The following is a 72089-nucleotide window of genomic DNA, read 5'->3' as shown; positions in this document are numbered from 1 at the left end:
AGTCACATTTTCAATAACTGCGGCAGTATTTTGCGATAGATCATGAATGAATTTTTCACTTTTGATAATCATCGTGTATATGACATTTATAAATGACTAATCGCAGAAATTCGCAACATGTATTGAAACTGAAACTGCATAGATCTTCATTCTTTGTGATTGTCTTTTGTCTCATACTCCACTTAAATGGGATAATAACTATTTTATGTTTGATATTCACATATTTTGAACAATTGTTTTTGGTTTTATAGCTAGAAATAGCTATATATAGCTAGATTTAGCTATATAGCTAATTTGTAACTTTTCTGGGACCTGTTAAACAGGCTGGTAACATTGCCCGATTGGGCTTTCGACATAAAAACGAATATTTCTTGAAGTATAATGAAGATAATTCTTTCAAACTTGGTCCATTTATTAAGCATAACATATGATGCATGTTAAGATAGAAATAACTTTGTTGCCTTCAGTTTTGTTAGAATTACTTACATTTTTCAGATTTCTATGATGCATAATTTTTGAACCCCCAAACAAATATTTTTTAATGCAATGTTTAAACAAAAAAAGGGTTCAAGGGTTTCGTTGCCCCCCCCCCCAAAACTTTGCACCAATACCTTTTTTCTATATTTTAGGGTGAAAAATTTTGTTTTAGTGCAGATGAAAGAAAAATTTTTTACAGCTAACATTTTTTTTAGTTTTGTAAGTGAAACACAGTAAAATGTATACATTCATGTATAGCCAATAATTTAGAGCATAAAAAACCCTTGAACCCTTTTCTCACGTTTTTTGAAAAAAAAAGATGAGTTATTGTCATCACTTGAGCGGTTGTGACGTCGGCTTTATATTTAGGTCAGTTTTTCCCTAAACTATAAAAGCTATTGCTTTGAACTTGGAATATTGTTCCCCTCAAAAGTTCCCTGTATAGAAAGAAACAAAATCCATTTTTGGGCTTTTTGCAAGTTGAGGCCCCCTTTTGTATTAGAAAATATCAGATTTCTTGGTTAATTTTTATGTTTAGGTAATTTTTCCCCTAAATATCAAAGTTTTTGCTTTAAAATTTGGAATATTGTTCACCTCATAACAACCCTGTACATCAGAAACATAATCCATCTTCTTTTTGCAAGAATTATTCCCCTTTTTTGGCTTAGAAAATAGTTTTCTTGGTTAAGTTTTTGTTTAGGTCGTTTTATCTAAACTACAAAGCTTTTCCTTTTAAAACTTGAACACTTGTTCCCTCAAAAGCTGACCCTGTACAGCAAAAAACAAACTCCACCTGCTTTTTGCGATTTAGGTTTTGGATTTAGAAAATACGATTTTTTGGTTTAAAGTTTTTTGTTTAGGTCAACTTTTTCTTTTAAATTAAAAAAGCTTGCTTTAAAACTTGCAACTTTTGTTCACCATCATAAGCTGCCCCTGTACAGAAAGCAAATAACCATCCTGCTTTTTGCAATAATTATTCCCCCTTTTGGGACTTAAAAAAATCATTTTTTGGTTGAATTTATTTTTTAAGTCAATTTTTTATAAACTGTCAAACTTTTGTTTTTAAAATTGCAACAGTTTTTCCCCATCACTGTACATCAAAAAAACAACCTACCCTGTTTTTTGCAAGGTGATGGCCCGTTTTAGCTTAGAAAATCAGGGTGGAAAAATATTAAATATACAAAAAAATAGAGAGGTCAGCCCCCGCCGGTGCTTTTGTTTGTTTTAAACTTAGCATTAAAAACATATTTTTTGGGACTTCAAAAATTAGCGTCGTAAAAATCTGAAAAGGGGGAAAAAATTTTCCCAAAAACGAAGGAACCAAGTTATTTTTATTTTAATTTGTTCATAGTAATCTTAATAAAGGGACCAAGTTTGAAAAAAATACTCATTATTTTTCAAGATTATAAGTTTTATTGTTGAAAGCCCGATCGGGCAATGTTACAGTGTTAAAGGTTAATTATAAAATAAATTTACAGATTTTTTTTTTGGGAAAAGACGAATAATATTTTTTCAAAATACATTAAGCAGATTTTACCTTTTTTGTTGCTTTGAAATTGGCAAAGTAAAACAAAAAAAAATTTTTAAATTTTTCACTGATTGTGGGTAAAGAGGGGAATGCCAGCACGGGGTAAATTTTTAGGGGGTTAAAAGGTTTTTGCCGATTTATGCAAACCCAGTTCCCCGAGTGCCAGAATTCCCCATATTTTTCCAGTGCCATGTTGGTTCTTTTTCTTGCTTCTTAAATTTTGTAAAAGAAAAAAAAAAAGGGTTTTTTCTTTAAGCTGCCATTTTGTTATTAAATAGCGTATGGATTTAGCTTATTCTAAAAACATTTATTATAGCATTTTTGGTTTTTAAAACTCCGGGGTGAAAGATGAGTTTTTTTGAACTGGAAAAGCTTGGGAAAAATCCTGCCCAAAAAAAGCAAGAAATGATAAAATTTACAACTGCCCTTTTTTTATGAAAATTTCAAGCTGCGTTTTGAGTCTAAATATGTTTTTTTGAGTTTTCCAACATTTTTGAATGTAAATTTAAAAATTTGAAAATTAAAAAAAGCTGTTAAATGTACTCTCCCAAAAAATAATGTAGGTAGCTGATAACAAAAACCCAATTTTAAATTTGTTCAAAATACATGAAATGTGTCATGAAACATAAATAGTTATTTCCGTTAAAATGGTTTATGGACAAAAGACAATCGCAAAGAATGGATTAATATTTCCCATTTTCAGTGCGTTGGAGTTCTGCAATAGTTTTAAATTTCCTTTTGTATGAAAGGTGTTCTCAAGTAAAAATTTCCCATTGATTACCAAAATATACTCCAACTATTTGAAACGATCCGGGAAAATATTGAGTATTATTCTTATACCTTCACAGCGTCAAACATTAAAAGAAAAAAATGTGGGGAAAATTTTCGATGAATTGGCCTTTTTTGGGGTTTTAAAAAAGTGATTTGTTGCTATTGTTTTCTTAGTTATTTTGACAAAATATTGTCCGCAACAAAAATATGTGAAAGGACTTCCCCCATAATATTTTTAGGTCAAGGCACAAAGGTGTTATTTTGGGTTATTTTTAATTTTAAAATTTTTTGGGCAAGTTGTTTTTTTTTTGTCATAGTCTTGTTATATTGCTTTTATCTTATTAAAATGTCCAGCATACAAAAAAAGTGCGGTTGTGGGCTCTATAGCCAAGGCAATTACAGTTTACGTTGGATATTATTTTAGTAAAATAAAGAAAATGACTTGAACTTAAATGTATCTTTATCATCCATGCAAATAATTATAAAAATAGAATTTAAATAATGATAAATTTAAAAAAAAGTAAAAACTACCTCCCCCTGATATTTTAGCTTTTAAAAAAAAAGTGTTTTGGGCCCTAAATACGTAAAGCAATGTGACATGTTATTTTTTTTCCCCCCAGTTTTTAAAAAAGTTGTTTTCTGTAAAATTAAAAACGAGCCCATTTAAATCAATGTCTACAGTCTCCAGTCCTTATTGTAGATGATGTCAAAGTCAAAGTGTGTATCGTTTTTTTAGGTAATTTCTTTATTAAATGCAATGTCAACTTTTTCTCATTTAAAGTGCATGACCCAAATTTTGAAATATTTCGGTCCCAATTTCTGCAGAAGTTTGCCGGGTTTTTAGTTATTAGGGCCACGCGATTATTGTCAAGTGAAAATGAGGTATTCATTAAATAATTCATAACCTGTCATGAAAATTTGGAAACATGTTTCTGTTAATTACTGCATTTAGTTTTTTTAAAACTTAAGAAAATATTTCGCCCCAAATAAAGGTGAGTCATTGCTAGAGAGTTTTTTACCCACTGACAAAGGCAGGGGGTTAAAATTTCTGCTTTTTCCCGTCGATATCGAGTCTTTTTCCCCCTGTCCAGAACCGGGTGTAAGACACATTTTGAAGGGTTTTAAAAAGATTAGTCCCAAAAGTAGAAAGAGTCTGGGGGAAGCCCCCATCTTTAAATTTGCATTTAGTGAAGAAGCTTTTTGAGCTTCCATATGGTTTTTTGTTTATGTTAAAAATCGTTAAAAGCAGTTGTAAAAATAGCGAATCAAAAAATTTAAAATATCTACAAAGGGTATTCAAATCTGAAACAGGTAGTTGTTTTAAAAAAGTTTTAAAATTTTTCTTGTTGTCGGCATGTTTTCTCCCACCCACTTGTATTATGTTAGTAAAAAGTGGGTTAGAAAAACACTCATTTCAAAATATAACACATGCGCTTTTGAAGTCTGAGCAATAAAGTGAGGAATCAAGATGAGTCAGTTATAATGTGTTAGTATTTTAAACTGATGAAAAATTTTTTAGAAAACATTATTAAAAAAAAATTTAAAACAAGAAAATAATTAATTTTAGCAGAAAAAAAGGTTATTTTTAAAACGCAATTTTTACATGTCAGAATGTTGTACATGGCAAATGGGTTTTTCAGTTTAGTGTTCATTTCAAACTTTTTTGAGGTAACAAAATCTTTTTTCAGAATGAAGAATGTGGCCAGGAAGTCGTGAGTATTCGTGACTTTGTTGGAGTCGAGTTGACGTTTCAAGTGTTAGAGGATGCTGTGGACAGCGTAGATTTGCAGGACTTTAGTTGCGTCTGGGGGGAAAGGGTTTGATTTTTTGTACAGGTTGGTATATATTGTTAATCCTATAAATCCCATATTGTTAAGGGAAAAATGGTTTTTATGGTTAACAGTTTGTACCAGCAGTTTTGTCAGGTAAGTAAATTGCAATCAGCTCTTGAATTCCTTGCAGCTTAGTCCTTGGTGGATATGGTGGATAGTAAATGGAAAGGGTAGCTATTATATATAAAAATTGTTCTGTTTAGAAAAAATGTTTTTGCAAAGGCGGGCATCCCCTGTTTTTTAAACCAATGCGGCAAAAAAAAATGACACCCTCGAGTCAGATGATTTTGGGTGTGTTAATGAAAATTAATATTCAGCTTTATATTACAGGTTTTTAAAAATTTTATATTTTAAAAAAACTCATTTTTTTCCCATTTCCCAAATCATTTGTTGTTTCTTTGTGTGCCTTGTAAAAAATGAAGGTGGTGAATATTAGTCCATACAAAGCTAAGTATGAAATCAAGTGAGTAGTGTCAGTCGAATTTCATTTAAATGCCCATTTGTTTTACAAAAATACTTTGAATGTCATATCTTTGAAAAAATTTGGCTCAATTTGGGATTCTGATGAACTTATTTAAACCTTAAAAAAACTTTTTTGCTTCAATTGAAAAACCTGGTAGTTGAAAAGGAGTTCTCCCTAGCTGAAATCAGCTAATTTAAAAAGCTAAAGATGGTGATTTTTATATAGGTAGGTCTTTTGAATTAATTTTATAAGTCGAACGAGTTGCCTTTTTAGGAATACACAAACCTAAAAACTTTTTGCATATAATTTATTGTTAAAATTTTTTAAAAGGGGACACCTTGGTCAGTCCCCTCGTGCAGTGAGGAAATATAAATACAAGGCCCTTACCCATTTCGGGAGCAATTGGGGGTAACATTATTTATTTAAATAACGTTTAGTCATGCTATCATCCATTATAGTTTTGTTTAGGTTAATTTTTGTTTGTTTTATTAGCTAAAAGAATGGAGAGCAATTTTGCATGTTGCGCCCAAATTCAGTTAACTTTTTTTTACTATTAAAAAGTGGTTTCTTAATTTTCATAATGGGACTGCATTAAAACTAGCATTGCCCACTGGATAACTGACATGCAAAGTATTTTTCCGTTGACAAATGTTGTAATTTTAAAAAATTAAACCCTTTAATCCCCTTTTTGTTTTCGTTTTTGAAAGGGCTTTGAAAAATTGAGCATTGCTTTCATTTGAAGTTCTCGTTTTTTTTGACAAGTGTCTTATCTTAACAACATACATTAATTTGTCACGAGGACATTTAACTATTATATGAATAATTTGATGATAGAAAAAAAAATGAAATGATTTTTGAGAAAGCGAAAAAAATTTTTTAAAAGTATATAAAAGAGTTTGTTGAAAGGGGAAATTCTTTTTTTTTTTTTTTTCGATAATCGGCCCCTCACCTTTTTGTCGTCGCAGGGGACAGTGAGTTTTTAGATCAAGAAAGGGGGTAGGCGACGGGCAGTCAAAGGCAATGCATTTCAAGGTTTTTTTATGATAATAAATGATAATTTTATATGTAGCAAAGTGCCTTGCTGGCAAAAATGTTTTGGATAAAACAAAGTTTTTTAGCAGTAGGGGCAAAGCTGTTTAAATTGATATTTTTTAATTGTTCACCTGTTGGCTGGGGTCAAAGCCTTTGTCATAATTGTCAAAGATTATGAATAGCAAAAAAAATTATCAGAACATGATTTTGTGAGTACTTATATTACATTTTATAAAAAAAAACAGTTTTACGGATTAAGTAAATAAACTCATTTGGTGGGAAAAAAAAAAAAAAACAACAATTTTACACTATACTTATAAATGTTTCCTGATGTATGCCTTGAGAGATTGTATCATTAATTTTTGGGTACTGCTTCCTCGTGGGGGGGCCCATTAAAAAGGGGCCCATTTGGTTAGCTGTTTGTAAGAAGTGTTACCATGGTAAATCCTCATCCAACAAAAAGAACTTTTTTTGAAATCACGGGTTTCTTTTTCGTGGTTTTTTTTGGGTTGAAAAGCAAAGGGTCTGATGTATGCCCTTTGAAGAGATGGACCAGGGGGATATCAGTTAAATGATGTTAATGACGCTTAAAAGGAAAAAAAGGGTTGATTTTTATGTAACATTCTTCAAAAGTTATGCACAAATATGATAAATGAACTAATAGCATTAGTTTTCATTTAAAACTTGGGGTCAAAAAAAAGTTTTTTAACCAATGGAACTAATAAAAACATCAGCGAACAAAGTTTTTTTTAAAAATGTAATTTTAATGGGTACATATTTTTTTGTTTAATATAGAAAATAGAATTAAGCCTAGAGAATCTCTTGAATGTTGACTTTCATTTTGAAAGTTTAGCAAAAATAAGGTCTTTAAATGTGACTAAAAAAAAATGCGTTTATAAGCAATTGGACAGTAGAACAATGTGAAGATGAAGGTGGAAATGTACCAAAATTTGACAAATTAAGAACAAAAAGAATGTTTTTACTGAGGCTTAACTATGCTTTTACTCACAGAATTGCCTCTTAAAGGGTAACCAAAATTTTAAAATACATTATATTTGCTTTTTTTTAAAAGTGATTTTGAAAGGGAAATCTTAACTTAAAGTCGGCCAGTACGGGTGGAGAATTTAAAAAACAGAAAACGCCCCTTGGGGGCCATGGTTTCGAAACTGCAAGCCGAAGTAGTCCCTTTAAAAACGAGTGGTTACCCTTTTTCTTTTGTTTTATTTCATATTGTATTTTTTTCCCCAAAAGGGAGAGCCAATTGTGGATTGGAGTAGAGTCAATGATGGGCAATCTCAGTGACATTTTTGATTTCGTCTTTATTAAAAATTAATATCGATACTGTTGTTTGTCACATCCCTTGGGGTTTTGCTTTGAAAGGTAACACCAACACATCACACCCTACACCATTATGCACCCTAACTAAATTTTAAAAAGGAAAAGTGGAGAGTCAAAAAAGAAATAAATTGTAATAATATTGAGAAAAACGGTAAACATTCACCAATTCACATTCCCATTGTAAAGTTAAGCTCATCGAATAGATAAAAATTTTTAAGTTTGGGTTGTTCGGATAAAAGTAAAGTTTTTTTAGGGTGACTGACATAAATTAATTTTTTTTGCTTTTCCCAGACTGAAGCTAGAAGGCGCAGAACGCAAAACCCAGTCACACTATTACACAGCACCCATTTCCCAAAACCCCAGACATTGTCCAAGTGTACAGACCCGTCCCCGTTTTGGTTTGTACTTTATTTTTTGGTTGTGTTAAAAATTATTAGATGAAAAAAGGATGGAATTGCCAGTTGCTCAAAACCCCAGCATATTATAAAAATCTTGGCATATAGCTTTTCACAGGGGAAATTCACGAGTGGACCTCTGTCAACTTCTTTAAAGTTTAATAAATTCGTGAGGAAGTTAAAATGTAATTTTTTTTTAAATTTTTAACTTTTTGGGAGAAACTTCAAAAATTTTACTTTCTTTTATGATAAACAAGTCTTTTTTCCCAATGTCTCCTTAAGCATAAAACGACATTGACGTCAAGTTTTATTGAAAGGGTGTATTTTTTTTTTTTATGCAATGACTTTATTACCCCCCATGACGTAAAACATTGTTTATAAGTTTTATTTATTGTAAAAGGAAAAATCTTCAGCATGTAAAATAAAATTTTTCTGATATTGTAATTGAAAATTGTTTTTGCCAAATTTTTCCGAAATTTTACACCTTTCAACTTTTTTCTTTGAAGGGGGAAGCTTAAACTTTAGCAGCAATTTTTTAAGCTTGCTGTAATGTTCTTTCACAAAGATGATCCAAGAAATTTTACTTTTTGCTTGATGTTCCCTTGAACAGACAGGATTCAAAGATATTGAATGTACAAGTATGGATGATTATTTCAATGAATATTTTACCTTTGTCACTAAATTTTAAAAAAAATTATAGTTATTAAAATATTTTTTCAATTTTGCACGCTTCAGGGTTAAAAAATTTAATTTACTTTATTTTACAGTCTGCCAGTCAGGTCTATACATTCGATGAGTTGGATGCAGAAGAAGAGGTATGTATAAAGAATATTTAATTTTAGTGAAAAAGAAATTGTAGTCTTATACTGTTGGCATGAATGTCAGCGAGAGACAGAGTTTGTTTGAATATTAATGATTAAATGATGACCCCCATTTTGCAGATGCTATATGTGTAAGAAAAATATATGTTTAATGAGAGAAAAGATATGGTCTGTTGTAAAGGTTCATTCTATCATGCTTCATTTAAACAAAAAGAAAAACATAATTGTGCTGTGAAGAAACGTTGGAAATTTTATTCTTTTATTCTTTTTCTGTTTAAATTTTAGTGTTTCATTTTTTTTTTTCTCTGTATTGCCTTGGAACAGTAATGAAGGGGCCCTGTATACTATGTTAAAAGGTATTTTATAAAATCTGTAAATCCCCCGAAACAAGAGTGAAACCCCAGCAAAATATCAAGTTGAATCTTTTTGAGTGTTCTTGAGAGGTAAGGGAAAGGCCCCCAAAAAAGAAAAAAGCCCTGCTTAAGTGAACTCGTATCAAATGTATGAATGCAACCCCATACCCCAAAGGATCTGAAAATTAAATGCCCAGCAAAGCTTATGGCAACCCTTGAACTTGTTTTTTTTCTTCGTGGAATATTTTGACTATTGGCAAGCCATTCAGTATTGTTTTTTCAGTTTTAAAGTCCTGTAAAATGTTCAGTGTTGAAATTTAGACAAGACACGTGTATGGGGCAAAGTTTATTTAAAAAGTCACCCGATAATACACACAAAATTAAAAGGTTTTGAATTGTGCTGAGAGATGTTTTAAAAAAAATTAAAAAGAACCCCGTCAAATTTAATTAAAAAAAAAGATTTTTACAAATAACATATTAAAAAACTTAACCAAAGTTTTATTCTTAAGTAAGCATCTGTAAAAATAATCGATGCCTTGTTGGCTAAAATATTTATCTTTTATTATTCAAAATAGCTGAAAAACCTCACAAAATACATTTAACTTTTTTAAGCTTAATTTCTGGCGTTACAGTTATTTTAAAAGACTTTTTAGGTTACTGTGGTGTGATATGTACAGTTGAACTATTCTAAAACCAATGTTATAAAATTTAAGTTGTAAATCAAGTTACATCAACGTTATAACATGAATCCCGTTCAAATAAATTTTTGGGGGTTTTGTACCTTTTAAAAGCTTATTTACTATATTTTTACAGCCCAGTATGACGTGACCTTGTTTAGATGACAGTAGAGAAATCCAGACTGGAAAGAGGAGGGAATAAATTCCTACTGTATTATTACATATATGAAATGGCCCAAATTTTTTTATTTCAAAAAAGATTTTAAAAGGGTATAAGCGTGTCGCTTGGCATTTTTGACATTACATCAGAGGATAAATAACTAAAAAAAGTAAATTTGGGGTTATTCAAATTTTTCTAAAAGAATTTGTTTTAAGTATTAATTTCAATAGTTTCCAATAAAATTTATTTTTAAATTTGGGGAATTTTAAGTGTTCCTGGGAGATGTGCCCATTATTTTTGACAAGTAATTATATACAAAAGACATTTTTAAATTTTCTTGTTAATCAGTTTTTGTTCAAAAATTTTAAAACCCAGGTTTGACTTTTTTGAATTTTGTTCATGAAAAACTTGGTTCTTCAGAAAGAGGAGGTAACAGATGATGAAGATGAAGCCGATGGTGATGACAACGAATTAAACCAGGCGTTCATTTCTGTGAAGGATTGGAACCCGATGGATGTTCAACTTAAGATTGAAATTCCAGAAAAGGTACTTAATGACAAAATATATGATTAAAAATTATTTAAAAAGTAATGCGTTCAATAAAGCCTGTATTCTTCACTTTTTTGTGCATAACTAAAAGTTTTTAATTTAAAGTCCAACCCAAATCAATTCATTAGTTCTAAATTTAATGTCCAACCCAAAACCCAAAACTATTTTAAGGGCACATGCTAAAAAAAAGAAGAAAAAAGAAGTATTTCACTTAAAAGGTTAAAGTTAGTTTTATTTTTTCCCCCTATCTTTGATATAAGTGAACAATTAATATTCAGTCCAATAATTATAACATGCTGCAGTGATAGTCTAGCCTTTCCCTTGACCTATTAAAACCCATCGGGGGAAAACTAAAGGTTTCTATCTCCTTTTAAAGTTCTTGTGATATTAGTTGAATCAATAAACTTGATCAAGGGGAAAAGGATATTTAAAATTAAAAGAAGTGCAACACACAGGGTTTTGTTTTTCTTAATTCTCATGCACTTTATTTTAATAAATAGTATCTTTGTTTTGCCAGGGGAATGCCGCCCCCCGCAGGGTTTCAGGAAATTTAAAAATAAAGAGAGAATTTAGAGTGTAAAGAGATCAATCCCAGTCAATAAGTATGTTTGCACTTTAAATACAAATTAAAGGAGACATTTTTAAAGCCACCAAGAGTTTTCAGTAACCCCAAAAAAAATTTTTTTTTAAAGAAATCCATTGGAAAAACAGAATGTTTTTAGTTAAGGGGGTTGTTTAATTACAGTTTCGTGCATTTTGAACAGTAATTTGTAGAAAAGAACTCTGTTAGTCAAAGAATGACATAAAAATTTAAAGGCCCTGCTTAGTGTAAAAAATATATAAAAAAAAAATAATTGCTTTCGATGGTAAAGTAAATTTCCCAAATTTTTTTTCTTATTATAAGTAGACGAGAAGAATGCTTACCCAAACAGATTCTGCCAGAAGTGAAAGGTTGGAAAGTTTTGGAAGGAGGAAGAAAACAAATTTAGGAATGGTGCGGTGTAAAGGGTTTTGGTGTATTGATGAATGGTTTTTTTTTAGTGTAAAAATTTATCATTTTTTTTAGAAAAAAAAGAATAATCTTACGGATGGGCTCATATGCTTGTTTTAAACAGCTAAATTATGAAAGTAGAATTTCACTTGTCAAGCAGCTATTAAAGCTGATGTCCTTTACACTTGTTTAGTTAATATTCATTACTGGGGACAGTCATATGATTATTAAATTAAAAACTGCTTAGTGTGCCGTAATAATTAACTTTTGGGTTGCTGTTCATTTTTCCGTTTTTTATCTATCTAATGGCTATCGAAATTTGAATCGATTTTTTTTCAGGAGAGCATACATGTTGTCTTTACGACGGGCGAACGATTCCGAAAAAAAAACAGTAAGAAGAAAGGGCTATTTGTAACTTTTCTCGTGTTGAAGTACATGTTCAATGACAATTTTAAAGTACCAAATACTTTCAGTGACTGGTTAGTAACGTGTATTTAATGCAATCTATAGTTTTAAATCCTGGGAACTCATTTGTATGACTTGTGTAAATTCATAAACTAGAAAAAGTTTTAGATCCCCTAAATATTCAAATGCATATTGTCTGAAACATGTTTTTTTATTTAAGATAGTTCTGCACTGATCTTCACCAAACTTGAACAAAATGTGTTTGCTCCAAGTTAAATAACTTATCGGCCGAAGCACTTGAGAATTATGGTCCTTGAAACTCGTTTATTGATAGTCAAAGCACCCAAAGTCTGATAAGGCAGTTTAGGTCTTGGGTTTATGGTTTATTTTATATTATTCAGATGATTGGCAGTTTTTGGGAACATGCACTTTTCTAAAAAACAGCTCTAGTTTTAAAAAATTTTCATTTTGTAGCTGAACCCGGCTTTTTTTCTATGTTATCGCATTAATGTGTTACTTCGGTTAATCCCTATGCAGAACTACCTTAAGCTTTAACTTTTCAGAGAATTTAAGATGAATTTCTACAACTTTTAAGATTTGAAACCATTAATACAAGATTTTACATGAACAGTCTGTATATATAAAATTTTTTCTTACATGAAAATTTCAGTTTTTCCCAGCAAATATAAATAGGATTTCTTTGAAACTGAAAACTCCTCTTTTGGATTTCAGCACCTCAGGCATATTGAAATATGAATGAAATCCCACCCGTTAAAATTTAAATTCTTGATTTGTATATTTTAGAGTTTTTTATTGAATTATAGCAATTGTGTTATTCAGTTATTAAAATTTTAGCTTAATTTTTTGATTCACTTTTGTAGGTTTTTTTTAAAAAAAATTGTACTTTTTGTTTACTGTCCCGCATTTTGTCAAAAACTTTATTTCAATTTTTTTTTTGGTAACAAATTATTGGTTTTCCTTTTAATTGCCCATATCAGGTAAAAATATATTTTAAAAAAAAAAACATCTTGCTTTTGATTAAAAAATTGTTGTGCTTTTAAAAAATCTAAAATTTTTTAACTCATTTCTGGCAGGATGTTAATGAAAATTTTTTCATTGTTTTGGGGTGTTATTTCTTTTATTTACACAGTAAAAAATCCCCGTGTCCAGTGGCACTTAAAAATTAAAAGTAGAAGATTTTCCCATTTAAAAAAAATTTTGCTTATTCTTTTTTTTAAAATTTTAAAGCTTTGACAGAGTTACACTTTTCTTCAAATTTTGTTATTTTGTAAACTTTTCAATTTTTTTACAATTTGGAAATGATAAAGGGAAACAAAAAGTAACACTGCAGTAAAGTTATAAAATTTTTAAACTTCTTTCAAAAAATCATTTTAAGATTTGCATCAATTGCTTGCATTATTTTGACAGAATTGTTTTTTTATTATGTTATATAATAGTGTTTTAATGTTGATTTTTTTGTGCTGTGCAAGTGATAATAAAAAATTTTTGAATAAAAACTTTTACTTTTAATTTGCCCAAAGCATGAATTACCCCTTTTATACTATTAGCTTTGTACTTAATTGTCCAAAACTGCTCTAGCTAGGGCTGCTAATAAAAAATTGGGAGATTCCCCGTTAGACATGTTACAAATGCTAAAGGTGAAATATTGTGATTGCGCTGTGTTGTTGTGTGTTAATCAATATCAGCATCAAAAGTTTGAAACAATATCTTAAAAAACATTGAAGAATTTGATGAAACTATGTTTTCCTTTTGGCTGTCCTTTTTCTGAAATTGTTATAGGTTAAGACTGAAAAAAAAAAATTTTTTGAAAAGATTAACCCCCCCCCCCCCCCAAACACACATAGTTTTGTTTGAAACTGCTAGCCAAATTTTAAGCTCACCCGTGACGAAGGCAAGGGGAGATGTGACTGTAATGTCCCCTCTTGTTTTGGTCAACGTTTTTAAAAAAAATTTCTGAAAAAACCCTGGGGGAATTCATCAAACTTCACAGGAATGATCCCTTTGGGGACCCCCCTTTCCCAAAAGTTTAAAAAATTTAATTCCATGCGAACTCTGGTTGCCATGGCAAAATGAAAGGAAAAAACTTTAAAAAACTTCCCCGAATAGAGCTTAGAATTTGGTGTGAACATTGCCTGTGGACCCTACCAAATTTGTTAAAAACAAAACCCCAGGGTCAAAAATTTCCCCCCCCCCAGGGGTCACTTGATTTTACAGGGGAAAACTTTTAAAAAAAAAGTCTTCTCAAAAACCCGAACCCCAGGCTTTGATATTTGGTGTGAAGCATTGCCTAGTGGACCTACCAAATTTGTTTAAAATATGATCCCGGGTCAAAATGACCCCCCAAAGGGGCACTTAATTTTACATAGGAAATCTTCAAAAATTTCTTAAAATAAACCCGAAAGGCCCGGGGGCACTTATTTTACATAGGAAAAAATTTAAAAATCTTCCTTAAAACCGCCCCCCAGAGCTTAGATATTTGACATGTAGCATGCCTAGTGGGCCTCTATAAAGCTGTTCAAATCATGACCGGGGGCAATTTGACCCCGCCCCCGGGTCACTTTATTTTTCATAGGAAATTTCAAAAAATAAAACCCGAAAGTCTAGTCTTAGATATTTGACATGTGCTTGCCTAGTGGACTTCTAAAAATTTGTTCAAATATGACCCCGGGGGCAAATTTACCCCCTCCCTGGGGTTACTTGATTGTACATAGAAAATCTTCAGAATTTAAAAATAAACCGAAAGGCCTAGAGCTTAATATTTGCATGTAGCATTTTAGTGGGCCCTACAAAATTTGTTCAAACTTGACCCCCCCGGGTCAAATTTACCGCCCAGGGGGTTTCTTGAAAGTACAAAGAGAAATCTTCATAAATTTTTCAAAAAAAAAAATCAGAAGGCCTGATCTTAGATATTTTAATGTAATATTGCCTAGAACTTCTACAAACTTTTTTCAAAAAACAGACCCGGGGTAAAATTTGGCCCCGCCCCAGGTGTTATTGATTGTACATTGGGAAAAACTTCCAAAAAATTTCTAAAAAAACATCAGTTTTACATTTGAAACATGTAGCTCATATTATCAGGTAAAAAGCTCCCCGGGGGTCCGCCCCTTGTTTTTTTACTAAAATTCCACATATGCTGGCCTCTTCAAAAATGTTCCATTAATTTTTTTTCATTAACATGAGGTCAATGGTTTAGAAAAGGTTTTTAATAATTTATCTGATGCAATAAAAGCCCATTGACATGTGGCTTGGACTCAGAGTTAAATTTTTATGATGTTTTAGTTTTACCATGGCTCTTACCGTACTGTGCCCCAGGTTCAAAAATTTTCCATCTCATACTATTAGCCGATAAAAGAAAAATTTTTATTTTCTTTTCAATCAAATTTTGTAGAACCCTTTTTTTTGCATGTGTCTATACAAAACTTGCTTTAAAATTTGCTGTAGGTTTTTAAATTGGCCCACATGATATAATACGTTATACAAAAGATACTTAATACTTTTTTCTTTAAAGAGCCTTTCCTTTTTGGGTTGTAATATCAGGGTTTTACTGCCCACCATAATTGTTCAAATTTTTACCCCAGGGTGAAAAATTGGCCAAGCAAGCATATACTAACCCAAAACAAAAAAAACTTCAAATTATTTTCTGAATCCGTAATTTTAGCTAGAGCCCTTGGGATTTTTGGATTGATAAGGGTTTTATACCATATTGCTCCCAAAATTTTTGTCCTTTTATGCAGAGACTGTCATTTAATATAGTGAAAGAATTGTAAAAGGTTACTTCTTTTGGTATCATTTTTTTTAACAGGCATGCTTGATTGGGCCCGAAGTGAAGGGTTTAAATTCACCTTTTCAAATGGCAAGGGCCAGTAAAATAACACTACTACATTATTTTCCCGCCCCAATTTTTTGTTTAAAAAATATTTAAAAAAAAATTACCTTAAAAATGGTCTTAAAACAGTCTGGTTCCTACTCCCGGTGCAAATTGGCTTCAGGGACAAACCAAAAAAAGGGTTTAGGCTAAATAAAAAACGCCGAAACAACTCTTGGTCAAACAAAGCCAGTCACTTATCTCCTTACCATCTTTTAAAAAGGAATTCAGTGGTGCAAAAATGAAGAAATGCAGCAGGCTACCAATTGGACAAATGGCCACCTAGACAAGGTCAATTTCAAAATGAAAGCCCTTAGTGTTTCGTTCCATACGTCTGCTGAGGTATCTTAGAAGTTATTTTTTTACAGTGGCAATCAGCATTTTTGTTTTATTTTAAAAATAGTACTTTTACAAAAAAGTCTGGCATCAGTCATTTAACGGCCCTAAACAGAAAAATGTTTTACTTTTTAAACTTGACAGGTAAAAAATCAGGAAAAGGGGTATGGGTCCCGTAGAACGAGTTAATGGACTGTGCAATTATTTTTTCGTTTTAAACCTGTGTTAAGTGTATATGAAAAATGCAGAGAAAACTTCATTTTAAGTTTTAAAATTTTCCATTACAGCATAGATATAAAAACCAGAGACAAATTGAAATGAAATTTCACGGTGATTTCTACGAAAGCTCGGGGATTTGAAGTTCAACTTACACATAAGATATACATTATATAGAAAACATTTTTCAGTTCACATTTCATAGTTCCACTTATAGTTTACACTTTACACTCTGTTTTACAGTTACTTTTACAATTCAGACTTCACAATTAAACATCACCTTCAAGGTTCTACTTCCAGTTCGCACTTTATATTTATAGTTTATTTCACACCAACTTCTGTTAAAAGAAACTGAAGTTTTAGCCCTGAAGAATGAAATATGAATTTTGGAAGTATGAACTAAGAAGTAAAAACTGTGAAGTTGAAATTTTAAAGCGAAATCTGAAGTGTGAAGTTTTAACTCTGAAAAATGTGTACGTGAAGTAGAATGGGAATATGGGAGGGGGAACCCATGAAATCAAATGTGAACTATGAAGTGGAGCATGAAGTTGAAAATTTTTAAGTATGAAGGAGAAGTATGGAAACGGGAAGTAACCACCGGGCTTTTGTGATTTCGATAAAAAAATTTTTAGTACTGATATCCGACAACCCAGTTGTAAGTGTTGTGTTAATGTGGTAACCGGATGTAGAACCCTGTCTTTAAACCCTTGGTTACTGGACCCTAGCAAATTTTCTAATATAATGTCAATTCTATGAATTAAAAAAAATGATGGGGCTAAGCGAACGCGTTATAATGAATAAACATTTAAATTCACCTAACAATTTCAAGATGACATGATGCTTCGGACCCATTGACAACCGGACAGACAGGAGAGGTCCCGGGAATTAATATGAATACTGCAAAGTATTTACAAAAAGGATATGATTCAAAAAAATCCGATTTCGCATTATTTTTTGTCGTTTTAAATATGTTTTAAATGACAGGCTACAGAAGTATTATAATTCTGTTTCCCCGGAAAAATACAAATTCGATACAAAATTTTGTAAAGAGCAATTTGTACGCTGTATTTAGATTTTTTTTTTTGGGATAAATAATAAACTTAATGTTTTCTTTAGTATTTTACTATGGATTATATATCTTCTTGAATTCGGTTAATGCTTGAGTAAAAAAAGTCAAGTTAAGTCGTATTTTTTTTTTGTTGGGGAATAACACACATGTAAATAAATTACAGTACTATCGGGTACGCTGTTTAAATTGGCCTTTTTAAAATTTTTATATTTTTTTCATGATTTAATATGCCCCCCCCTGAGTGAAAGCTAATTATGAAAAAAAATATTTACAAGGAAGTGGGTAGGTTTCGGGGTACCTAGACAAAGGTTACTTTTCCGGTTCCGCTACCTAACTAAAGGTTAGGTAAGGCCAATAATTTACTATATACATAAAACCCTAAGTCAAGGTAGCCCCCTTTTATAAACTTTGTTATAAAGGATCATTATATTAGTTAATAAATTTTTTTTGTGACTTAATTTACTACTTGTAAAACCCAAAAAAGTTTCAGAAAATTTAAAATTTAACTATATAATATCCCTTTTAAACCTTTATTTTAATAGTACCGGACGGGCTACCTAGCCCCTGCCCTATTTTTCAAAAAAACGTAATAACAGCAACGTAATGACAAATTATCATAACTTTCTCACAATTAGCCCCATACACTGGGGAAAAACAGTAATACACTAAGTTTTTTAATTACCGGGGCTGTAGTCTCCGGGTCTACACAGTCCCGGGCCGGTTACCGGATCAAAACCCCTTCCATTTCTGTTGCATAAGAAAGACTGGTATATCGAGGGGAAAGACATTTAGCTCGACATATCACAGATTACTGTAGTAAACATAAGCGCTCGCTTACTATGCATCGCTTACTATTATGTTTCAAAGAAAAAAGTTGCCTGTCCGAAAAACGTAATGCTTTGTTGTTGTTGTTGTTTTAAACATTTGCGTTATATCATCGTCGCATCCAAAATAATAAAAAAACGAAAAAAAATATTTTTCCCCCTTTTTAAAAAGGGGGATTCCCCCTTGAAAAAATCGCCCCTTTCAAAAAGCGGGGTTCTTCCTAACGGGGGGTTGTAGTTCTAAGTATAAAAATGTTTTTTTCGGTTCAGATTTAAAATAGCCATTTTCAAAAATAATTATTTTAATTAAACGTATATTTTTCTAGGGTATCATTAAAAAGAACACAAAGTAAAGAAAATAAAAGTCAAGAAAAAACTTCAAAATGATTCTAAATGAGACGGGTTAATGTTTGAGGTGCAGTCCATGAGTTGCCATCTCGTTTACAATGAAATTAAGATTACTTAATCCAAAACTGGTGTTTAAACCCATTTTGTTTCTGGGAGAAAACTCCCGTTTTGAAAATGGACGAAAATATCCCACAGAATAATTCACCTGTGGGAGAATCCGCCGGTATCTAAAGTGGGAGATATTCACCCGTGGGAGAAAATCAAATTTCGTCAAAATCATTTCTAAAGGGACGTAACATGAAGTATGGAACATTATAGAGATAAATCGCTGCAAAAAAAAACGAAAAATAATATTTTTTGAAAAACCCACTGGATGTTACTCCCACAATCGACAAAGCTGGAGAAAAAACCCACTGGACCTCCCGCGGGAGGGCTAAAACCCCACTGGAGGAAAAAAAAACCCCATGGGAGACCCAACTTTGATCATCTCTCATGTGCTCGTTTTTTGAGATTTTTACAGATAAATGACCAATAATTGCTCTAGTCGGTCCGAAGTATTGTATGAATTAATAAATTAATAAAAAACTCGAGGGGAAAAGGTAGCTGAGTTTGCGAAAATTCCGGATTTGCAAACTAAATCCGGAGCCTGTTTAATGCTAGTCCTGGTTTAGTTCAAAATGGTAATAATGTAACAATTAATTCTAATTGTATTTTAATTTTTCTTGTTGATGCAATTAAATTAGATAAAAGAGAAGTTAAATTACAACTAAAAAATAAAGAAAATGTAATTCTTCAAAGTTACGATGCAAAAACAAACAGAAAAAACGGATCTATTTCTATTAATTATGCTAATAAATTTAAAATGAATGATGTAATTTATATTGATTCTTTAAACGTTAAAAATATTCAATTAACAATTTATGGTTCTATAATTTAAGAATTAATTTAAGAATAAGCTAATGTATCAATACCATTATCAAGAATATATCTTTTACCGTCATAACATGATAAAGATGTTTTATTTATAACATAACTGGAAAGATTGTGTTTATCAGAACGAATAACTTTAAAGGTGTGATTACTTCGGGTTGAATTAAACAAAGTATCTTTATAATTTTTATGAACTATTGTTTTCTTTACAACATGCTTTTTAATTCCTTTTACATTTTTTAACATAAACTTAGTTTTCTAATAAATATGAATACATTTTACTTCTTAATCCAACAAATTCAACGATTAGAATACCGGCAGCTTCATCTTTAAATTTTCCAATTACTTTTTTATTATTGTCGAAATAAAAGTTTGAATTTGGATTATATTCACTATTATCAAATAAATCTTTGTCCTTATAAAAATCCTCATATGCATCTTTGGTTTTTATTTCATAACATAATGAATCAGTGTCAGTAAATAAAAGCTTTGCTAAATCCTCGTACTTTTCCTTAATGTAATTATAATGAAAATCATACATTAATATTTTGATAAATCTAGAATGCACATTTCAACAGAACAAGGTCTGTTTAGTAACAAGTTTTCTTTTATTCTATGAATACCAAATAAATTCTTGTTAAATATCGTTGAACTAACAAACGAAGGTTTTGCTATATACTTCAATAAAAAAAATTCATCATGAGTTAATTTAATATTTACCCTCTTGCGTAAATTCTCCATCGTCTTTCCGAATACAGAGTTGTTCATCAACTTCAAAAAATCCTTTTCAAATGAATTTTTTGCTTCAGATCTATTTTGAGTATTAAAATCAATATATTTTTTTAACCAAGGACTTTCGTCAAAAGTTAATATTCTATGTAGTTTTGTTACATTTAACCCTAATTGTGTATATAGTTCAAGATTTTTAAAACTAACAACATAATTTTGTTTTTTCATTAAAGTTGGAACTAATTTTTTTACATTACTTTTTCCTATTTCAAATTCTGTTTTAATATTTTACTATAATTTAAAAGCCATTCGTCTGGTATTTTAATTTTTTTCAGGAGCCAATGGATAATCGTTGTGGGTTTTATGTAATTCTTTTGGATATTCAAGATCACATTCAACTATAAAATTAGTTTTATCTTTTGCAATTAATTTCTTGAATTGTATTTCGGATATAAATTTAAAGTTTCCAGAGGGCAAAGGTCGACACATTGCCCAACCGTAAAGGTTATTGGCTCTATGTAATGTGTTTAGATTCTAATTCAGGATCATAATCTTTCATATATTTATTGTTTGCTTTACTGTACCTGTTTGAAATATAACTTATTCCTCCTCTCAGTCCCTTTTCAATAAAAAGATACATATCAATATCAGTTACTAAATCTAACTGAATTCCAGTCATTTTTAACATTGCATCCCAAGCTAAACCAGGACTACTAAAATAATGACAAGGGTCTAATTAGTAGTACTCTAATCACAACCTTCTAAAACTTTCAAATACATCAGCTAAAAGTAATACGTCAGTTTTTAAATATAGATCGTGATATTCTCCCATTGTTTTAATTTTAAATTTATTCCAAACATTTTTAGCATGCTCATATTCTTCATCAGATATGTGTGTTTCATTTAAAATTGAATAAAACTCTTTTTTAGGAGGTAATTCTGTTTCTTTGAATTTTTTAAATGAATCCATGTAATCATATGAATAAATACCTTTTGCTTTTAATAAATTAATGTTTTCACAATTAAATTCTTGAGATAAATATTTAAATTCTGGAATATTTTTACTGAGTTATCCAATGATTGAGACATAAATTGGAATGAATCAATAAAGACCAAGTCGGAAATCATAAATGCCATACATCTTTCCATATTATTAGGAATAACATTAATTTCTTTTTTGAATTTTCCTATTTGTTGCATAATAAAATGTCCGTCATAACCTCTTAAATTATGAAAAATAACAGGAGTTTTGTGTGTTAGTCTAAAATTAATATTACATTCTGAGTGGGCACTTCCTCTGAATTTTCCTGTTATATGACAGTGATCTCTTACTGGCACTTCACCTTCTATATATTCTTTTCCACAGATATAACAAGATTTCTGCTTTTTAAATTCGGCTGAGTCTTTTTTAGACATTCTTAAATCTTTATTAAAATGTTCTTTAAATATTTCCTTACAATACTCTTCTTCCTCAAGCATTTTTTAATAAACTTATAAACTGCATTAGGGTCTCTATAAATCTGGTTTGATTTAGTATAACTGTTATCATAACAACAAACAACTTTATAGCCGTAACCACAATCAATTTTTTGATATGGTTCTGTTAATGAAAACTCCGGGTTTGGAAGAGTTGTTGAAATTTTTAAATTAATTGCTTCAAAATCAGCATAAATTACAAAAGGCACTTCTAATTGTTTGTGATAATTTTTAAAATAAATCTTACTCCCCTCTTTTGGCATGTTTACGCCTTGGGTACCATTAATAGCTAAACAATTAGGAATGTGTTCATTTAATATTCTTTCTTGTGTAAAATGCTGTAGGCAGCATTTACAAAAATGTTTTTATGTTGATCTTTGGTTTTGTTACACATTAATCAATTAAAGTCTTTTATCCAAACATGATGTGATATTTCGTCATTATTAATCAAAAACATGTCACAGTGTTCTTCGTATTGATATTTTGATATGTACAATGGATAAATTCCCGTAGGTTCTTCATAACCAAATATATTAAATGAAATATCATTTAAAACTTCTATTTTAGGTATTTGATTTAATGTAACAGGAAATTTAATTCCAGTATAATCAAGATCGTTTATATGTTCTTCATATTTTGAAACTCTATGACGGTTTTCTTTAACAGGAAATTTGAAAGCTAGATGACACCATCTAAAACATTCGTTATCATCATTCTTTATATTTATTAATCCTTTCATTGGATGCTGTAACGGTTCTGGTAACTCTAAATAACTTGAAGCAAACAACGGACTATACTTATATCTATTAATATAATGAGCGTCAACTGACTCTATTCTCCAACCACTTCCTTCTGAAATCCAGTTGCCAATTCTGTTTATTATTTCATTAAAGGCTTGACGTAAAGTGTTTTTTATTTCGTTTGTGTTAATAATTTCTAAAGCCTTTGATTAAAAATAAGCTGATTTATATATTGTATCTGTTGCACTCATTTTTACAAAAGTTATTTTTAAAACAACGTTTATTTTTATACCTTTTGAAGCTTTAAGTTCAGCTTTAAGTATTTCATAAGAGTCGTTTATAGTTAAATATAATTGATTTTTTGGATCTTGTCTATATTCAATTTTGATTTCAAATTTCTTATAATACTGCTTTGTAGATCTCTCAATTTCAATCTATATATTATATTTAGAAAAAAAAAATCGTTAAGCAAAAACGGGTTAAAAAAAAATAATAAAAAAAAATAAAGTTTAAGAAGAAATAAAATCTTTAAATGCTGCGTAAGTGCTTTTATATATTATTTCTTCATTTGTGTCACAATCAGTTGCAATAACTCTTTTAGGGTTGTTTCGATGATTATTTGGTCTGGGACAATCACATAACCTTTCGACATTTCCTTCTTCTAACATTAAACAACCACAGTCCCATTCAAATAAATTCCTTTCTAATAGATAAGGATCTATAACATTTTGTAATTTATCAATGACATGATTTTTATATTCATCGCTAACTATTTGATTAAGTTTTGATTTAATAACATTTCTTCTTTTAAGAACTTTTTATATGAATTATTTTCTGGATTCATTATTTCTCCTAAAGTGCTAGATAATTTTGGTATAATCATTCTATCTACCTTTCTATTAATCATCTATATAATATACTTATAGAAAAAAAAATCTCTAAAAACGCACGTAAAGAAATTATATTGATTTGAGAAATTTGTTTATATTATCTATATCTTTTGAATAAGATTTTAAAGTTATTTTTTCCAAATTGTTATCAACTGTTAAAATTTTAATACCTTCTTGAGACATTCTGTTTAACCATTCTTCGTGTAATTTGTGTAGTTTTTTTAATAATCTAAACCAACTCTGTTTTCTTCAGTTCTGTTTCTTTTTTGAAGTCTTTGAAAACATATTTTAGGATCGGTTTTAACATAAATAAAAGCATCAATTGGGGTTTTTCCATGTATTTTAATAACATCATCAATTAAGAAAATATTGTATACTGCCCACTCGGGGTCATTTATAACATCGTTGTCGTGATATTGTTTTGTAAAAACATTGCTGTTAGTTAAATAATATCGTTCAAGAAAAGAAACACCATCAAAGTTTTTAGCAGAATTTAACATTTTTATATGACTGTTTAAAGTTGCTAATTGAAAAGGAAATGAATATTTTAGAGGTTCTTGAGCAGCAAGTTCAAAAAGATTATATGAATTTCCGCTTGGGTCCATAACAATTTGTCATTCATGAATTGGTTCTGGAATTATATTAAAATTAAGATTATATTCTTTAATAATATCTAAAAACGTACTTTTTCCTGATGCAATATTACCTTCAACTGATATAATTTTTCTCATTTATATAAAATACTTATAGAAAAAATCTTTAATATAACTCTTCTTCTTTTTTACTTTTATATCCGTTAAGTTTAAATTCCTTCATATATGTTTCAAAGGGCATTAAATAATATTTTTCTTTCTGCATTTCTAACAGTATTGTAAAAATAACTTGAATAACTTTTTTCTCTTCTTCTTTATTTACTTTTCCAGGATCATTAGGGTTATGAACAGCTAAAGCTGCAATCCGTGCTTTTGTTATTAGTTGTTTTATTTTGTGATGATGTGTTTTTAAAATAAATTTCCTGTCGTCAAGTTTTAGTCTATTAGTAAATATGGTAATTACTAGTGGAACAACACCAACAACTGGTACAAATATAGGAATAGCTGGAACAAGTGCTAATGCAGCTGAACAATTAATACGTTTTTATACGCTTAGAAATTATTAGACATGCGTATTTGCATTATTTCTATACGTAATTTACGCTAAAACGCATCTTATCTGGAGCCCTGTGGAACTTTTTTTTTGTCTTTCGCTGGATGTTACCCAAGCTTTGTAAGCCCGCGCAATTCTTAAAATGCACATTTATGCTTAATGAGTTACATTCGAGAATTGCACAATTACAAGTCATAAATATGACAAATTACATCGTATATTGGTCATAGCAAAGGGAATTGACACAACTTAACTTCATTCATGCGGTGAACTGTTTGAAGTTTGAGAAATCTAATGGAACTACATCCCTTCACTGTGTTATTTGGTCCGTTTAGAGAATCGTTGGATAGCAAGGACTCGTCAAAAGGCTTTCAGCCTTTAGCCGACTCAAAAAATGTAAGAAAAATAATCGACTAGCCTATACAGTATGCATTAAATTCCACCAGGTCTCAAATATTGGTATTGTTTGGCGAGACGCAAAAAAAATGAAAATGCAACAGCTTATGCATAACATTTGCAAGTCCTTGTGGTGATTGCTAACTTGTTTTTCATAGTCTAAGTGCAGTTGAGAAAGTCCCCGATTTGCAAACCAGTTGCAAAGTAAGTTTCTGTTTACGTTCATGTTTCAGTTTAAGTTAGAAACGTCTAATACAGATATTGGAACAGTATTATAATAGCAAACATTTTGTATCACATTATTCATTGTATTTTATTAATACATTTCCATCCGACTAACAATCGTTTTAGTTAATGTTACTAGGACAATATGCTCAGCGTACTCATCATTATCAATTAAAACTAAAACTGGAATACTTTATGCATGAATTAGATGATTATGCAACGTACTGGTTTATATTTGACTCATTGCACATTTATGATTTTGTTTCCATTTATAGTATGAAGCTTCGGATATTTTTGTGTCATAAATGTCATTGACTGAAAGAGCTTCGGAATACTAAAGCAAACAAGTACTAAATTTTATCATACCTGAATTTTGTATCAATTTCGCTATTATTTCTACGTATACAAATTTCTGTATTTGTGTTTTGTATGAAGTATCTTAAAGCGTTTCAAGACTTGTAATTAATCATTGTCAGTGGTCCAAAGTCAAATTTTAGTAATGAATTGGTCGCAAATTGTCGTTTTTACCATGATAATTCTTGCTCTTTCAAATTATATTCTAAATGGATTTTACCTGAAGTTTACCCGGCGAAATACGGATGAAAGTGCCACGAGTGAATCACCCTATATTGTAAACGGAATATTTTGGTCCGATCTTGCCGAGTCGTATGTTCCGAAAGGTAAACACTTATAGTATACATGTATACAGTTTTAGTAATACTCCTAGTAAGGGCCTGTGGTTTCTCTTTTGATTAACAATATATTGCATAAATACCTATCGTGTATTGAAACGACGTTACATCTTTTATAAAGGACAGGCAGACAAATGTTTATTCAAGTATTGCTTAAGTTTATAATGGCATGATACACAATACAAAACAAACATTAGAAGAACACACGGTTCTAATATTCCCATCTAACGGGGCCGTATATTTCACCCTTAATAGTGTTAAAGCAGCTGGAACAAACCCGTCCATTGACTGGTAACGATGCTTTGTGGTATGTTCCTTTATGCAACAATGCTACAATACAACAAAACTCTCCACAGCTATTGTGGTGTTGTCGCGTTTTGATGCAAGTATCGACATATGCTTCGGTCACATATGCATCTTACAGCTTCTGAGTTTATTATTATGTTTATTGTGCACCAAATTCCACTTTAATGATTTTTACCAATTTTGTCTTGCATTTATAAATAATTATTGCCTGCAATGTATCTACTTTACTTCGTCTATCACAATGGTTACAAAATGTTTCAATATCTAAAGGCTTCATACTTATAGTTTCTGAAAACTACGCGAATGAACCCGTGTATGCCAAATGTCTTACGAAAAATACCCATTTGAAAATGTGTGTTTTTACGTAAACAGTTTAATCTAACTCAAAGTTTAATTGTAAATTTTCACTTTTGGTGGTATTAACCAATATCTCAATTTACAACAGCATTTGACGTATAACAAACCAAGGTCAAGTCGGCATGCAATGTGCTGTACAGCAATTTTTGAAAAATGTTCAAAACCAAGGAAGAATATCCAACAGGGAAAGCCACGTTCAAAGAACGTAGCTTCCCCAAAGACACATACGAACAACTCTCGCACCACACACACAAAAAAGGACACAAAAGGACAAAACAAACAAATACAGGAACACAGTGGGGCACCGCCATGGAACGGTCAGTGGCAAAGCCACCACTGGGGAGTTTAAACCGGTTTATGGTGCACCTTAATCTTCCCAAGATTGCCGATCTATAGTAGAAGCTAAAATACACCATAGTGCATAAATCTTGAGAAAACTACATACGGGTTTCACCAGTTGGTATGCATTTACCTACAAGTTGTCCAAGAGTCCGCGTTAGGAACTGTGCTACATATTAGGCGACAATGTTGCAGCCGACGCATCCGTGTTCTACTATTTTATACGTTTACAATTTCAATTGTTCGACACACGAATTGGAAGTTTGCTTGGTATATAGATAATGTCAGTAAATCTATCACTTGAGTTTTTAGTTATATCATTTTATTGATTCTGCATAATTCTGATAATTTATTGCAATATGCAAGTAAGTAAGCATCATTCTTGCTACCGACTAGTATAGGGATAATACACACACTCTTTTGTGAATTTACGTCCACAGAAGCTCTCGGAAATGCATGTGTCCGGGACCGAAGGTCGATGTCACAAACATATCCCTAGGGCTTATGCAGACGTTAATACACAAAGCAAAGCTGTAGTGTTGATAGTCTTGCATAAAAACTTTACACGAATTTTACGTTTACGGAACATTTTTAATTACCACCCTTTTCTTCCTGGAAACATGTTTTAGATATCCATATCCAGGGCCAAGAAATCAACAGCACTACTAAAACACGTACTGAAGGTTTTAAAGCGATTTTGTATTACTTGTTATTTAAAACATGACATAAACACATCACTTAAACATTTGGAAAGCAGGACCATAGTTTCAAATATAATAACTTTACATTCGAACATTTTCGAGTATGAACACATTTGGAGTACGGATGAGTACAAACATAGTAACGAACTTTCAAACTTTCATATAAATTCTTCGAGAAATTAGATAAAAACATACTGACTGATACCCGGCAAAATCATTAATAATATTCCTAAACACAATCAATCGCACAAGTAACACGCAATTCCTAAACATTCACGGTTATCTACAAAAACTGAAGCGACGTTGACTTCTGGAAGAGGAGGTAAAAAGCGGAGATTGTTGAGGACAGTGACGTTGATCACTGATAAAACAGAACATTTTATGGATTAAATCGTTTCTTTTATTCTATTTATGAAATAGACAACACCCAGATACCAGATTTCAATCTGCGTAAAACACATACACGTTCCTGGTGGAGCATTTCATTGCTTTGTTTTCACACGATTTTTTTCCGTTTATACCTCGGTGGGTCCAGTGAAAAAAGGAGTTTTCATGCACATAATGATAAAAATATTCTAAATATCTACTCTCTCGCTTCCACTATCTCAGCATAATTCGTCTTAGTTTTGATTATTTAGTCTGGTAAAACGCCTTTGATAAGGCCTTTTAGCTGACCTGACAGAAGTGTTCCAGGATGTGAAAAATGTTATTTAGCATCAATTTGATGTTCAGCCTTATAGTCAACATTTCTAGAGTATTCAGGCTTATTGGGGGTGTATTCCTCAAAACATTATTTTGTATTCATTCTTTTAAATTATTATTTGTTCAATCCTGTTATAAACAATTTTCATGACTTTAAATCAATGATTATTTCAGATATAATAACATACATTTTTGATATCATACGACTAGTTTAATCATATGAATATAATGTAAAATACTTTTGAATATCTATACATTCGATTATTTTCTTATGTCCTGGGTAACATTTAAGAATACACTTGAGTTCAAATCGTCTATCAGTTCTTTAATTCATTTTATGGTCGCATTTTATGAATCTTAGATAACAAAACCACCGGAAAATGTTCCAATGAATATCTATCTAAGATATTTATTTAATTAATAAGTTTGAAACCTTGAAACGCATAATGAAAGTGGTCTAGATTTCTCCCCAGCAATAACTATTAGCCAAACAATTCACTACCACATCCTCGATATACCATATTTTATTTGTATTAAGAGCTACATTTTAGACTGCTTCAAATCTAACAGTTTTTAGACAGTCCATTTTAGAAATATTAGATCTGTTTGCATATTCATTATTCTAGACAGTCATATTATTCTGTCTCCAATTTCATGATGTCTTCCTGAAATTATTGTCATAAACAGTCTAAAATCATACTGTCTCTTGCAATTTCGTTATAGGAACAATTATCTAGAACGAATAACAAAAAACCATGTCACGAACGATTCAATGTTTCGTAAAAAAAAACTTTGGAAAGGGACATACTTTTTATGATACCATCCAAAATTTTTAATTGAACCATTTTATAAAGTTTAGATCTTCATTGCGTGCGATTAGAAAAGTAGAACAACAGGTGTTACCTATCATAAGTAGTTCTAGGTCTACTAAACTGTTGTCATTAAGAGGCATTATTATAAATTTGAGTCTTTTAAGTTTGGTTCTCAAACTCATTCTTATGCTCCGGTTTAAAAACAGCTTCAAAAGCTCTTTAGTAGAAGAAATAAAATCTGGAAAGTAGATAAAATCTGGAAAGTAGATCCCTCGGAAGCACCGAGAACAAGGCAAACAGTGAAAATTGCAGACTCGGTTTGATTGAGTCTGTTCATGAGCAGTAATGAAAAATGCAACACTGCCCACGCCCCCTAACACCGGCTTAAGCAGCATTCAATCTTCAAATCTAAATGAGTTGAAATCAATGATCCCGAAGGACCAGAAAATATAACAACACTGAGAAGTCTTAAGCGAAGAAATGAAGTATTCCTATACAAGCTAGTCAAACTCGCTGTTGTGTAGATTTATTCGGATACATAGCTACAAGAGGCATATATTACATAACACTAGTAATCAAGAGGTCGAGGCAGAGCTTGATGTAGAGATTTTAAGAGATTATGCAATACAGGTATTGCCTGGACTAATTTTGCTTCTATAAACTAATCAAATATTCCGCATGAAAAGGTAAACTTTTCTTTTATTTTGCAAGTAGGAGAATAGAATTTCACTTCAAAACGTTAAGGCATTGATATATTTCTGAAAGACAAATGAAAGATATTAAAACACACATTGAAACAAATATTCTGCACGCTATTCTGCATGTCACTTAAATACATTTAACAACAAGCTTTAATCTTAGAACCTGCTGATCTGATGAATTTCAAACGCTAGGTAACATCCTTTGTGCCTCATACATAATAACATAGCTGACATTGTTCACCAAAACGTTTGCTTTAAACTTTATTTGAAAACAAACTGCGTTGAATAAACAGAAATATGTATAAAACTAACCATAATTCTTATTGGAATTTTATATTCAAAGACGTTATATAGCCATAACAAATACTGAAACCTCCAAAAACAAACATGTCAGTGCTTAAACGATTATTGACCACCCAGAAATGAAAGGTCGTAAGTGAAAAAAGCCCTTTTAAGAACTCTGAAAAAGTACATATTTTGTTTCACGTATTTCCTATCGAAACTCTCCGTATTCATGTTGTAGACATATAGCGAAACTTTTAAATACTGAAAGTACCTATGTCTTATAATTGACCCGATGATGTTGTAGAAACTGTTTATGCGTCTTTTTACAATCGGTAATAATGAAAGGTCGTATTTGCTGATTATGACGTAATTACAATATTATTAATATATCGAAATCAAATATCATACAATCTAAGAACATTGACAGGTACGACCTTTTCCTTCAGTTTATTTTTCTAGATCCTTCCAAAAACTATAACAGCTATTTCAAACAAAATATTAATTAATTGGGCTACACAGTTATGCTTTTATGTTGAAGTTATAGAACTTTCAATGGAGTTCCGAAACTCTATGTCACAGAATATCGAAATTACCTTTTACAGCCCTCTTCTTCTGGGACGCCAATACAAATATATAATATAAACACATCGAGGACAATACAAACAAGAGAAATAAATGCAGTTGGGCACCGCTTTGGAGCGATCGGCATCAGAAGCATTTAGCGTTCGTTGGAAAATTAATATAAAAATCTCTAAGTCAAAAGTCATGCTAATGAGTAAAAGTAAACTTAACAAACAAAATTTTCTTTTTCACATTGGGAACAGAAAAGATTTAGTAGACAAATACAGATATCTAGGGGTAGTTTGATATTTTAACGGAAGCACGAAACATGCTGCAGATAATGTTTGAACCTTAAAACATTCTTTACCTTGCGAATAAAACATTCGAATGTAGAATATGTTTGCACGGAACTAAGCCTTAAATTACTCGACTCATTCATAAGGCCATTATATACATATGGATCAGAAATAATTAGCGATTTCGACATTGGTAAACAGAATATCGACCAAAATCCTTTTAAAAAATACAGAATAGGTTTGTAAACAAACACTCGAATTGCATAAAAATCTGCTAACTTTCATATAAATGTGAACTGGATAGATTGTCATCCTTAGCATATATTGCCCTAAAAACGTTCAACTCCTATAAGGAAATCTGTGAAAACACGTCAAAGATGTTTTCAAATGCGATGAAATGTAACGGGCTAGAGGATCCAAGTCATGGCTCAATTCCACAGACATCTGGGGTCGTATTCATAAAGCATCTAAAGTATAAGTATAAAAAATTGATTATTTACGTAAGTATTACTTAGGTTAGAAATTTATTTTACTTAAGTATATTTGTTATTCATAAAACAACGTAATAAGTAATTCTTGTTTTTTATTGTGGACGAAAACATTTAAAAACAGCATTAATTTCAGACAGATACAACATGCACATTTATGTTTAAAGTGCTTTTATTTGAAAACAACACTTTAATCGTACTCACCACGCTATTTTATTTTCTGACTTAAGTCGTTTCTTACATATTTTAAGTTTTAGCTGTATTATGACTAGAACTTAAGTTTTTACTTAGACTTAAGTTGAAATCACAACAAACTTAAGTAAAATCTTAAACATAAGTCAAAACTTATACTTAAGATGCTTTATGAATACGGGCCCTGGAGGAAAGGTGTACTATTGAAATTAATAATACGGACAATAAGTCAATCAAAATTGTTGTAAATGAAAACAGTAAGCAAAACATTTTAGAATATCCAACACCTTCAAAACTCCAAGGATGATAAACTTAACTTATTTGCTAAGACATATGGCACGTTTCAGTTACAACCATTTTTGACAACAGGATTACCTAAGTCAGTAACAAAACATTTAACTGCACTAAGGATATCCAGCCATAAATTACAAATAGAATGAGGTAGATATACGAGGCCCAAGACACCAAGGTCCAAAAGCCTTTGTTTATTCGGCAATATGGTTAAAGATGAAATGCATTTTTAACTTGATAACAGGAGAATTATTGATAGAGAAGATTTATTTATTTCGTTAAACTTCACAATCAGTGACATACAATCGAAGGAACATAATATAAATAAGAAATAATAAGTTACTAAACGTGCTTTATTCTGGAATTACCCGTGTTTTGCGTAAGAATATATCGCGAAGACCGTAGGCATGAGTGATATATTGTTTCGCATAAGAAAGAAAAAACCCTGGTACTTCTACGATAAATTACACTTGGGAACATGTTATTTCAATTATAACACGACATACTATTATGAACAGTGTTTGGAAAAAATGGTTACTACTTTTTACGACATGAACTACACTTAGTGCTACGCACCTGGATCATTCTATACATAGATGATGACGTCACTACTATGCACGCGCATGGGTTATCGCAAACTAACCGTTGATTGAGTTTTTCTATGTGCAAATAGGTTATTTGCTGGTCGTAATAGAATTCACAATTTTTACAATCTTAGTGACAAAGTAACATACCAAATTGTTCCTTTATATCCATGAATCAGATATAGATATTTGAGTATTTATGTAATGTGGTATATCACTACTAATATTAACAAATTTCCATGTGTTTTGGTGTGTGCTCGTTAATCATGTTATATTAGTCGTATCCCGATGCTCTTTGCTCAGTATATGCCCTGGACAACACTGATCAATGTATCAGTTTATTTCCAGTAAATAATTTGTATTGTACTGTATTCTGTTATAAACATAAGGATTGGTACCCCAATTTGTAAAACACAGACCTGCTCATGTAAAACAAAAATATATGAGTTATTAAACTTAAAGAAACGTATTCGCAAGTATTCGATGCCTTTGCAGAAAACAAAGCAGGAAGAGACACAATTAAGGGCCCACTTAAACATGGCAGAATGCACTATCAAAACTTGAGATTTACAGTAGCTATATTGTTCACCATAGTCCGCAAAAGAATGCCTCTGTTCTGTTTTTTCATCTGAAATACTACAGTTTAGTTACCGTACACCACAAAACAGAAATATGAGGAATGTGTAGCATATATGTGTTACTGAAGTCAATGTAATTTGTTTTGTTTTTTCGTTACAATTTTGCTTGTAGGTTTATCATTTGATGAATGTGTCAAATACACTGTCCACTTGCAAAGACAGGCTGTAGAAATATCAACAAAGTCAACTATGGGTGTATGCGGTCGGCAGCTTAATGCGCTCATAAAACTTAAGGATGGAACATCAATGTGTGCCAAATACAGAGGGAAATACAAAGCATACGGTAAACCCATGTTTTCGAAACTTTATCGCTAAGATTTTAGTTGTTTTATTATTAAATGTCATATATCAAGTAATATTGGTATAAATTAGTTATCCTATTTGATATGAAGTCTTATGGTCCATGGGCAAGGCCAAAAAAATTTAAAGTCGTAACCCAGAAATTAGGCAAAGGTTGAGCTATTTCATGATGTTATATCGATACTATCATTCAGAAAACTTTTAAGGGTGGATGTCAGTCTGAGCAACATGTCAGTAAAATTTAATGACGATTTTAAAAACGTTGGTGTCTAATGAATACAATTTAGCATTGCAAAGGGATAACACGGATTTGGATGGTGACAAAAAAATTGATGTGACAGTTCTTATAATAAATACTTCCTTTAAATGCCTGAAATAACAAATAATTTACTTTGGTTGTCAAATAATGCTACGTTATATATTATATCCCAAATAAAATGTGCCCGCCCGGTTAGCTCAGTAGGTAGAGCGTTGGTCTACGGATCTCGGGGCCGTGAGTTCGATCCTCGGGCTGGGCTTATGTTCTCCGTGACTATTTGATAAACGACATTGTGTCTGAAATCATTAGTCCTCCACTTCTGATTCATGTGGGGAAGTTGGCAGTTACTTGCGGAGAACAGATTTGTACTGGTACAGAATCCAGGAACACTGGTTAGGTTAACTGTCCGCCGTTACATGACTGAAATACTGTTGAAAAACGGCGTTAAACCGAAAACAAACAAACCAACCAAATAAAATGTAAAATGTAGAGGTTGATGTACCCCGACCACCACATTAGTACATACACATGTATACTAACGTTGGAAAACTTAAGAACTTCTAATCCTTTAAAATGTAACAGAACCCTCATGTTAACAATAATGAAAACAAAACAAATGAATATTTAACTAAAATATTAGATAACTTTGAACTGTAATGCCAGTTAGCCTGGGCTATGGTTCGTTTTTCATTTCTGGGCGATTTGCATACTGACATACCTAATATTTGTTAATGGAGTAGAAATGATAAAGGTATTGTCAATGTTGATACGACCGCAACATTTTCAAGGAAGTTCCCTTTGGGGAACATCAAAAGGGAAGCAGATATAAGTTTTTATTCAAGTTGGAAGGTATTTCAAATTTATCCGAAATGATTATATATATGAGCTAATACCTCCAAAATTCTCATATTTTGATGATTTTAATTCTATTCTATGCTAGCTTGGATCTTTTTAGTAGTCATTATGTACGTAGTAGTTAAATCACCCAAAATTAAAGTTTGTTAAACTACCAACAAAATAGGTTATTTAGGTACACAGACTATTCAAATCAAGATGGCCACCATTTCCTAGATTTCCTAAAAACTGCCTTAAATTCGATCAAACATGTGCATATGAAAGAGGTTTATCTCTTCAAAAGCCAAAGCTATAATAGAAATCACCTGATATCGTTTTAAACATGTTAACAAGGATTTTACCGCTCACAAAATGACCACCTGAAATCTGTTACACGTACAAATATTGATGAGCTAATACTGTTAAAATATTTAGTATAATTAAACAAATCAAATACGTTTTCAACGGATTGAAGATATGTTATTCAGATAAATATAGTAAAGATACTGTCCTGTCATTTTCAAACTGGCTGCTAGAAACAAGTTTGCAAACATACATATTGATAAGATCTAAGTAATCATTGCTGTAACAGAAGTCATCTGTTTTTGTTACAATAATTTCAGTTGAAAACTACGTAATCAATATGAGCTATTCCTCTTGTTAAAATTACGATGTTGCCATTTTTAAAATACCGTAAAAGACATTACAATAATATAGTTTAAATGCTGCTTTTTTCCTTTTAAAACTAAACCTGTTACTCTCATTTTTCACTCAATGGATTTTGAATGTAGCTACAATGTAATATTAATTTGTATCAGAATGGTTGCCTGACTGATGTTACATATATAGTATATCCTAGTAAAATAACGAGAAATGGAGAATCGAACATATAATGAAATTGTCATTTTCTTTTAAATGTCAAGTGAAAAAAAGATCATTGTACAAACATTTGTTTTTAAAAACATTTGAAAGGATTTATAAAGTTTATTTTCAAATGCAAATTGCATTTTTCTGTAACAATACAGCTATGTATTTACGACCTGTTTTTAAAGGACAAAGCCCTGATTACACAAACGGAAAAAAGCACCTATCAAAGCAAAGTATGATACATATATATTGATTTACCTTTTGGTGGTGCTTGAACGTTATATCTGTTTTGTTTGAAATATAAATTATCAGATATATCACAATCCCTTCAATATCCCTCAACAAAAACCTTTCAATACGTATGCCTCTGAAATAGTGCCAAACTGTTATGAATACATCTATAGTCATGCATTTGCTTGACATTTTTAACAGGTAGTAAAGAGCTTCACATCTTTAAACTGAGCAAGTCCTGGAATCAAGAAGTCGTGTAACATATCTGTTTGTTGTTTGGTCATATGAGCAATACTAATTGGTATTGTTGTAAATAATATTCAAAGTAACGTATGTTTCAATCCGTTTTAGGATGCACCTTAATATTATTACTACGAAATATTGAAATAAAGCACTTAACTAAAAAGGGGTTTTACAAATATGTCATAAAGACATCAATGCACCACTGGCGTGTTCCGAACAAATGATGCAGACTCTGTAATTATGTGTACTATGCATCTATGCATGTATGATGAACATATTCTGATATTGATACCAAACATTTACTTCTCGCAACCTCTCATATCAAGTTTTAGAGTATATTTTTGTCGTATGGTGTACATTGGTGTTATAATGTGTCCTCTAATGTAGTTCTGAAACATACGTTACCGAATTTAGATAAAGGTAGTTACAAGACTTAATGTTTAAAACACAGTTCCATACCGTGGTAATCTATATGTAACAGTTGAATAAAATCATCTTTTGAATGATCTAATTTGTTTGTCTTTGTTAATAGATTTAAAAGCAGAATATTTAATTTTAGTAAGAACTCAGAATTGACAATAATGCTACAACAACCACAATAAAGACAAGGAGTCTCATCTATGTTTTCGTTACGGAAACTATTCAAAGAAACATGTTTTACCAAAAGTGACATTTGTTTCAATACCCATGTTGTACTTTATATGTATGATGTTCTATTTTAATTCAAAATGTGGCGTGTTTATTTACATCAGCAACTTTGAACACATAATGCATATAAACCGATAATTTCAGTAATGAATACAATCTTACCTTCCATAAATATCATAACAAGGCATTGAAAATATAATAACCTCTGTTTTGAAATTATCACAGTCCATCGAAACCCAAAAGCTATCCTAACTTTATTGTTACTTAATGTTCTATGTAAATTTAGTAACGTATGTTTCATTTCATCTTTGAAATTGTGTAAAAACTAACTGTGTAGGTGCTTTGCAATGCCAATAAGCATAAGTTATGCATTAGCCATGGCCAAAAATAAATGAAATATGAAACTGAATAGGTGAACTTTAAAACCTAGGTAACGTATATATTATTTTTAGATACCCTCATATTCTGTATTTCTTTTTTCTTTTTTTTTTTAGAATGAAAGTCAAAAATCTTTAGACTGCTCACACACTGTAACCAAGTGTACTGTTAATTATCAGTATGCTATCTATGTTTGAACCAGAAGCCATACAAAGTGCTAATCTATGCTATTTTAACAGTGATGCTGAAAGAGGCATCATTGTTTTACTGTAGTTTGTCGATATCCTATAACTGAGATTAGAAACAGGGTTAAGTCCAACAAAATTATAACGGTCATGTGTGCATGTTCAGTAAACATAGTTTATTCAAATTAAAAGCACACAAATGCAATTGTTGAAGTGTTTCCAATGTTGCTAATTGTTAAAGGTGAAAAATTGAGTGGCGACTGTTACGTATGTTACATTTTAAAGTATCTTTATCAACTAAAAGTCAAAATTATACAGGTAAGCTTACTTTGACATCTAAAATAGGAGGAAACTATTGGTTCCCCAAACCTCTCTGAATGAACTAGAAAAAAAGCTCGATTTATCGAGAAACAGCATGAGGTTTATATGTATTACTTTTGTATGCACGTTTTTGGCAAGCCAATTGTCCAATAATTACGTAAACCCTAGTTCACGGTCGAAAAACTAGGATTAATGATCGATAAACTAGGTTTTTAGAACGTAAAACTAGGTTTTTCGAATACTAACCTATATTTTCGAGCGAAAACATAGAATAACGCCGTGAACCATAGTTCACGCTCGTAAATGTAGGTTCACGATTGTAGACTCCAGTTCACGGTCGTAAACATAGGTTCACGTTCGTAAACTACGGTTTACGAGCGTGAACCGGGGTTTACGAGCGTAAACATAGGATAACGATCGTAAACTTAGGATAACGACCGAAACTCATAGTTCAATCGAGAAACCTAGTTTATCAAACGTAAACCATGGTTTACGGTCGATATATTAGGATTATAGAATCAACAATGAATTTCGGGCGTGAACATGGGTTTACGGCCATGAACCTATGTTTACTGATGTGAACCTATGTTTACGACCGTGAACCATATTTTACGGACCTGAACCTACATTTTCGAGCGTAAACCTACGTTCACGAACGTGAACTTGGGTTTACGAGCGTGAACTTAGGTTTACGTCCGATAAACCAGGCTTTTCAAATACTAACCTATGTTTTCGAGCGAAAACATAGGATGACATCGTAAACCATAGTTCACGCTCGTAAACGTAGGTTCACGTTCGTAAACCCAAGTTTACGGTCGTAAACATAGGATAACGACCGAAATTCATAGTTCAATCGAGAAACCTAGTTTATCGAACGTAAACCATGGTTTACGATTAATATACTAGGATTATGAAATCAACAATAAATTTCGGCCGTAAACCTATGTTTACGGTCGTGAACCTATATTTACGAGCGTGAACCTATATTTACGAGGTTGAACCTAGGTTTACAGCCATAAACTACAGTTTTACCTTCGTAAAACCGTGTTTATCGATTTGTAACTATATGGCAAGCCAGTTGTCCAATAATTACGTGAACCCCAGTTCACGGTCGAAAAACTAGGATTAACGATCGATAAACTAGGTTTTGCGAACGTAAAACTAGGTTAATCGAATACTAACCTATATTTTCTAGCGAAAACATAGAATAACACCGTAAACCATAGTTCACGCCCGTAAATGTAGGTTCACGATTGTAGACCCCAGTTCACGGTCGTAAACATAGGTTCACGTTCGTAAACTATGGTTTAGGGGCGTGAACCGGGGTTTACGAGCGTAAACATAGGATAACGATCGTAAACTTAGGATAACGACCGAAACTCATAGTTCAATCGAGAAACCTAGTTTATCAAAGGTAAACCATGGTTAACGGTCGATATATTAGGATTATAGAATCAACAATGAATTTCGGGCGTGAACATAGGTTTACGGCCATGAACCTATGTTTACTGACGTGAACCTATGTTTACGACCGTAAATCATAGTTTACGGACCTGAATCTATATTTTCGAGCGTGAACCTATGTTTACGAACGTGAACTTGGGTTTACGAGCGTGAACTTAGGTTTACGTTCGATAAACCAGGTTTTTCAAATACTAACCTATGTTTTCGAGCGAAAACATAGGATGACATCGTAAACCATAGTTCACGCTCGTAAACGTAGGTTCACGTTCGTAAACCGAAGTTTACGGTCGTAAACCATAAGATAACGACCGAAATTTTTAGTTCTATCGGGAAACCTAGTTTATCGAACGTAAACCCGGGTTCACGAGCGTGAACTATGGTTTACGCCCGGTATCTGATGTTTTCATTCGAAAATATAGGTTAGTATTTGAAAAACCTAGTTTTACGTTCGAAAAACCTAGTTTATCGATCGTTAATTCTAGTTTTTCGACCGTGAACTGGGGTTCACGTTATTATTGGACAAATGGCTTGCCATACACGTTGTCTATAACCTAACCTGATTTCAAAATATAATATATAAAATTGTGAATCTGAACACAATTATTTGATGCTGTCTTATTAAAAAATGTAGTAATTTTGATAATTTTACGAGTTATTAAAATTGCGAAAATGTGGCTTGGGTGGGTGGGGTATTTTAATCCCTAAATTTTGGTAGAAATCTTCAAAATTTGGAATATATTGTTACAGCGAACATTTAATTGATTTAGACCGGTTTCATAAGCGAAACGCTAATATCAGAGTCAGTACTGAAACTATCTACGAAAAAATCGTGTATGGCCAATTATACTTTCCAAGAGAGGAAATTCCGCAATTTTCATATACAAGGTTTACTTAAATGAGTATAATTTTTGTTTTACATACGGTGGAAAGTGACACCCCGTCTTAAACAACCCCGAAATGAATGTATTAATGGCGGAAGTGGATGAAACTTTGCCTAATTTCTGGGTTACGTAATCGAAAAACTAGAGGACTTACAGAAAATGGTCCAGAGAAATGTTCTTATGTTGCATCCTATTGCGGTGATTTTATTCAAATAAACATTTCTATCGTTGTTATTTTGTTTTTCGTTTTTTGTTGGTATTCAAATAAACATTTCTATCGTTGTTATTTTGTTTTTCGTTTTTTATTGGTATTTTTTTGCTGCCTCTAACACCGTGCATTAAGAGTTAAATTTATATTTCTATTACAGTGTAGTCTAGGTAAGTTGGCTTTAATCTGGAAAAAGTCTGGTATATAACCCGTTACGACCAACATACTGTTACATACCGTGGTACGAGTTTAGGAACGAATTAAGTTATACAAAACTCTAGACATGGACAGATTAAAGCTCCATTACAAAAATGACAAACAATTTTTGCGCCTGAATCGGTTCGATTTGTATAAAGACATTCGTTATTTTAATATGGTAAACTAACACCTATTTGATTATGTGTGTTTGTTATCAAGACAAGGAAGAAAATGCAATATGAAAGGTTATATTTAATGAACGCAGCATCATATATGTAAATGATAGCTTTATAAATCTACATTCAAGAACATAAAAAGAAACAGAGAAAGGAAACAATGACACAGATGAAAAGGAAAGGGAAACAAATTATCAAGCAACATCAATCCAATTAATGTTATGATGTTTCTTAAGATGTTTTCGACGTGTTTGGACAGTTTAGTTATGTAACACTTCTGCTTGAGACTGGTAACGTAGGATCTATATAAGCATTTGATCCCTTAAGTTTTGAAAAATAATAAGACCGATGACAGTGTAACAAAACGACAGTTTTATTATGCTAACCTTTAAACTACCACGCAATGTCATTTTTTCATATTGAAATATTTCCAGCATTAATGTAAATGAGTTCAAAGTATAAAGGTACATGTGTTTTTTATCTAAGAATGCTGAATTCGATCATTTCAGACTCAAACATCGCTCGTTAGCAACCCTTGCGTTTATTAATTAAGAAATAATAAGTTCCCAAACGTGGTTTATAGCCCGAGTTTTGAGTTCTTATGCGTAAGAATATATATGACGAAGACCGTAGGCCTAGTGATATATTGTTTCGCATGAGAACGAAAACAGTCGGGATATTCTACGATAAATCACACTTGGGAACTTATTATTTCGATTCCAGCACGACATAATAGTATCAGCAGTGCTAGCTAAAATGGTAACTACTTTTTACGGCCGTGCTACGAACCTGGATCGGATGACATCATTGCACGCGAGTGGTTTATTGCAGAATAACCCGAGATAGATCTTGCTCTTCATGTATGATGATTATTTGCTGGTCGTGTTAAAATACTTTTTAACTGCTACCTCAATTTTATTTCTATCTAATATTTTCCTAATCAGACATCAAAGGAAGGGTTGGTAAAAACGGTCTTTGGAAAAAAGATAATGACGAAGAGTTGTAGCATCTCTTATTGCTGTGTACTCGTTATCAGGCTCAGTTATAGGTTACATCATATTGTCATCATGTGGAAGTGAAAACGAATGTAGATTATTAATCGAGAAATAGTATTTCCCTCTTACGTGGAATTTATAAGGTACGTGGATTAGATTTTGATTGTCACCGTTCGACTCACTATTTAAAGGAAATCGGGCGGAATAATTTATAACAACAACGGTAAGACTGTGTCAGTGGCACACACAACAAGTGACAGTGACACACACAGACGGACAGTGACATACACAATTTGGCCAGCAGATCTATTTAACATTTCAGGATTTTCGAAGGATCTGTTTAATAATTTGATTAGTAAATTTGACTTAAAATGAGTTAAGGACATACCTATTTTCCCAATGTATGTAACATTTACATTAGGACAACAGTTAGATAGTTAAATAAAATGAACAGTGATCATAAATTTCAGTTTTAGTTCCATTGTCGGTGTTGATTCTAAAATCATGATTATCAATCAGGACTTTTTTAATGATTCATGGATATTAATGATTTAGTCAACTGTTGAATTTATCAAACAGCATTTTTTTTATTTCAATTGTTTGTTGTTAAGTTTTTTTGTTGTTGTTTTTTTTTAATGCAAACGAAATAGTCTGTGAATATGTATTTCTGCATGTAGCTTGGACATCTGGACGTCATGTGTAATATTATGTATTACAAGATCACCCTCGTGAGAATATTAGCTTCTCTATATATAACATCCAGATATTATCATTATGCAGATCTAGATACGCTTTGGGGGCCTCCGTGGCCGAGTGGTTATGGTCTTTGACTTCAAATCACTTACCCCTCACCGATGTGGGTTCGAGCCTCACTCGGCTTTGAGCTTCACTCAGGGCGTTGAGTTCTTAATGTGAGGAAGTCATTCAGCTGGCTTACGGAAGGTCGGTGATTGTACCCAGGTGCACGCTCGTGATGAAATAATGCACGGATGGGCACCTGGGTTCTGCCTCCACCACCTGAGCTTTAAGTGAAATTAAACATTTTTCTTCATTTTGTATTTCTTCTTCTTCTTCTTTGACTTCGAAAATTATTTGCAGACGCATGACAAGTACATATTTTATTCTTTTTGATAATAGCATAATACAGCTTACATTATGCAGCTTTGGATGCATAGCAATAAGAAAGATGGTTAAATTATCTGGCCATACTACAAAAAGTCCGAATTCCTTAAAAACTACAGATGCTCAACGGCTTGACATGTAGCAGCCGTTGTGACTTCCCGCCCTGACTTATATATGTTAAGTCCATATCCATCCACTAAATGCTACTTTAAATTATTCAGATTTTGCATTAAATAATGCAAAAAAGTTGACAAATTAGACCTCACGGTATATTTTTCTACCAAAAGAGGTGGATTGAGCCTGACTTAGCAATAAGAAGTAGGTCATGATGACCCTTGATCGCTCACCTAAGTAATATGAGCTCCATGTTTTAAATGTCAAACTGTTGCTTACATATTAAGAAAGTAGGTCAGCAGGTCACATTCATAGTTACTGAAAATCAGTTTTAAGATCGGTGTGCTGAACTGTATATGTCATCCAAATTTCAAGGTTGTTTCTTGAAAAAACAAGAAAGAATAGCAGAAGGCCAAGGTCACAGTCAAGTGACCCCTACTTGGGCCCATCAGGTGATTATAACCAAACAGTCTGGGAAATATGACCAGATAATGCATTAAGTATTTTCTGCTATATAACTCATACACCAAGATAACAGGTGAACCACCCAACCCAAGGCGGGTCCTACTCCCACCAAAGGGGCATTATTTGAACAATCTTGTTAGAGAACGACTATTCAATACTACATACCAAATGTCAAATGTCTAAACGTAGAATTTTAGACGATAATATTTTTTCCTATATAGGTCTGTGTTAAACATGGGACCCATTTTTACGCCAGGGGCAAAATTTGTAAAATTATGGTAGAGGACTATAGACAATGCAACATACCAAATATCAAAAGCCTAGGCCTTGCAGTTTTAGTCAAGACAAATTATCAAAAAAGTTCTTATAAAGGTAAAGGTTAAGGTAAAGACCTTGTTTATAATAGTATCACCCCTATTGAAAGGGCCAGCCGATTTGGTTTATGAGACACCTAAATCGTGCGTACCAATAACCTCCCGACTTCTACCACTATGCCAGGCGCCAGGCGGAAAGAAGTAGGTAACCGTTCATTTAACTATCTTGCAGCTCACGAACCTGCCATTTCGGAACGTGTTCCTTAGTCTAGATGACTACAAGGCAATGCTACATACCAAATAATTATATACAGCCTAGATCTTGTGGTTTTAGACATTTTGAAGTTTTGTCCTGTATAAGTCTATGTAAAATTTTGGACCCCGGAGCGGAGCCTCTTTTTTTTTATTTTTCCTTTCGGTTGCTATGGCAACCATATGTATTTCAGCGTGGAATTCAATTCTTTGGACAACTTTGAACGGGAGCCAACCAAGAATCATTTCTTTGAAGTTTGGTGTAAATCTACCTCGTTGTTTTAAAGAAGATTTTTTTTAGAAATAGTTGACGGACGGACGGCACACGACGTACGACTGACGACGGACGATGGACACCGAGCGGTCACAAAAGCTCACCATGAGCCTTTGGCTCAGGTGAGATAAAAACGCAAGCGCACACCGGTAACCTTGGTCTTTCTACCTCGTCAATGCGCTCTGAATGGTATTTAGCTGATAATTGTCCTCTGTAACAAGTACATGTTTCGGAGTCAGTCGTTTCAAAATTATTTGGAATAAATACACGATGACCTAGAAAATGTGTAAGAATTGAAAATGTTCGATGCAAAAAGTTTTGTAGGCCAGATATGGTTTACGCTTGTTGACGCACACCTCCCACGTAATATTTGCGTAAGAAACAATCCAGTTGAATGATATCTGTATAAGGGGATAGCTTTAGGTTTACCAGAAATACGTTCAGCGTTAAATTTAGTATTTAGTGGTTGACACACGATCTATACCTTAAGGTATTTTATGAATTGATATGCATTTATATGTGCACACATAAATTCATACACTGTTGGAGAGGATGTCCCAAAAACCAAAAGTTATCATCGAGAGGAATGGTCAAGAAAAGCTATATTAAACACCTATCAAATAGAAATTCGAATGCACCAGCTCAGTACAATATACGAAAATATAATATCGTGAAATAATACATAATAGTTTTGATTATACAAAGTGCCTAGTTTACTTGATGATAAGGTCAAACTAAAAACCTATGTTGTCTCCCGATCCTACATTTGAAAGTATAGTAGGTACAACTTTCTTAGCTAAACAAAAACATTACTTGTTTGTTTCATTATATACATTAAATGTTATGCCCTAATATTGAGTAAGAATTTATTGGTTTTTAGATAGACTTACTGACAGCAGAACTAAGTACAGTGAAACACCGCTCGCTCGAGCATCGATGACTCGAGCACCCCGGCTCGCTCGAGCAATTCATGTGGTCCCGGCCGATTTCCTTCTATTTTCTATGTGAAATTACCATGGCTGGGTCGGGCATCGGTAACTCGTTCGCTCGAGCAATACACCTGGTCCCTGTGTATTAATTTATTCTTTGTTGCTTATGGCTAACTCGAGCAGCGGTGTCAAAATTTTTCACACCTTCGGCGGTCAGAATGTATTAATGTTAATTCAAAATGTTCACACGTCGTGAGAACTGCATGGTCTATTCCCCGACTATCTTAAATGATTGTTTGTCGATGTATTTGATCTGATAATGAGATTAATTATTGATGAAAGGTGGAAGAAAAATTTTATTGATCAAACTTGTTATTAATTATTACTTTCTTCTGCGGGATCGAGAAGATAATTATGAGATTTTAATATTTTAATCAACAGTTGTTTGCATGCAAATAAAGGAAATAAGATAGCCTTTTCATAAAATTGAGACGATAATTGTGAGATCTTAATTTGAAGAAGAAAATTGCGAATTCGATTACAGTATTTTAAATAAAAATATGTCTTAGCTGTTTCTTCACATGTGCCATTTACGATCTATCATAAATAAGGTTTGTAATACATTTTTTGAAAATGTCACGAGTGTGTTATTATTACACATCACCGTTTCTTCTGCAATTGGTCTCGATGACAATTGGTAATTTTCTTCGTATGTTGGTCAATGTTTGGGCCGCTCGAAACCATGGATAACTCGAGCATTTTGCTCATCCCCTTGCGACCTCGAGCGAGCGGTGTTTCACTGTACTTACTTCTGCTGTCAGTAAGTCTATCTAAAAACCAATAAATTCTTACTCAATATTAGGGCATAACATTTAATAAAAGCAACAATGAATCATTGAAACTTTACTCTGCATGTCGTTTTATCACAGTGAACAAGTGTGTGAAGTTGTAAAAGGGTCGTTTTGCAGCATAGAACGCAACCAGCCAACATATTATAAAAATTATGTTATAGTAATGAATTTAATCAATTATTCGAAATGACCCGAAAATATATAACAATGCTGACTCCAAGTACGGAGTGACTTTTTACTGCCACCATCCCATTCCAGTTTATTATCAAAAGTGGGCTGTAAAACAAAGATACATACATGCATACGAAAGATTAATAAAATGTGTTAAGTTGTTTTAGATTTTTGGTGAAATTCGTCCATTGAAAATCAGTAAATTTGATTAGGCCACTTTGTGGCTCTGTGGTGAAAAAAGTATTCAAGACAATTTAAAACGCAACATGTTGTGTAAATGTCCATTGCATACTTATTTTATCACGAAAGTTCCAGGTAAAAAGTTTGAACCATTTTTAAAAACGCGGCGGAGATTGTGTTCCTGGCTGGTTACATGTCAAATTACCCCACCCACTTTAAATGTGAATTTCTATAAAAATAAGTCAAAACTGGTAACATTAACACTTGTGAATGAAACTTAATACATGTAGGTATATTGTCATAAAATATAGAAAAAAATCAAAAAAACATTTTGCGCAGACACCTTACTGCGACCCCGCCTTTGCAAATCCACATTTTTTTTTGCAATGTTCATATATATATATATTTTTTTTTTGGCCGTAAAAGACATTTAATAAAGTCCTACACAGAAATGTGTAAATTCACCTTTCTACTACAAAGACAAAGAAAAAGAAGCCACATGTCCCAATGTTTTACTTCACGTTTCGGTATTACCAGAAAACTTGGGTCGTAATGATCTTATACAATTATTTGTATAAACGATATTATTGATTATAACAACGAAATATTTTCTCGGAAACAAAAGATTTGAAGGCATCATGTAAGGATCTCGTAGTTACATGTCACGCGAGGACGGGCAATTTTCTTATTATAATGACAGAATATCTCGTAATTATGGATTGTTTTGTGACAACGATATAAATTATTCTAATTACGAAATGTGATATGGGTAATGTCCTTATAATGATGAATTTGGAATGAATCTCTTCGACTTTTGTAGTTTGTAGACTGATGTAAAAATTCCATTTTCTATTTTATAATCAGCAGAAATACATTCTGTATGCCCAAGAGCAGAATGTCGATTCCGCCAGCATCTTTGGCCTTTAGTGTGACCTTGACCTTAGACCTAGGGACCTTGCTCTTGCGCATAATACATAGTCTTGTAATGGTAAAAATTCATGCAAAATTACATCAAAATCCAGCATGTATTAGGAAGAAATGCTCAGGACAAATTTCGACCTTGACCTTTGAGATAGGAGCATGAGGTTTGCGCATGACACTCTTTCTTTATGGTACACATTTATGCCAAATGTAAACAAGATTGGCCGAAAATGTCAAAGTTATGGTCCGGACAAATTCGGACGAACGCACGTACTGACGCAAGGACGCATGAACGCACGCACGTACACGAACCCGCCAAAATCGGCGAATATATCGTGCTCACTATAAGCGGGCTCGACAATAAAAAATGCAAATTTTGTTGTGCTTGATTAAAGAGTATCTTATACCCGTAAAAAAGAGATTAGTAGAAAAAAGTTTAAATGTAATGTTTTTGCAAAACATAATTTTGTAATTTTCAGGAGAGTACCTTTTAAAAGTATATTTGTGTATGAAATATTGTAATTCAAGACGTCTCCAGAACTTCCTTCTTTCATCCAGGACGACCTCTAGAATGATACATATTTTACTTGGTTCTAAAAGAAGAGTAGAAGAAGGCACACTGTTCTATAATTTTTAAATCAAACAGTAAGGTATTATTCTTAAAACTAGAGCTGTCGGAGGACAGCAACGCTCGACTATTTTACAGCCTAGTCAAGTAAATGACAATACAAGACAAAAAAGGGGGAAACATTTTGTAAATTGGCTAAACAGGGTTATGAAACTTATAAAATGCATATAAGTTTATGACAAAGGACAATCGTGTTAAGTTTCAATCCATTCCCATTAGCAGGTACAAAGATACCAGCTTGCATATGAAAACTTAACCTAAAACAGCTCAGTCAAAAAAAAGAAACACATTAAAAAATGAAAAGTAGCGTTATGTAACCTGCGCTTTACATATCAGATCATGACAGTGAACAAGTGTGTGAAAGTCACTTGGTACTGATATACCAGCTTACATACAAACACCTAACCAAGAATTGTTATGTTGAAAAGGGACATATTTTTGTAAAAATGCAAAGTAAATTTATGGAAACTGCGCAGTGCATTTCCGATTATGACAGTGAACAAGTGTGTGATGTTTCAATCGATTCCCATTAGTGGGTACTTAGATACCAGCTTAAATATAAAACCTTAACCCAAAATTTCTTATTAGTAAAAGGGACATACTTTTGTCAAAAAGCAAACTAGAGTTATAGAACCTGTGCAATGTAAGTCTCTTTATCACAGTGAAAAAGTGTGTGAAGTTTCCATCCAGTCCCATAAGTGGTTCCTATGACACCAGCTTACATACAAAAACTTAACCAAATCGGGACGTGGACGCTGACGGATGAACGAGTCCAATAGAACTACCAATTCTTTGAATAGTCGAACTAAAAATGAATTTCAAAGGCATAAATGACATTTCATTTTTATAACTAATACTTACAGAGAATAAAAAAAAAGATTTGTATGGTAAATAGCATTTCCTTGTGATGCATTCTGACCAAATTTCATAAAGATCAGTGGAAAAATACAACCTCTATTGCATACATAACGTTTTTCTTTGATATAACCAAGTGACCTACTTTTGAACCCCAGATAACCTATATTTAAACCTACCTAGATATTATCAAGGCAATCATTCTGACCAGCTTCTATCTCATTCACAATGTTTTTATATGATTTGACCTAGTGACCTAGCGACCTTTTTTTTTAAACAAATTGACCCACTTTCGAACTTGACCTAGATATCATCAAGGCAATTATTCTGACCAAATTTCATGAAGATCAATTGAAAAATACAGCCTCTCTCGCATATATAATGTTTTCTTTTGACTTAATCTAGTGACTCAATTTTTGAACCGAGAATCCATATTTGAACTCAACCTAGATTTTTTTAAGGTCTTCATTCTAATCAAACTTTATGAAGATCAATTGAAAAATACAGCTTTTAGACTATGTTTTTTCCTTGATTTGAACTTGTGACCTAGTTTTTTACCCTAGATAACTCATATTCAAACTTGACCTTAATTTTATAAAGACAATCATTCTGACTAAATTCCATGAAGAGCACTTAAAATACAGCCTGTTTTGCATACACAATGTTTTTCTTTGATTGGACCGAGTGACCTAAGTTTTGACCCATGATGACGCATGTTCGAACACGACTTAGATTTCATCAAGGCAATCATTCTGTTTAAATTTCTTGAAAATCAACTGAAAAAAAACAACAACAGTTTTTATAAAATACACAAAGTGTTTTCTTTGATTTGACCTAGTGACCTAGTTTTTTACCCCCGATAATCCATGTTCTAGCTTGCTTTAGATTTCATGGTGAAATAACTCTGATTAATTTTCATGAAGATCAATTGAAAAATACAGCCTCTATCACATACACAAAATTTTTTATTTGATTTGACCTGGTGACCGGCTTTTTTGAACCCTGATGAGCCATATTCTAACTAGACCTAGTTTGCATAAAGGCTTTCATTCTGTCCAAATTTCATGAAGATCAATTGAAAAATACAGCCTCTATCGCATACACAATGTATTTACTTGATTTGACCTAGTGACTTACTTTTTGACCTCAGATAATACAGTTTCAAAGCTGGCCTAGATTGTATCAAGGTATTTTTTCTGACAAAAATTCATGAAGATGAATTGAAAAATGCAGCCTTTTTTGCATACACAATGTTTTCCTTTGATTTGACATAGTGACCTAGGTTTTGACTCAAGATAACCTGTTTTCAAACTTGACCTAGATTTTATCAAGGTCACCATTCTGACTAAAGTTCATGAAAATCAATTGAATGTTACAGCCTCTATCGCCTACACAAGCTAAATATTGACAGACGACAGACAGAAAGACAGACAGATGGCAGACGCCGAACGCCAGACATCGAGCGATCACAGTTACTAACCTGAGCATTGCTCAGGTGAGCTAAAAATATATACATACAGTTTAGAATGGCTTCACCCGGACCCATCATAGCATTAAATTACTTGATCTTCATGCATATAAAACTGCAAACTCAGCACAAACGAAGCATGGACAACTACTGTTGCACATCCCATATGGCCAAGTTAAATTTTGGTTTTGTAATTGTCCTTTTTCAAAACAATCAAATATACCAAAGCGAGATTTATCTAACTTTTCCAAAAACAGCATTGAAATTCAGAAACGTTACAAAACTTCTAGTTGCAATAAAGCTTTATAATTATGTAGTTTATTTTAACTCCGTTTCACCTGTGCTTAGTTTTATTTATTAAAATCTGCTCATTGTGGCTGTTTATTTATAACAATACGTCATGTTCATTTGAAACATAGAAACACAATTCCAGTCTAGATCTGTAAAATTTCTGCATTATAACTACCGCGTTTACAGCATGAAAGCAAAACACAACAGTGATAGTGTTTTAGAACGGTCAGTGGCCAAACCATGCTGATTAATTTGCGCTAAATCTAATTCTTCCCAATTCTGCTTAATTTCAAAAACAATTCCCTATCTCCTGGCGAATCCATCATTAACACTTGGGAACAAGTCTAATATATATCAAAATCCATGGAACGCGAACGTATGACTTCAATGACTTTACATGCTTGAACACCACGTAGAAAACAATAAAGGAGAACATCGGGCAATTATCAAACATGTCTTTAAGACACACAATAACCCGATCTAGCAACCCTTGGAGGGTTTTGTGCCCTTAACCAATATAAACTAATGCATGCTTTATCTGCGGCCACAGAACAGTATAGCACAATCGTTACTGTTCTATGTATTACTCGATCATAATACCAGAACATGGAGTCAGAAATAAAGAATTGTGAACTCACTGCCAGAGGATAACAAAAGTTAACTTTATGAGCATACTGAATGGATATTTCTGTATGAATTAATTTGAAACCTGATGAAGTTAAGTTGTGACAAGAGTTTCAACATCTTCCATAGACTGGAACTGTAGCAAATCTGCTAGACAGGTCCAAAAAGATTGTGAAATTATATTTAGATGAATTTGATTAAGAAGAAAATGTGTACATTACATACGCGTTACTATGAATTGGATAAAAGTGCTGAGCTATCTGTGGGACTTCAAGTCTGGCATCCAATGACAAGAAACGCTTAAAGGCAATATTTGAGGCGGTAAAGTTATACCTGCAACCAAATATAAACTTTGTGCTTTACAGGTACTACTTCTACCATAAAATGCCAGAAGAAAATACATTCGGTGAATTCATTACAAAGTTAATACTGCATGAAATGGGCTGCAATTGTCATGACAAGGATTAAATTATCCGGGATAGGGGAGACCTTCAGGTTACATCATTCCGAATGAGGGGAAAAGTGAACAAAAAGGGGACATGCTTGATAAAGAACAAGAACTCTATTGAATTATGTTATAGTTTAAGGTTGCCCAGAAGCCCAAAATCAGTTTCCACAACAAAGTCAGACTTACTGTTAGCTGTTGTTGGTGTCTTATTTTAGAGGAGCAATAACAATTATGTTCAAAGTAATTAGATCAAAGATGTTAGAGTTAGTACCAGTTGGTCATATGATGGTAAAAACGTGGCAGGATAGCAGCTCATGTGATTCTTTGGCCAGATGTTAATGCAGAAACAAAATAACACGGTACTTATAAATGTAGCATTCGTTTGCAGCATAGGAGCTCAAATCCTAGAGAGTATTTGATATTAACAGACATACCTGATTAATCATGACAAGTTATAGGTACAAATCTATACATCCTGGAGAATAAAAGTTGATTGATTGTAATTGATTACTTTAGTGAGATTTTTATGTCAAAGATATCCAAGAAATGGAGAGCCATACAATTAAATGGAGAGCAATCGGTAATTAACAAAATAAAAGCTATAAAGGACGGATGGGGAATTAGTGAAGATGTTATCCCTGAAGGAACAATGTTATAGCTCACAGAAATTTCAAATTTTGCAAAACAAATGGGACTTTAAAGTTCATATATATTTACAACGACCTTTTAATATCCTAACTGGTAATATTTTATTATTAAAATACAGGAACGTTTCAACAATGTCTACGTCTACGTTCTAGGTTCTTGTCAGACAGTAGTCTATTAAATATATCATGGAATGTTCCAGACCTTTCAAGTAACGCAAAAATAAAAAAGACCATTCTGCAAAAATCAAGGACAATCTTTTCTAAAAATAACTGTCGTATACTGTTTATCAGTATTGTTACAGAATTTTTACGGAATGAATGAAATTAGGATCCCAAATACCAGATATAATAAGGATAAACAAAAAAATTACTCCATGTTTTTAAACATGTATGAAAATTTCGGTGTTCAGAAGTAGCTTGGCCTTTACAATTTATTTCAGAAGGTTCCTTAATTAAGCAATGCGTTTTCAAATCGTTTGAACTGAGCTGTTCTAAACTGATTTTTCTACAAGAACCAGTCAAGCAGAAAAGGACGCCATGATCATGAATGCTCTCAAGTAACAGACCAGACGAAGACGGGTTTAGTCACAATTAATTTCTGTAATATCCAGTAACATTGCTAGCTGTAATATTTTAATGTATGTTGTAAAGAAAAAAAAAACAAACACAGATGTAAAAGAGCAAAATGACGAAACATTGATTGACTGGACTATTACATATAAAAATGTTATATCTAATTTTTGCTGCATTTGATATAGTTCGGCACTGTTCAGAACTGACAGTTGATGCGTATCATTACAGGTGAAGTGTTGACATTCTATCTGTCACGTTTACTTAACATGAACAACGTCCCATTAGTATTTCTCGTAAAAACAAATGCAACGTCAGTTTTCTGGAAACAAGTGAACATATCGTCACTATCATGGGAAGAAGATCAAATTGTGACATTGATTGAGTGGATCAGTAATACGTAACCAAGCTTATCTATTTCTACTATCACTATTCTTCTTTATAAAGATGTAATTGCATTGAAATTGATACAGTTGTATATTTTTTAAAAATAAAGATATCCAAACTTAGAACAAATGAAATTATTCACGTTTTTCATCGTCTGCTAACTATTCTGTCTCCAGTTCCCGAGTACTTATTTTATTGCGTTTTCTGCGTGCAATTCACGATTTTCTCATGTTTTCAGAGCACTATTTAAGTGATAATTAACTGACAAATCTTCACTCGAAGCTGGATATTTGACAGCATAACAAGCATTTTGATTAGTTGTTTATTATCGTGAGAAAACCTGACAGAACCTTATCAGATGAATATTCTGTTTTTGGACAGCACTTTCATCTTGAAAGGAACATTCAATCTGATACTCAGCGAAAAAGGTGATAATTTCAGAAAGGTAAAGACTGGTTACATTTTTTCTATTTTAATGTAACGGGAATGTCTTAGAATTTATGAACTTACTGTTTCAAATAATGAAACATTTCATTTCGCCAGAACATCTTGTACGAAGAATATTACCGTGGTAAGCTCTATCAACGCTAATATGGAATTACAAAATATCTTGTTTTAATTTCGGCCTACTGTGTACTTGAATTAGTGGTAATGTTGGCTGTAGACGTCTGAAACAATTTATCTGTAAACATTTGAATAAACAAATGAATATCGTAAGCGGTGGATTTTTTACGTATAGAGCAAAATTGTGCAAGTTGTAGTTTAATGTAGATAATATGATGGATATGTAATTCATAAAGGATTTGATAAGAAGTTCAATGAAAGATAAGCGTATCTTTTAGTATCGTGCTCTGGTATTTACTTCAGCTGTGCTGTGAAAATGGTGGGTGTTTGGGAAAAAGTGAATGTTTTACTTAAGGTAGTGTTGTTAAAGCGTGTGCTCTATTGAAAAAATGTGATCTTATTTGGTCGTGCTGTGAAAGCATTTCCTGCAAAAAGTGACCGTTCAGTTTGGCTGTACTGAGAAAGCATGGGCTGTTTTTTGTGTGTATTATTTTTGACTGTCTTTTGAATGCTTTGTCTATATTACATTTACTTTTGGCTTTGCTGTGTTACTCTAGCTAGCGTTATGGATGTTCTAAATATTTTTTTTTCAATTTATTATAATGACCTTCTTTGATTTGTTCAACTGAAATGCTGTCAAGTACTAAGACCTGCATCTTAAATTATTGTTTGTTGTTTTGTAGCCAGTACGTCACCTTCAAGTTCTTATAAAAAGTTAGGTTCACAATCTTAAATGCATATCAACAGTTTCTTGATAATACTTATACAGAGCAAGTAGTCGTGTATTATTAGAACATTAAAGGCAGATATACATTTAACATCATATAGGAATATTTGGATTCTTCATACCAGACTCATTATCTACATTTAGAAAGGTAATGCTCACAAGTACGCATTAAATTTTATATCAATATACTTTATGTTGTTTTTCACCATTGTTATTCTTTCGTTATCAAATCAAAATCGTAATTATCATCTTTTGAGCTAGTTTTCATTTTACCTTGATTCTAACTTGAAGCAATGTTTTGTTTTAAACTCTAAACAATTCTTATTTTGTGGTTGTTCAAAGAAACTGCAAGAGACCTGAGTGGCTATCATATATGCTGTTTAACTATTCGAGATTTGATGAGTTCAAGTTATTACATTTTTCTGTTTTATTCGGGACACAATAGAAAACTCATTTTTACAGTTTAGAATTTTATCAACATCGAATTGTATGTTTGCCTCACATTTTGATAGTATGATTTCAGGCTGAGTGGTATACGAAGATAAAGACCGCATTTTCCAACATCTACTAGTCCATCATTACAACATCACACATCATCATACCACCTGGCATTTACAAGACAAATATATTCGTATTTTTTGTACATTGGAATGCTGCCAAATACTAAGACCTGTATCTGATATTACTGTTTGTTGTTTTTGTAGTTAGGAACATGAAATTTGTGAATAATTGATTTACTCACGACATAGAGTTAGTAATATCCCTTATTTGTAAGGAATACATTACATTATTAAAAAAAGTAACAATGCTTGTCATTTCAAATCTGCATGGAAATCAAAAGTTGCCGCAACTCATTAAAATTATAGTTATACATTTGGATCGGAAAACCTATGGCTTTCATGTCTTTTCATTAATAAGTTTAAAGGACAATACCAAACTATGTTTTTCAGATTTTTTTATTGTATATTTGTATTACATTGTCTATATATTCTGGTGTAAATATACATCTCCCAGATATGTTGTACGGAGGTTGCGTGGTTTGAACGTGGTAATTTCAATTAAATATTTGTAAATTTTGAACATATTTCTGAAAGTTAAAACATGTTTCAGATATATATGTAGTATATATTGTATTATTAGTATTTTAACTGTGGCAAACCTACAGAGGGGACACATTTATTACCTTAACTTCGACAAAACATGACAACAAATATATCCACGTTAACTCATAATGGTTTATGTCTGTGCAAATTGAAATTAAATTCCTTAAGCGGCAATAAGAAAATTATAAGAAGCAGAATTGATACAAGAGTCTGTAAACGTGTTTATTTGAAATTTCTTTGACGGTACGCTCTGAAATTACTTTAAATGCTCACTGCACACATCTTATAGTAACAAACTTTTAAAACATTATATTGATCCTAGAATGTTTTAGATTATTAGGAAGATTTGAAATCATTTTGACTCATTAAGCTCCAACCATGGCTAGTTGAGAAAGACCATGAATGCTATTGTTTGTAATCCAACTGTTATCAGTTATTTCTATAAAAACCTGGTGGTGATTTAGTTCGTATAAATTCTCTCTACTATATAATAATTTATAATGCGAACTAGTATCCAAGTGGATCTCACGCATGGGAAAGTCAACTGTTTTGAATATAATTATATCCCTAAATGCAATCTCTTCACACTCAATGTATTCTCGAGATCCAGGTAACTTTCAGAGAGAGAACATGTGTGTGAAATTAGCCAGGGCACCCAGAGTAGCGAGAGATCAGCCAGAGTTCAGCCAGAGTTTAGCCAGAGTAGCTAGAGAAGTCAGAACTCTGGTTTCTCTAGCTAGCCAGAGTAGGCAGAGTTCATCCGGAGAAGCCAGACTTCAGCCAGAGAAGTCAGAACTCTGGTTACTCTGGCTGGCCAGAGTAGCCAGAGTTCAGCCCGAATAGCCAGAACTCTGGTTATTCTGGCTGGCCAGAGTAGCAAGAGTTCAGCTAAAGTAGTCAGAACTCTGTTTACTCTGGCTGGCCAGAGTAGCCAGAGTTCAGCCAGATTTGCAGAGTTTCTAGGATTTTAACATGTTCTGGCCACTCTGGTCAGCCAGAGTAGCAAGAGTAACTAGGTCCCGTGTTCGCAAAAAACTTTTCAATCTTAGCTGAAATTGATTATGAAAATAAATATGTCATTTCTATCTAAATAGCATATTTAAAACTGAATTTCAAGTTTATAACTATTTTCAAGAGGCTAATTAAAGTAGCTCTGGTTATTCAGGCTGGCCAGAGTAGCCAGAGTTTCTAGCATGTTCTGGATACTCTGGTCAGCCAGAGTAGCCATAGTAGCCAGTATACCAGGTCCCGTGTTCGCAAAACATTTTCAGCCTTAGCTCAATTTGATTTTGAAACTTAATAACTTATTTCTTTTTAAATAGCATGTTTAAAACTGAATTTCAAGTTAATAACTATTTTCAACTGGCTATTTATAGTAGCAGAGTAGTTAGAACTCCGATTTCTCTGTCTGGCCAGGTTACGCAGATTTCAGCCAGAGTAACAAGACTTTATTAGGATTTTAACTTGTTCTGGCTTCTCATACCAAAGCAGAATAACATCAATGCTTGAAACTCTATTTAAAAAACCCTTTTTTCAGAAGTTTGCAAAAACCTGCTATCTGCAAACTAAGTTTTAATAAGAGCAAAAACAGGACAAGTGCACTTGGCTTGTTTTTGCACTCTAAAAATATCATATAAATGCGTAATTTTTAAATGCAAAAACAAGCTAAGAGCACTTAACTTGTTTTTGAATCAATAATTTGTTTGAAAACAATATATCAGATAGGCAAACAAAATTGTAAATTTGCATTTCATTACGATTTTAACATTAAGTGAGTTTGAACACCAATCTGTACTGCTTACTGATCTTAATTTGTGTTTTTAGCTCAAAATGTTTTTGTTATACTTATGTTATTCAAAGCTAACAAACGCGATAAAGACGCACATTCTGTATATTGAGTAATTTGCCCAAGTACAAATAAAATAGCTAAATGCAAGTCTCTTTGATTAAAGCATAGTAATAAACTTCTCTGAGCAAAAATGATAAAAAAATGGTTTTCAGTTTTCATATACATTAATTATATAATTGATACCTAAAAGATAAATGAGCCCCAAAGGGACAAAGCCAGCCAAAGCTCTATGTTGATCAGGTCATAAGGGTGCTTGAGTTGCATGCTCCCGGGGAAGAAATTAATTGTAGCTATAAGCTATGATGCATTTCAATGTATATTTGACCCATTTGTGAAGTTTTTTATATGATACCTTTCAACATCATCAGTATACCCTGGCTACCTGAAAAATGCAAGCAAAAATGTCTGATAAAGTTAAACAATGTATTTGATTAATAATTGCCTTCCTAATACAAGGTCCTAGCAGTCTGATGGGTAGAGAAAGGGTGAAGAAGCAAAATATCTTGTATAGAGGACAGTAGGTCTTGTTTTCTTCTCTCTCCCGGACTTCAGCTTAATATAATACTACTGATATGAGATTTGCGAGTGTAACAAGCAGAATTGTCTAAGGAATTGCTCCGGGATCTGAATTCTATGCTTTAAAACATGTATGCTTGCAGTTTTCAGGAACAATGGTGCATTGGGACCTGGGTGCATCCCTGACTCAATGATGTATACACTGTATATATGTATACTAAGGTATTAGACCCGTAGTAGAGTACCTCCTTTTTGAAATCAAGAGTATTCAATTCCTACCATATACCTACTTTGACTGCAGTTTTCAGGGTCGGGGGGGGGGGGGGGGGGGGGGGGTGTAGGTTCAAGCCAAAGGGGTACATCACATAAGGGTTTTGGGGTGGTCTAGAGTATAGTAACCCCTATTCACATAAAGGTTTTGGGGTGGTCTGGGGTATAGTAACCCCTATTTATAGTCTATAAATAAGGGTTACTATACCCAGGACCACCCCAAAACCTTTAAAATTATGTGATGTACCCCTTTAGTTCAAGCCCCACAGGGAGCAAATATTTTATTCCTTATTTTCATTTTGTTTTCTTGTAAGTTTTTACTTCTTTCAAGACTTATTATTGATTAAAGGTTCAAATTAATATTTATTGTACTCTGAAATAGAAAGGGTAGAGTTAGACATCTTTTAAAATACTGAGTTAAATGCGGTAAAGTTCTTTAGATTATACATTGTGGAAGAAATGTAGGTAGGTTTTACTTCTGCCCCAATATTATTTTTGAACGTAGTGAGCAAAATTCAAAACAGACCCGCAGGATTCAACCTTAATTTTTCAATGTTGGAGTTAGAATTCTGTCTCATTAATTCCGTTTACTTAAGGCACCCTAGAAAAAAGATATATTGACAGTTTTATTTTGTGTTGTATAATTCTTTACCAATAGTTTGATGTTTCTTTTCTTTTATCAAAATTAATTCTCTGCTAACATTATGGATAGTGGCCATCGCTTTGCAATTTGACTCTACTTGAGGAAAAATCATGAATTATATATATAAATTGTTTAAAAATTGCAACACAGTGCAAAACACGGTCAACTTTAAGAATATACCAAGCAAATGCCATACTTTCAACATAATTATTAGGGGTCCAATACCTTAACGTCTTGAGTTATGTTTTGTTCGACAGTGAGATGTGTTCAGCTATGGCCAGTTCTTGGTGACACAAGTCAGTTAAGATTATTTTTCAACATATTTCCAGCGACAACAAATGACAGATGATGTAGTTCATAATTTACAGTTCTAAAGCTAATGAAATTTTACACAGAGTTTACAATCAGTTCATCACAGTCTGAGATATGAACTATGTGTTTTGTAAAGAGTTGAAATTATAAATACTGTTATTCACATTATTAAATTTTAGTCTGTGTGTTTGAGGGCTATTCTTTAAAAAAGCTGTCCTTGCCAAAGCTTGACTGTTCGAATTATGGAATATTACCATAAATGTTAAAATATCTATAGAGTTTCAATCCAGTATCTGCCTTAGTTAAATTGAATGCAAAACTGTAACCAGGATATTCTCTATGTCCAAAAGGGGCCATAATTTGGCAAAAATGCATGTGAGAGTTATGGGACTTGTGCTTTCACCTAGATTTATTAGCCTGAAGCAACAAGTGAGGCTTCAATTCAATATCTACATTAGTTTTGGAGATAGGAACTTGCATGCAGAATTTTAACAAGGTTTTTCTAAGTCCAAAAGGGGATATAGTTTTAGTCAATATGCATCTCAGGTTTATGGGTCTTGAGGCTATTACCTAGTTTAATAACCCTGAAGACACAAGTGAAGTTTGGTCAAATCAATATATGCATTAGTTTTGGAGAAAGTTACTTGTACCCTAACTTTATAACAGTAAACAGGATTTATTTTTTCAAAGTCCAAAAGAGGGCATAACTGGCAAAATGCATGTCAAGTGTTATGGGAGTCGATACTGTGGGGTTGATATTTTGACGTACAAAAAGGAAAAAAATGCCTTAAGATAATAGCTATATGTACTTGCATGAGGCATATTACATCCTCTATTACATTTTATTTTGAGAAAATGTTGTATTATTTCTGTATGGGGGGGGGGGGGGGGGGCGTGGGCATAAAACTTTGCAATTTGAACACTGATTACGGTTGTTGATTACTTTTGTTTAAGTTATGTATTGTCATCAAAACTTGGAAAAAAATGTATTTTATGTAGAAATCTTTAATCTTTATTGGGGTACAAGATCTTTGTTGGAAGTACTGCAGATGGTGCTGAAATAAACAGACAACTGCTGAATTCTAGTGAGCTTTTAGGATGCAATCATCAGTATGGTCTTATAAATAAGAAGAAAATATAACTGTATATATAATAGTAAAAAAATGGTACTCCCCTCCCCCCACGACTCCCTGCACATAATGCGTAAGTTTGCAGTATAGGGTACTGTTCATATACTGAAATTATCAGTGCAACATATTGAAGTCACAATTACACTACACAGAATCAATCTCATCTTTAGCAGTGTCCAATGTTTAAATGAAATGCTGCCAAGAAAAGTGTTATGCTATGAAATTACATAATAATCATACTAACCTTATTATGTAATTATAAAATATTAAATCTAATGAGTTTCGAAACAATGAATATGGCTTTCGGAGTAATACATTATTTTTTTTTTTAATCTGACTTGGAACATTGCAGTTGACATCGTACTTGCGACCACCTCTATTAAGCGTTTTTTTTTATTAAACAACTTGTCAAAATCCCCACAGAACGTTTTCAGTACATAAATATACATTCCATTAAACAGCATTTTTATTAAGCAACTATCAACCACATTACTGTAGTCCTGACAGGTAAAATAAAACATTTGCATGTTGATTATGAATTATTTAGGAAATGACAATTACCGTCATTTTATTTAACAACTTTTTTGTTGGAGAGTGTATTGTGCTATACTTTAAATTATTGGAGGAATAAAATTATCTATCTATATTACGGTATGTTGCAAAGGGGTCCAACACATCAGTGGATTGAGTTTTGTGACTTATTTGTGTGTCCTAGAGCGCTGAGCCATATTATATTCTAGGGAGTAGTCATATTAGTATGTTTTTTCTACCCTCTAGGACACTAAAATAAGTCACATAACTCAATCCACTCATGTGCCGGGCCCCTTTGTTATGTTTCATTAGACGGTTAATTAAGATTATTGAGATTAATAAGTAATCAATTTCAGTCACTGGCTTACACTAGGTTTCTACATTTTATAGTAATTAACATAAATAAATATAATAATTACCGGTAACACTAATTGTAACTAAATGTAGTAAAGTTAAACATATCCCGCTATACAACATAGTATCTTTTATCATGCAGATCCTCTCTAAACATGCTAGTCAGTAGTGTGAGTCAACTTTGAAATCTATTCTTCTTGTTATCTTAGCATATACAAAGCTTTATTTTGAGTTTGGTTGTGCAAATATGCATTAGGAAGTGCACATAGCTACTTTTTGCACACACAAAAATGATGCAAAAGCCAGTTATGAGCATTTAACCTGTTTTTGCACAAAACAATTTCGGAACAAAATCAAGCTATATGCATATTTAACAAAAAAACTCTTTTAAAGTAAAGATTTTATAAAAAATGCATCTAAGGTATAAATTCATGTATTTTCAACTGTTGGAAAATTATACACATATAAAAGAAACTCAACTTAAAGTAGGAGTAATTAGTTTTTTGGCTCTCCTGAAAAATTATGAAAATGTCAGTTATCCAGTTTTTGCGCTCACATGACGATACGCATCCCGAATGATGTTGTACAAATAGCCATTAATCAAGTCATTCAGTTTCAGTTTTAATATTTTTCCTATCTGCGATATGTCACATGTTTAATTGTTAAGCGCCCTTCAACGTATATTTTATATTAAATTGGCGCTCAGGAAATATGGATTAATAATAATAACAATAATAATAACAATAATAATAAAATAATAATAATAATAATCCCATATACTAAGTTTTTTTCTGCAATGGATGCAATATGGTGTTACAGTATTCTAATTGTGGGCGAACGTATGTTTTTGAGCAGTTTTTATATATTATTGTTATTACACTGTACATATTTTTTTTTATAAATCTGAGAGTGTTACTAGCTTTTGAAGATGTAATTTCAATATGTGTTTCCAAAGATATTTAGCATTTTCTGTAGTTTTTATTTTTTGATTAAGTAATTTATAGGGAAAAATGATATGTTTTCCCTTTCCTTTTTTTTTTTTTTTTTTTTTTTTTTTTTTGATGAGATTCCTATTACTTTGCATTTATCATGATTGAATTCCATAGACCAATTACGTTCTCATTCTTCTAATTTTGTCAAATCATCTTGAACTTTGGAATGGTCTATTAGGGTCAATGTTGAGGTATATGATAGTGTCATCAGCAAATAAACGTATTCTACCTTTACCAGAGTCAGGAAGGTCATTGATAAAACAAAGGAAGAGACAAAAACCAAACACTGAACCTTGAGGAAGCCCCTGATAGAACTGGTAGAGAGTGTGAGCCTTTAACTACTGCAGATTGAGCACGGTTACTAAGGAATGATTGAATCCAGGGTAGAGAGATTTTGTAGACACAAAGTTTCACGAGTTTATATAGGAGGAGTTGATGATTGATCTTGTCGAAAGATTTTGAGAAATCCATTACAATGAGATCTATTTGTTTCCAGATTGGATATTGTCAAAAGTTTCTTGTGTAAATGATAATAGTTGAGCCTTACAGCTATGTTTGGAACGGAAGCTATATTGGAAAGGTGTGAGAAGATTGTTGACCATTTTGGTTTTATGTATCAAGTGATTCATAAAACGGACTTCTGTCAGAGTAGCCAGAGTTTCTACGGCTTTAACATGTTGCAAAATGACCATTTTTTGTACCCTTAGCTTTGAGATTTAGTGTTTCATGTATTAAGTGATTCATCAAACGGACTTAAAACATTTTTCTTACTTATCAGTTAGCAGTCCTATAACTGTTTAATCCAAACACAGTCAATATCGTTTCATACACATACACAAGTAATACCGAGTTAAAACAACATGGAATGTTGATTGTCTGATAGCATAAGGTGACCACAATCAATTTTTGAATGGAATTTTGCGTTTTGATTGGCATGTCACAGGTACCTACCTTTCTCCAAGGGTTTAGATGAAATACCGTTATTAAGCCGCCTTTAGTGTATGTGTTCACATGTCAACATTTCGTCAACTTCCACAACTATTAAATGCAAATTTCAGGAAGTGGTTGCTGTCAACTAGTATGAACGATTTATTCTCCAATTTCTTTATATTATGTTTTCAAGTTAATTAATTTGGTACAAATTTAAGGCAAACACTCAAGTTAAATAATACAAAACCAGAAGCCTTCAAATGAATATTCTTTATTTTAACACTCAAAGTTATATGGAATTCACTGCAAATGTTTATGATATCAATATAAACAAAAGGACCCATAAGGTCCTGAATAAGGTCCTGAATCGCTTTCCTAGACCCCTAAGGGTTATGACCGTCATAGTTAAAATTCACAGTTTGTTATTGTTAACTCTGGACATTCTGGAGATTTTAAACTTATATTGTAATATTGATAATCCACACAGAGAGACTAATACTGCCCTGGGGATGGTGATTAAATCAAGTTTGAAATAACTCCATTATAAATTTTGCTAATTTACATGCAAAATATTTCAGCTCTTACCCTTGTGGCTCTGAAAAAGATTGTTGCTATGTAAGTATATCATGTTTGTTTTTTCTATATAAAATTTAAGTAGGAACAATTTTGACTCTGGGGTATTGATTTGAACATGTAAAATATCTTAACTCTTGTCATTGCACTTCTTTTGGGATGGTTTTAAAAGATTTTCCTGTAAGACTTTGCAAGCTCATTAGCACAAGCGGGGGCAATTTTGACATGATTTGCTCAATTATAAGAGAGGCATTCACTAGGCCATGCTACATACACAATTTCTATAGTCTGGGCCTGAATGAAAGTTAGAATATTGTTATAGGATTACTCTTTGTGAAACTTAAAGCCCCAAGGCAGATCCAATATGACCCCGGAGTCCATGATTTGAACAATTTTGAAAGAGATGTACTTGCCAATGATTCTTGCAAAATATCTAAACTCTGGGTCTTGTGATACTTTGAAGATGTTTAAGGTTTTACAAATATAAATTGGAATAAGTACTGAGTTCAGTCAAAAAACCTGACTCAATCTGATAGACAAGACAAAAATTGATCACAAAACCTCACCTTGTCACACAGTGTCATCTGAGCTAAAAAAATAAATAAGGCTATTCTGATTAGCAGGGTAGCTAGTACCAATGGCCATCTGGGAAATTCTGGCTATTCTGGCTAGCCATAGTAGCCAGAGCAAATGAAATCATGGTCACTCTGACTACTCTGGCTGACCAGAGAAGCTAGAACATATTAAAATCCTAGAACGTCTGACTACTCTGGATGCTGTCTGAAAAAATAAGACAATTCTTTGAGGTCCGATTTATGAATCACTTGACATGTAATAATAAAACACAAAAAAAATCAAACCTGAGAGTACCAAAAGGTTCATTTTGCAGTAGGTATTACAGTAATTTCTCTGGCGATTCTGGCCAGCCAGGTTAGCTAGAACCCATGGACATCTCGAAAATCCTGGCTGTTCTGGCTAGCCAAAGTAGCCAGAGCAATTGACATCCTGGTTACTCGGCTACTCTGGCTGAACTCTGGCTATTCTGGCCAATTTCACGCACATAGAGAGAACATATAGCTTATCTGGTTCCGATCAGTTAAAAAACTAAAGTTTCACTACTGATCTGTGAGACATGAAAACAGAGATTTGAATATATCAATATATTGACCCACCCATAGTGACATGAGTTCTGGCTACTCGGGCTACTCTAAATAGCCACTTGAAAATAGTTATTAACTTGAATTTCAATTTTAAGCATGCTATTTAGATAGAAAAGACACATGAACCGCGCTAGGAGAAAACCAACATAGTGGGTTTGAGACAAGCATTGATCCAAACCACCCTGAGCATCCTCATAGTCTAGTCAGGATCCCTGATGTTCGCTAACAATTTCTCCAATTCCAATACGCTTTAAAAGCGAACAGCATGGATCCTGACCAGACTGCGAAGATGCGCAGGCTGGTCTGGATCCATGCTTGTCGCAAACCCACTATGTTGGTTTTCTCAAGGCACGGCTCAATTATTAAATTTCATAATCAAATTCAGCTAAGACTGAAAAACGTTTGTGAAAATAGGACCTGGTTACTCTGGCTACTCTGGTTCACCAGAGTAGCAAACACATGTTAAAATCCTAGAAACTCTGGCTATTCTGGCCAGCCAAAGTAACCAGAGCAAATGAAATCCTGGTGACTTGGGCTACTCCGGACACTTTGGCTGACCAGAGTAGTCAGAACATGTTAAAAACCTAGAAACTCTTGCTACTATGGCTGAACTCTGGCTGAACTTTGGCTACTCTGGCCAGCCAGAGTAACAAGAGTTCCGGCTACTCCAGAGAAACCAGCGTTCTGGATACTCTGGCTACTCTAAACAGCCTCATGAAAATAGTAACTAACTTGAAATTCAGTTTAAATATGCTATTTAGATAGAAATGACATATTAAGTTTCAAAATCAAACTCAGCTAAGAAACTATGGTTACTCTGGCCAGCTAGACTAACCAGAGCAAATGAAATCCAGGTGATTCGGGCTATTCTGGATACTATAACCAGAGTAGCCAGAACATTTTAACATCCTAGAAACTCTGGCTTTTCTGGCTGAACTCTGTTACTCTGGCCAGCCAGAGTAACCAGAGTTCTGACTTTTCTGGCTGAACTCTGGCTACTCTGGCTAGTCAGAGTAACCAGAGTTCTGACTTCTCTGGCTACTCTGGCTAAACTCTGGCTGAACTCTGGCTAGTTTCACGCACATAGAGAGAACATATATCTTATCTGGTTCCGATCAGTTAAAAAACTAAAGTTTCACTACTGATTTGTGAGACATGAAAACAGAGATTTGAATATATCAATAAGAATGTGAAGTACAGTTCAGGCGTACCTATAAACTTTATAAAGCAGCATCGAAAGTAAGAGAGGGTTAGTGGACTCTTCTATGGTTAGTCGACTAGCTGTGGCATGTGCGTGCTCGTTTGTACTGCTAAGCGTTTTGCAGTAATTGGTCTGGTATATTGTGGTGGTGATTTATGTCGTATAAATTCTCGCTACTATTTAATAATTTAAAAGCGAACTTGTTTCCTAGAGGATCTCACATATGGGAAAGTCAACTGTTCTGAATTTAATTATGTCCCTTAACGCAAACTTTCTCTACATATTCAATGCATCCTCGAGATCCAGGTAGTTTTAGAGAGAGAAAATATAGCTTCTCTGGCCCGGATCAGTTAAAAATAAAGAAAGGTCACTATTTTTTTGTGAGACATGAAAAATGAAAACAAAAAGTTTAGTTTTTATGCGAATGTTGAACCAAAACGAATGTTACAATATTTCGGTCATGCAAATTAAGCAGCATCGGAACTAATCTTACTGGGTTCGTTGACTTGTTGTAACATGTGCGTGCTCGTTTGTACTGCTAGGCGGTCTGCCGTAACTGGTATGGTATATTGTGGTGGTGCTTTAGTTCTTATAAACTATCTATATAAAAATTCATAATGCGATCTTGTATCCTAGCTGATCTCACGTATGGGATAGTCAAATGTTCTGAATTTAATTATATTCTTATATGGAAACAAACTATCCCTACATATTCAATTTTAACTCTCAGAGAGAGAAAAATGTAGCTTCTCTGGTCCCAATCAGTTAAAAAGACTATACTGACGAGATAAAGAAACGCCTCATTGAAATTTGGCGTTATTTTTTTCCTAACGCTTTTAATTGTTGTGAAATGTAGTAAATCTACATGTACTCTGACCGACAAACACAGTGAACAAACACTCGCGCGATTTCATTCAGCCATTTGTTCACTTCATGTACCTGGTCATGATTTCCTCGTGCAGTCCGTGCATGTAAACCATGTGGTTTGATTGAACGATTTTTGCACATGTACATGTGTAATACGACACACAACCATATTTTCAGCTATTCTCTGAAAAAAACATTAGTTTTCGTAATGCCGAGGCTGAATTCTGAAGAGAGGGCTCAGGTTTTGGCTATGCTTGAATGTAGGCGAACGCAGGAACAAATTGCTAGACGTTTTAACGTCTCTCGTTCGACAATTGTGTGTCTTATTCGACGTGTTAGAGACACGGGAACGTCTATCAATAGACCACGTTCAGGTAGACCGCGTGTAACGTCAATACGACAGGATAATTATATACGTCAACGTCATTTACGTGACAGATTTGTGACGGCGCAATCTACGTCACGTATAGTTGTAGGTAACCGTGGACGTCCAATTAGTCGACATACAGTGAGAAATCGACTCAGAGAACGCGGAATTACCTGTCGTAGGCCCTACCGCGGTCTAATTCTAACGTTACGCCACCGTCAACAACGTCTTATTTGGGCCCGCAACAATCGCGGCCAGCGTTGGCAGAACGTAGTGTTCAGTGACGAGTCGCGTTTCAACTTGTGGAACGCCGACGGACGTATCCGTGTCTATAGACGACGCCATGAACGCTACGCAAACAATTGCGTTTTGGAGCACAATCGTTACGGTGGAGGTGGAGTAATGGTGTGGGCAGCAATCAACCATAGGTTTAAGTCCCAACTCGTCGTTTGCCAAGGTAATCTCACAGCCAGGCGTTACATCGACCAGATATTACGTCATGTAGTTGTCCCTTTATTCCGTCAACGTCAAGGATTAGTCTAACAGCACGACAACGCGCGACCTCACGTTGCACGCGTCACCAGGGACTTTCTACAGGCTAGAAACATTAATGTTTTACCTTGGCCGGCGTGTTCACCGGACTGCAATCCGATTGAACACGCGTGGGATTATCTCGGACGGCGGTTACGCCAACGTCAACCCCAGCCAGCAAACGTCCGGGACCTGGTAGCAGCGCTGCACCAGGAGTGGGCCAGAATCCCACGGTATCTGTTACGCAACTGGTGCGGCTCTATGAGGCGTCGCCTTGCTGCTGTGGTTGCTAGCAGAGGTGGCCACACGCGCTACTGATTTTTCTAATGCAATTTCTCCGACCGGGCTATTAAAATTCAAGATTTAAGCATAATGCGACAATGAAATGATTTCTTATTGACCATAAATTCTTGTAAAGCATCTAATTTGCGAATGGAATTGTTCTTTTCTAATTTTGAATCAAGGTTAACGAAAAATTGTATACCGAGTTTGAATGAGGCGTTTCTTTATCTCGTCAGTGTAGAATGTCACTTTTGATTTGTGAGACATTAAAAGATTTAAGTATATATGCAAATCTTGAACCAATACGAATGTGTAGTACATTTCGGGCGTGCATATAAAGCAGAATCGCAACTAATCTTATTGGGTTTATGGACTTGCTGTTGCGTGTGCGTTCCTGCTTGTACTGCCAGGCGCTTTGCAGAAATTTGTCTGTTATATTGTGGTTGTGATTAGTTCGTATGAATTTATTCTACTATTTAATTACAAAATGTATTTATAATTCGAAGTTGTATCCTATCGGGTCTTACGTATGGTAAAGTCAACTGTTCTAAATTTAATTTATATTCCTTAATGGAAACAATCTCTACTTATACAATGTATCTAACTTTCAGAGAGAGACAATATTGCTTCTCTGATCCCAATCAATTATAAAGACTTAAATGTCAATACTGATTGTGCAACAAGAAAACAGAGATATGCGAATATTGAACCAGAACGAATGTTAGTACGATCCAGGCGTACATATAAACCTGCATAGAAAATAATCTTATTGGGTTAGTGGGTTTGCTGTGGCATGTGCGTGTTTGTTTGTGTGGTGCTTTGCCGAAACTTGTCTTGTTATATTATACTGGTGGTTTAGGTCGTATAAATTCTCTCTACTATATAAAATTTATAAAGCGAATTTCTACCCTATCGGATCTCACGTATAGGAAAGTTAACTGTTCTGAATCATTTATATGCCTTAATGCAAACTATCTTTACTTACTCAGTGTATCATTGAGATCCAGTTAACTTTCAGAGAGAAAAAAAATACAACTTCTCTTGTCCAAATTAGTTAAAAATACAAAATGTCGCAACGGATGTACAACGCCATTGAAAATATCATTTATAAAAAGGCGTTTAATCAAATTGTTCAGTTTCAGTTTTTGTGATTGCATATGTCACGTTTTGTTATTTTCGTACATATCTGCGATGTGTCACATGTTTAATTGTAAAGCGCCTTTGAACGTATATTACATATGAAAAGGGCGCTCAACAAATCTGGTATAATAATAATAATAATGTGCGTGCTCGTTTGTACTGCTAGGCGCTTTGCTGAAACTTGTCTGATATATTGTGGTGGCGGTTCAGTTCGTAAAATTTCTCTCTGCTATATACATATTAAAAAGGATTTTAAGTCAATAGTTAAATCCTTTTGAACTTGAATATCCGATTTGTTCCTCAACCGGTTTTAAAAATTATCGTCCGGAGGGATTAAAAAAAATATGGCGCCATTTGACGTCCTCAATAAAACAGGGAACGTCACTCTTAATAAATGATGTGTAACTATATTACGAATAAAAATGACGTGACGTCGTTGTAAAAGAACTGAACACAAACCATGCCATGTGTCTCAAATTGTCGGGCATAACATCTATTAGTAAGGCGCATTGATGTGGGAATTCGCTTTGACTCAAAATCTTACAAAGTTTGCTAATACCATATTCATACGCGTTAGATAATGACGTACCTTACTGCAGATGTATCTTTAAATTATTAATACATCTCTAACGTGTTAGTAAAATTTAGCTTTTTAGTTATGATTGCAAATGCCCTGCGGAAAACGATATTGATTGTATACTGGTTACGTTATTTAATAAAGAAAATGTGGAAGCTTCATAGACTGTATCATAAGGAAAGAAAAGTGCTAAGTGTTCATTTTGTATTAGCCTGTTCATTGACAGTAGTGGAAATACATGGTTCCGTAAATGCCTTGTAGTCAATTAACTGGTAATATACTGATTACGTTCATTATACCTTATATTATATTACCCTATACATTATACTATATTTGATTCCGCACATCATTTAGTGGTGTTAAAATTGCTATGATAATATAATGTTTCTCTTTTATCATATTTTAATGACAGTTTAGATAAGTTAAATAATTACGAGGGATGTGCAAAGATACCAGAAGAAGTCTTTTGATATCGTTATTTCTTGTCCTGTTTAAACTTTGAAAGTATGCTAATAAGAAAACGCTGAATATCAACGCCTAAATTGCAGATTTCAGATATGGAATTCAATTATTTATTTATCGTTTCTAGTTCAAGATGTTACCACTTAAGCGCTCCTGCGACATTGTGACCTTGCCTTATTAAAATTAATAAATATTATTCGCGGTTATCATGTTTCTCGCGAATAATGCATTTTCTACACATTTCTAAGACTAAAACTGATTAATGGAGAATATAAGGTTACTGTCATATATAAATCTAAATTTATTGAGTCGCAGAAAATATAAAAGTCGCGGCACTGACAGTAACCTAATGTTCTATTTATCCTTCTGATCTAAAATCACTCTTTAGATCGAATTCAAAATTTCATACCAACTAGTCTGCCTTGCATAGAATTTTAAAAAGTAATTAGCCTCATCATTACGCAAATAGGTCTTTAAAATCAAAAATATTGTAAAATAAAAGCTGAAGAACAAAGACTAACCTTGTTTTGTTTTGTGCCCGACCTCTGTTCTTCTGAACATAAATTCATAATTTCAATTTGCTACCAAGTGAGTTCAGTTGAAGTCGGATTACCCATCTTAACCAAGAAAAAAAAGCGACAGACGTGACTTAAGTACACACGCCATAAAACCGCTTGACAGAACAAATAGGCAAACTGTTTCCTAGATGATTTTATTCAATAATACTTTTTTCCAGATGCAATATACTCCTTGATTTAAGTAAAGAACGCTAAAATCCTGAACCAAACCCTATACGAGTCATTTTCCGTTTCTCCGAGCGTTACCGTTATAAAAAAAAAAACTTTTGTCGGTAATTGCAAATACTGTATATATATACGCTATACATTTGTAACATGGTCTCACGTACCTAATAAAAGTGCATTTGGGAAAATAATAGCATAAATATGTCTTTTAGCAGTTATTCTCAAAAAAAAAAAAAAAAAAAAAAAAAAACAAGTCGGCGTCGTTTAAAAAAAAATCCAAAAGTAGTCCGCCAATCTTTATCAAGTCACTTACCTGACACAGGAAACTTGATCATTCTCCTTGATTTTTGCGTTTATTTTGCATGAAGGTAGGATCAATTTTATTAAACGCCTATTTCTATACAATGACATATTCAATGGCGTTGTACATTTAATTTAATAAACCTTAACCTGCTGTTATTATATAGAATTATTACAATCCAGTAATGTTTCTAAAATACAGTGTCTTCAGATTTAGTTGATGCTGATGTATCAAGTGATTCCCTTTTTTAATACAAAGGACAATTTATTCCACAGTTTTGGGTCACCTATGTTATTAAATGTTTTGCACTTGTTTTGTAGAATACCATAACGACATTCAGAATTTTCTGACATACTCTGTAAGCAATTCTATTAAATACAAAGGAGATCTTCCAATGTTAAAGCTATACATGAAATAAAGTATCTTACACTCAATCCTTGCTTTAACTGTCATCAAATGTAAGTCATACAATACTTTCTTAAAACTGTCAAATTTCCTCCCGTTCAGATCAAGAAGGCGTAAAAGAGCCCCATCTAGCGGAATGTAAAACATAATGCTTGAGGACGCCAAGTCATTGTGTGCTAAGCGTTGACGTTATACAGCTTGTATGCGAAAGATTTCATATTGCATCCAAGTTTTCGTCATATTTCATAAATTAAATATCTACTTGTAGTTCAATTTTATGAGAGGAGTGGATGTAACTACTGCCTATTTTATATATAGATTCTGATATATAGAGATAGAACAGTATTTTTTCAATTGCATAATTACGCCAAGTGAAATATGTTTGGAAGTCCTTCAGTATACTCAAAACAGCAAAGTATTTTTACATTCTATCATAATTGAAGAACTGTTTTATTGCATATTATCTTCTAACAAAATATATCTGTGATTAAGAAAGAACTGCAACTCTAGCTTGCCTAAACATTTTTTTTTGCTAAGAAAAGTAACCTCTTGGTTTTGGTAAAGTCCATTTTTGTGTTTGATTATAGGAAATGAACAGTAAAAAGCCAGTGTTATTGGTTTAATACGTTTAATGTTTTAACATGTTCTGTCCAATTAAATTTACAAGTAAATTATTATTATAATTATTATTATACCACATTTATATAGCACTCTTTTCATGTACACGTTCAAAAGTGCTTTACAGAATAAATTGCGAAAATACTAACAAATACACATACAAAAAATAATGCATTCCACATTAACAAACAAATCATGATGTAAAACGTATACATTAAAGAAGAAATGCATACATATTTAAAAGTATTTAAGTGACCCTAGGATAAAATACTGTTTTACGCTGTTTTATGAATA

General features: G+C 32.9%; 1 protein-coding gene across 1 annotated transcript; it reads left to right on the top strand.

Annotated features, from left to right (window-relative positions):
• The first annotated feature begins 25148 nt into the window (after window positions 1–25148).
• On the top strand, window positions 25149–52664 carry LOC128558113 (four-jointed box protein 1-like). Its single transcript, XM_053546959.1, has 3 exons — window positions 25149–25683; window positions 33061–33231; window positions 52492–52664. The coding sequence occupies exons 1-3, from the start codon at window positions 25503–25505 to the stop codon at window positions 52662–52664; spliced, it is 525 nt and encodes a 174-aa protein (XP_053402934.1). The 5' UTR covers window positions 25149–25502.
• The last annotated feature ends 19425 nt before the right edge of the window (window positions 52665–72089 follow it).

The sequence above is a fragment of the Mercenaria mercenaria genome, chromosome 6 (genome assembly GCF_021730395.1).
Source record: "Mercenaria mercenaria strain notata chromosome 6, MADL_Memer_1, whole genome shotgun sequence".
Taxonomy (NCBI): Eukaryota; Metazoa; Mollusca; class Bivalvia; order Venerida; family Veneridae; genus Mercenaria; species Mercenaria mercenaria.
This window is presented reverse-complemented; position numbering and strand designations above follow the sequence as displayed.

What these genes read in the sequence shown, in the direction of transcription:
- LOC128558113 (XM_053546959.1), top strand. Translation starts at nt 25,503, where the DNA reads ATGAATTGGTCGCAAATTGTCGTTTTTACCATGATAATTCTTGCTCTT. An exon ending in CGAGTCGTATGTTCCGAAAG is followed by an intron (nt 25,684 to 33,060) that starts GTAAACACTTAT and finishes TTTTGCTTGTAG; the next exon opens with GTTTATCATTTGATGAATGT. An exon ending in AGGGAAATACAAAGCATACG is followed by an intron (nt 33,232 to 52,491) that starts GTAAACCCATGT and finishes GTATCATTACAG; the next exon opens with GTGAAGTGTTGACATTCTAT.